The following is a 72,089-nucleotide window of genomic DNA, read 5'->3' as shown; positions in this document are numbered from 1 at the left end:
TACCGGTGTTCGAGGCCCACTAGCACAAGGAAATGATGAGATTGATCGTTTATTAATTGGAAGTCTGCTAGAAGCCTCAGAATTTCATTAAAAACATCATGTAAATAGCAAATGTTTAAAAAAGGACTTTTCTGTCACTTGGCAACAATTCAAGGAGATAGTGAGAAACTGTCCTACTTGTTCCTTTTATAACCAAACTCCACTGCCAGCCAGCTATAATCCTAAAGGCATTTGAAGGAAAGAGATTTGGCAGATGGATGTCTTTCACTTTACAGAATTTGGAAATTTGAAATATGTGCATGATACTATTGACACATTCTCAGGGTTCCAATTAGCTACTGCTCTCAACTCTGAAAAAGCTGATTCCATTACCACATACCTGCTAGAGTTGATGGCAGTTATGGGTATACCTGCACAAATAAAAACTGACAATGCTCCGGCATATGTCTCCACAAAAATGGAACAGTTTTTCAAATATTATAACATAAAGCATGTCATTGGTATACCACACAATCCTACAGGACAAGCAGTGGTTGAGAGATCTAACAGGGCACTTAAGGAGATGTGCCATAGACGCTGGTAAGTCAATACCTCCCAAACATAGTTTGCATAATGCTTTATTGACACTAATCTTTTTTAATGACAATGACAAAGGACAAACAGCTGCAGAAAGACACTGGAAAATGGAAAAAACTGCTAAACTGAATCAACCAATATACTTCAAAAATGTACTAACCTTGGTATGGAAGCCTGGACATATGTTAAGTTGGGGTAGGGGTTTTGCATTTGTTTCCACAGGAGAATAAAAACTTTGGATACCATCAAAGTTGGTCAAGATTCGAGTTGAAAAAGACAAACCTCTTGACAAGAACAACTGACATGTATTTACTGAGGTATGTCTCATAAACTAAATAGAAACCTCCCAAAGGAAAGGGAAGTGTTTTTGCTTCTATCTTCATAGCAAATATCATTTCCAGAAATCCAAGAACACTGTAGATGCTTAAGAAGAAAAGGTAGTTATAACCATCAAACAAAAGGAACGTGCCATACATCTTTACAACTGTTTCTGAAACAACTCTATTCTCTTTATTTCCTAGTCATTATTAAAGTAAATCAATGCTGGATTTAGAGTTGGATTTGGCTTTACTCCCCTAAAATCAAAGCAGGTTGTTTAACTACACCTTAGGGTTTCTGTAATTGATGTAATACAGATGAGAGAAAAATATGGGAACTGTCTTTGTCTTTCCTAGCTCTTTCCTTCAAGGTGTACAGCATCTCACAATCATTATTTTTCCATGATTGCCTTTTCCAACATACATACATACACAAGCAAATATTTCTCTACTAACACTTATGTTTGAGTCTCACACAGCCAATGAAGACCTGCCTGACAGCAATCCCTGGATGCTCCGGAAAAGAAATTGGGTCATACCTCCTTGACTGCACTGGATTCAACTTACTCCAATTCAACTGACACTCCGACCAGAGCTTCGAGTACTGACTTCAATCAAAATGAGGATTTCAACCTAGATCTTCAATCAAGCAAATCCCATCTAACATGGACTGGATATAATCCATTACAGACTTTCACTATATACTAACATTTTCTTTCCACAGGACCCCACAAGGCTACCATCATCCCATTTCATCAGGAAGCAACTTGGAGGATGCTAAATCCCTCATCCCCCATTATTGTCTTTTATGGTAGTGTAAGTCTCATTAAGAATAACTTTCCTATTGTTTAGCATTTCAATTAGAAGGAGGTGTTCAGTTTTGGAAACCTCTTTCAGATGTCTTTAGGGTTTAGCTGAAATAGACATAGTTAGGATGTGCAATAGCAAATTATTATATCTTCTTGTATTTCACCTTTATGATTGTTAATTTTGGATACTTTACACTGTTAAGTTTTAATCCTTTTTTATCATAAAAGGGGAATTGTAGGGAGACACCATAACCATGCCTCTTAGGGGCTGGCTACAGGTGTGCCTGACCATGCCTGTCAGGGCGTGGTCAAGGTGAGGTCAGGATGATGCAGGATAGGTTCTTAAGGGATGACAAAGCACATAGGAGTCCTATCTCTGGCCTCGGTGCTTTGCTGCCCTGGGCACACTCTTGCTTTGTTTGGCTATTGTTTATCTGAATAAACCATAGTCTTAGCCATACAGAGTACAGATCAGTTCTCATTATAGGGAAATATACATAAACACCTGAGTAGACAAAATTCACAGGAGAGATGCTCTACCACGGCCCTCAGCAGGACTTGACACTGAACACTGCTGATGTTGAACTTTTACCTGTGTAACTGTGAAATATATATTTCTGTGGGTTTTAGCTTCTGGAACAGTGTCTCTCAAGGTAGTCACTGCTGGCCTGAAACTCACTATGTAGATAAAATTGACAGAGAACAAAAATCCTCTCTCTCTGTCTCCCAAGGGTTAGAGTTAATGGCATAAAGCAATGGCCAATCTGTTTTCACTAAGACACAGAGTTAATGGTACTTGCTAAGGCCACATGATGCCACCAATATAACATGATATTGTGTTTTAAGCATAAGTAGGTATAGAGGATACCTTCCTTGCATCCCTCTGCTTCACGTAGGCACAGTACTGAGGGACCGCAGGTATGCCACCAGATTTCTTTATTTTAGACCTCATGATGGAGGAAAAAGGTTCCCTATACTATTGCAGAGAGGAACATACTCAGCTGTACTACTCAATGGCCATGAAGTAGATGTTTCATGAGATTGGTATACTGCAGTTGTGGGATATTTGTACACTGTGTGAAGATATATTGTTGTGATTTGTGTGATAAAAATCTAAATAGCCCATAGTTAGGCTTAGGCAGGATGTACAGGCAGTACATCTTGCCAGATAGAGAACTCTAGAAGAAGAAAGGCAGAGTTGCCAGTTAAATGCAGAAAAAGCAGAATGGATAGTATGAAGATGAGGTAACTAGCCTTGTGACAGAATGTAGATTAGTATGAACAGGTTAATTTATGTTATAAGAGCTAGTTGGCACAAATCAAAGCTAAAGTCTCTGTGTCATTACTTGTGAGCTGGTGTCCCACCCAAAAACTACAGTTAACTGTGGCTTATAAGCTGTTTGTTCTACACAATCTTGAAACATGTACTAGTCTTTTCCTGATTATGCATATTTGTCTTTTAACCTTAACTATGCAATCTAGAGACGAAGGGAATGATGAAACAACATTGAGATTAAGAAAAAGCATTTAAGCAGGTTGTCTTAAAGACAGATCGATGCAGTTAATAGGATGCAAGAAAGAAGGTCTGTTGGGTTTCTGTGAATTATCAGAAATGCTATCAAACAGTTTTAAGCTGAGTTCTAATCAAAGCTTGGTTTTCTTGCTCAATATTTGTGTATGTTTTCATCATAATTCTAATCCTTATTATAAATCTGAACCAATTTTAATTTACATGTTTAATATTTGCATATTTTTGCTTATCAACAAAGTAATTCATTGGCAAATATGCAAAACTCTTCCCCTGAGGAAATGAGAGTTAAGGTGAGTCTGAAAACACCCATGTACGGAAAATGAATGCTTTTCTACAAAGCTGAGGGAAATGCTGGGATCAAATAATTTTGCAGACAATAAAAAAGAAGTCTATAATGTAAGGCAAACATAAAAAACACCATTATGAGTGAAGCAGAGAGAGTTAGGAAGAGATGTGTTTGTGGAAAGGATCAGAAGGCACAGGAAACCAGGAATGAGGAAGACATCTAGATAAATGTTTCATCATCTGTTCTCATGTCAAACAAACTGATGTGCTTTCAAACTCAACCAGTGCCTCAGTTGGACTGAGAACTAATTAAACCAGAACATTTGCATATGCTCATAATTTTTAATATTAATTTTGCAGTGGGATTCTAGCATCAAGCAAATGGAGAGAATCAATGACCCAAAGAATGCACAGATATTAAAGAATATTTGTTTGCAGTAAATAATACTACCTTATGTCATTATCTATCTCAAAAGGCAGTAGTTATAAACCAAGACAAGAAGACCAGTTTTAACAGGTCTTTTCAAAGTGCTGACTTTAACTATAATGACACTTATTATTTGTTAATTTATTTATTTATATGGTTAGTCTCTGTATGTATGTCATGTGTGTTGGTAGATAAAGAGGTCAAAATAAGGTGTCAGATCCCCTGGAGCTGGAATTACAGGTGGCTGTAAGCCATCTGCCATTGGTGCCAAGATCAAACCCAGTGACCTGAAAAAGCAGCCATTCTAAAAGGAGTAAGATGCTATCTCAGACTTGTTTTGATTTGCATTTCCCTGATGGCTAAGAATGTTGAACACTTTCTTGTGTGTCTTTCAGCCATTTTAGATTCCTCTATTGAGAATTGTCTATTTAGAATTGTTCTGTACCCCACTTTTTAATTGGATTGTTTGGTGTTTTGGAGTCTAGCTTCTTGTGTTCTTTGTATATTTTGAAGGTCAGCCCTTTGTCAGATGTGGGGTTGGTTAATATCTATTCCCATTCTGTGGGCTGTTATTTTGTCTTGCTGACAGTGTCCTTTGCCTTACAGTAGCTTCTCAGTTTCAGGAGGTCCCATTTATCAATTGTTGATCTCAGTGTCTATGCTATTGGTTATATGTTCAGGAAGCTGTCTCCTGTACCAATTTGTTCAAGGGTACTTCCCACTTTCTCTTCTAATAGGTTCAGTGTGGCTGGATTTATGTTGAGGTATTTGATCCCTTTGGACTCAAGTTTTGTGCATGGTGGTAGACATGAATCTATCTGCAGTCTTCTACATGCCAGCATCCAGTTATGCCATAACCATTTCTTGAAGATGCTTTCTCTTTTCCATTGTATAACTTTAGCTTCTTTGTCAAAAAAACAGGTGTTTGTAGGTATGTGGGTTAATATCAGGGCCTTCAATTTGATTCCATTAGTTTACCTGTCTATTTTTGTGTCAATACCAAGCTGTTTTCAGGACTACAGCTTTATAATAGAGTTTGAAGTCAGGAACGGTGGGTGATCCCTCCAGAAGTTCCTTTATTGTACAGTGGTTCTTTGGCTATCCTGTGTTGTGATAAATCTTTCTGCCAAAAGTTGCCTGAGCCCCACTGCCACGTGTGAGCTTTACGCCAGCCGCCTGCCTGAGTTAGGGTCCAAATGAATATGCAGAAACTTGTATTAAGTTCAATGCTGCTTGGCCAATGACTAGGATTCTCATCTGGTAACTCAGTCTTAACTATCATAAATCTATATATGTTATAAGATTTATCTTATGGGATGCCTTATTGGTGTCCGTTGGTGGATCACATTGTGCCACTGGAGCAGGAGCAGAGGGGAAAAGAGGGCCCTTCTTGTTTCTCCTTCGCTTAAATATGAGTCTCCTTGCTATGTCACTTCCTGCCTGGATCAGTACTTCTCTACTACATTTCCCAGAATCCTCTTTAACTGCTAGTCCCGTCTACTTTCTGTCTCATTGGCCAAAGAGTATTTTATTTAACAATAAATAAGATAAACAATCACAGTACATTCCCCATCAATCCTGGTTCTTTTCTTTCATTCTATAAAGTTGAGAATTTTTCTTTCAATGTCTGTAAAAAAAACTGTACTGGGACTTTGATGGGGATTGCATTGAATTTGCTGATTTCTTTTGGCACGATTGCCATTTTTACTATGTTGATCCTACCTATCCCAGAGCATGAGAGATCTTTCCATTTTATGGTATCTACTTTAATTTCTTTCTTTAAGGACTAAAAGTTCTTGCTATGCAGGTCTTTCCCTTGTTTAGTTAGTGTTACCCCATGACATTATAAGTTGTTTGTAACTTTTGAAAGTGTTATGTTTCTCTGATTTCTTTCTCAGCTCATTTATCATCTGTATATAGTAGGGCTACTGATTTTTTTGAGTTAATCTTGTATCCTGTCACTTTGCTGAAGGTGTTATCAGCTGTAGGAGCTCCCTGGTAGAGTTTTTCAACAATTTATGTAAAGTATCATATCATCTGCAACCAGTGAAAGTTTGACTTCTTTCTAATTTGTATCTCCTTGATCTCCCTTTCTTGTCTTATTGCCCTAGCTAGAACTTGAAGTACAATATTGAAGAGACATGGAGAGAGTTGACAGCTTTGTTTTGTTCCTGATTTTAGAGGAATCCCATTGAGTTTCTCTCCATTTAATTTAATGTTGGCTATTTGTTTACTCTAGTTTGCTTTTATTTTGTTTAGGTATGTTCCTATAATACCTGATCTCCCCAGGACCTTTATCATGAAGGGGGTTGAATTTTTCAAGGCTTTTTCAGCATCTAGATCATTTGGCTTTTCTTTTGCAGTTTGTTTATGTGGTAGATTACATTGATAGATTTCCCTATGTTGAACCAGTTCTGCATCCCCGGGATAAAGCCTGCTCGATCATGGTGGATGATTTTTCTGATATATTCATGGATTCAGTTTGCCAGCATTTTATTGAGTTTTTTTTTGTTTGTTTGTTTTGTTTGTTTTTGTTTTTTTTTTTTTGCATCAATGTTCTGTAATTGGTCTGTAATTCTCTTTCTTAGTTGTGTCTTTGTGTGGCTTGGATACCAAGATCACTGTAGCCTTGTAAAAAGAGTTTGACAATGATCTTTCTGCTTCTATTGTGTGGAACAATTTAAGGAGTATTGAAATTAGCTCTTTGAATTTCTGGGAGAACTCTGCTTGGATGCCATCTAGCCCTGGTCTTTCATTGATTGGGAGACTTTTGATGACAGCTTCTATTTCATTAGGGGTTATAGGTCTGTTTACATTTTTTAGGTGGCTTTGATTCAATTTTGGTAACGTATCAGTCCAGAAATTTGTCCATTTCCTTTAAATTTTCAAACTTTCATGAGTACATGTTTTCAAAGTATGACCTAAAGATTCTATGGATTTCCTCAGTGTTAAATTGTTATGTCCCCATTTTCAATTCTGATTTTGTTAATTTACTTGTTCTTTCTCTGCCTTTTGGTTAGTTTGGATAAAAGTTTGTCTATCTTGTTGATTTTCTGGAAGAAACTATTCTTTGTTACATTGATTCTTTGAATTGTTTTCTTTGTTTCGACTTTATTGATTTTTTCCCTCAGTTTGGTTATTTCCTGGCTTTCTACTCCTCCAGGGTGAATTTTCTTCTATTTCTTCTAGATCATTCAGTAGTGCTGTCAATTCTCTGGTGTGACTAGTCTCTAGTTTCTTCATGTGAGGACATAGAGCTATGAACTTTCTTCTTAGTACTTCTTTCAAAGTGTCCCATAATTTGGTATGTTGTTTCTTCATTTTCATTTAAACCTAGGAAGACTTTAATTTCTTTCTTTATTTCATCATTGACCCAGGAATGGTACAATTGTCAATTTTTCATTTTCCATGAAAGGTTTTCTATAATTTATGTTGCTGTTGAATTCTAACTTTAAAGCATGATCTGATAAGACACAAGGGGTTATTCCAAATATTTTTGAAGGTGTTGAGGTTTGTTATATACCCAAATATGTGGTCAGTTTTAGAGAATGTTCCATGTGGTGCTGAAAAGAAAGTATATCCTTTTTTATGTTTATGGTATGTTTATGCTTATTTGTTTTTGATTGTTGTGGTGCTGGTATTGTGTGTGGCTATACCTTGCTTTTTTCTTTTGGCTTTTGGTGAAGTGGGATCATCTATTGCCTATGTTTCTGTGAGTGTAGTTAACTTCCTTAGGTTGGAGTTTTCCTTTCAGTACTTTCAGTAGGGCTGGATAAGTGGCTATAAATTGTTTTAATCTGGTTTTGTCATGGAATATCTTGATTTCTCCATCAATAGTGATTGAAAGCTTTGCTGGGTATAGTAGTCTGGGCTACCATCTATGGTTTTTTAGTGTTTGCACAATATATATCCAGGACCTTCTTTCTTTTAGAGTTTCCATGGAGAAGTCAGGTGTAATTCTGATAGGTTTGCCTTTATATGTTACTTGTCCTTTTTCCTTTGTTGCTCTTAATATTCTTTCTTTATTCTGTATGTTTGGAGTTTTAAGTATTATGTCACGAGGGGACTTATTTTGTGGTCCACTTTATTTGGTGTTCTGTAGGCTTCTTGTGTTTTCATTGGCATGTCTTTCTTTAGGTTGAGAAAGCTTTCTTCTATGTTTTTGTTTAATATGTTTTCTGCACATTTGAGTTGTGTTTCTTCACCTTCTTCTATACCTATTTTTCTTAGGTTTGGCCTTTTCACAGTGTCCCATATTTCCTGGATATTTTGTGTTAGGGATTTGTTTGACTAAGATTTTCTTCAATTGATGAATCTATTTCTCCTAGTATATCTTCAATGCCTGAGATTCTCTCTTCCATTTCTTTTATTCTGTTAGTTATGCTTGTGTCTGTAGTTTCTGGTTGTCATTTATCCATCATTTCTAACTCCAGCATTCCCTCAGACTGTGTTTTTATTTTTTTCATTGTCTCTATCTAGGCTTTCAAACCTTGCAGTGTCTGAATTGTTTCTTGCAACGTTTGATCTGTCTTTTCTTCCATTTCTTTGAAGGATTTTCTCATTTCCTCTCTTAGGGTCTCTATCATCTGAAGGAAGTTGTTTTTAAGGTCATTCTTTTCTGATTTATCTGTGTTGGGATGTTATGTTCTTGCTGGCAGTGAGTCCCTAGAATCTGGACATGCCATATTGATTTTTTCTGTTGTTGGATGTGTTCTTATGTTGTCTTCTTCCCATGTCTTCTTCTAGTGGGTGCAGGCGGTGTTGCTTCCTCTTCGTGTGTGTACAGCTCCAATATTCTCTTCCAGTGGTTGCAAGAGGGTTGGATACTCTGATATGTCTCATGGTGGGTGCAAGGGGGTCTGAGACACTCCCTCTCCAGGTGGGTGGGTGCTGGACTAGCACAGCAATGTCAGCAGACTTGTGGTTGCTTGGTCCTCAGGGGCCAAGTTGACCTGCCTGCAGACCCCAGGACAGGAGTTCCCAGAGTGGGAAGGCAGAAGTTGGACCCAAGGCAGGGCCAAGGCTCACCTCTACTCTGAGTGGGGGCAGGAATAGACCAACAATCTCAGTAGACTCAGGGTTTCTTGGTCCTCAGGGCCTGATTCGACCTGCCTGCAGAACCCCAGACAGAAGTTTACTGAAAAACTTCTTTAAAAAACATAATTTACCTTGCTTTTTGTATTAGCATCACATATCTTCTGTTGTAAATTCACTGTACAATTTAAAGTTTTAGTTTAAGAGTTATTTTGCTTTCAATTATATATGTGTATGTGAACATGTGAGGAGATTCCTATAGAGGTCAGAAGAGGGCCTCACATACATGTATCTGTAGCTGCAAGTGATTGTGAGCTGTGTGAGCACTGAGAGCCAAACTGAGAAATACATGTCATTAAATATAGCTCTGATGTATTTTAAGATATAATATATTAAAGTTTAAGTAAGTGGATAAGGAAAGGTAAAATAAGATCCTATTGCAGCTACAGATATTTTAATAATTAATGTTACTGGAATTGGTGAACTGTATTGTGAATTGCATTCCAATTTTATTCCTTAAAAAATTTTCTGAATGAATTAACATTCATCAATCTTACATACTTTCATTTTCAAATTCTACATAGTGTAAAATCCACTGCTTCTAACATATATATATATATATATATATAATTCATATTTAAATAATCCATTAAATAATTAGGTAATGATTTTGTTCATTTTCTTTATCAAGAGAATCAAGTTGTGCAAGAGGCTTATTTTTGGACCTCCACCCAGCTCCTAAATTATAACATGGAGACTAATTATTGATTATAAATGCTTGACCCTGTCTTATACTTGTGCTACAAGCTCTTATAACTTAACTTAATTCATTTCTCTTTACCTATGTTTTGCCTCAATGTTTTTTACCCTTTCTCTCACATTCTCTTCTCCTGCTCTTTTCTTCTGTCTTCATATTTATTCTCTCTCACCATGAGCCCAACCTATCCCTCTACTGCAAAGCTATTAGCCACTCATCTTTTTGTTAGAAAAATCAGGTGACTTAGGCAGGCAAGGTGAAACTGCAAAACATCTTTACATAGTTAGACGAATGCAACAAATGCAACAGATATTTATATATTTAAAATTTTATTCCACAGCATATACATAAAGACAAAATAATATTCCACAACATTTCCCACTTTTGCCTAATAGAAATGTTTTAACTTTAACATAGTAAGTATATATACAATAAGATCAATTATCAAGTAAGAATTATATTTACAATATTCAGTTCATTTTCACTTGGCAAATTTGAAGAAATTATTCTGCTATCTGTCCTATCTTGATGACTCCAAAGTTTATACCTTATTTACATTCTATCATAAATAAGGATAATTTTAACTATAACTATCTAAGCTTCAACTCCATCAAAGATCCCAGAACAATGTAATATTACCTGAGTAAATAGGAAATGCAGTGCAAGCCACTTCCCAAACTATAGGTAAGACAGAGACATCTGGCTGCCTGTACAATCACCCAAGGTACCTCTGCAATGTTGGGGTATCCATCTTTTGCCTCCAGGAAAAGATGATCTGAAATACTTTTCTATGAAGCAGGAATTTTGAAGAACTCTCCTGTCTACTTTTGACAAACTTTGACAGTCATTTCCATTTGGGCCCTATATGTCCGGTTGGGCCAGTGTACTGTCCAGTTCTTCGTGGTGTCCATGGCTTCTTCCCCCATTCTCAGGCCCCACATTGGGCACCATTTTGTCGTGACCAAGCATGTCTCAGCCTTAATCCATGAGGTTCGGCCTGAGTTGGGGTGCGGGGACATGGAAACTCCAAACAACCCTTTAGTGATAAAGACCAAACACAGGCATCTTGTGATCTTTAGAGAGCTTTCAGTTCCATGTTGTAGAACTAGATTCATTTCTTTATTAGCCATTTTTTCTGCTGTTTCTTAACCATCCTGCCAATACCACTAGGGAACCATTTCTCTCTTTGTTCTCCTCTCTCCTCTGGTCATTCGCCCTAACTCCTATCCTCCCTAGTCACTCACACACCTCTCTCCTCGGCCCAGGTGCAGGCCTATTCAGATGCTTAGGCCCAATAGAGATGCAAAACTAGGAGGCATATTACCCTGAGGTCATGGTAAACAATAGTAGCCTTACTGGCATTAAGAATACAATAGTGGGCCAGAGCTTTCCAGTGTTCCTGTTTAGTGAAACCCAAGGCTGGATCTCAAAATATTCCATAGCGGAATTATTTTGGTCCCCCACATTCTAGCATTTTCTGTTCATGTATGTCAAACCTAAAACAGTTAAGCTAACTTTGTGGATGTGCTGGCTCGCTCTGCTCCTTCCTCAGGTCTGTGAAAGCCAGCCTCAGTTGGGAGTGGCATTTAACTTAAGCCCATTTAGGCATTTAACTGTGATTTGCATTCAACTGCTCCAGGACTGAGATGTTGACACCTTCACTATGTCAGGATTTTGTCCTTAGCATGGTGTTTATATTTATTCTGTCTATTGCTCAAATGTTCCTTGTATGACAGAGTCTCTTAAAGGATCCATGCCCATTATTTTTGTTTGTACTCTTTTTTTTTAACTCTTTTTTTCAGACCTTGTGTGAAAAGTTTGGCTCTATGTTGTAGTGACAAATGTAACTGGCTTTCCTTGGGCCACCAACCAGCCCCCAAGACACTGTATGGTGGTTTATTATTAGTTACAAATGTTTGGGCTTATTTTATCCTTATCCAAGTAAGTCTTATAACTTAAATTACCCTGTTTCTCTCCATCTATGTTTTACTTTGGGGATTTTTACCTTTCTTTCATTCTGTATGTCTTACTCCATGTGTGGCTGGCTGATGGCTACCATAATTGCCCCAGGTATCTGCTTCTCTTTCTCATTCTCTTCTCCACCCCTTCTCTTCTCTCCTTCTATTCTCTCTGTCCACCAGTGAGTGCTGCCTATCACTCTATTGCCTAGCTATTGGCCATTTACCTTTTATTTATAGCAATCATTTGTCTTAGGCAGGCAACAAATCTTTACATACTTAAATGCAGCATAAAGAAATGAAACACATCTTAACGTAGCTAAAGTAATATGCTAGAATATAACCAAATGTATCACATCTTTACATTGTTAATATAATAATCCACAGCAAGGTTGTTCCTAGTTTTACTGGGAAACATTTTTACTGATATGTAATTTTCTTGTAAGATTTAATTTTGAAATATCCAAATCTTAATGGTTTTAGTTTATTTAGAAATATAAACTCACAATTGTGTATTTTAATATTATTTTCATTTTTCTTGTTTTGTTGTTTCATGTATCTTATGATATTTTTATAATTTTTTATTTAGAGACAATCATTTTTACATGTCAATACCCTGTTCCCTCTCCTTCCCATCCTCCCATGACTCCCACTGACCCTGACAACTCACTCCCAACCCACTTGCCAAGGATAGTGACACCTTCCATGGAGGAACATCAAAATCTGCCATATCATTTGTGGGAGGGCATAGGCCCTCCTCTGTGTATCTGGGCTGAAATAGCATCCCTCTAAAGGGATTGGGCTCTTGAAGTCCATTTGTGCACTAGGGATAAAGAATGGTTCCACTGTTAGAGGTCCCATAGATTGCCCAGGCCTCTTAACTGGCACCCACATTCATATGTATATCTTTTCCCAAATATTAAGTTTATATATCTGTCTATATATGAAAAGTTATATATTTGAGTAGAATTTTATCATTTTGCTATTCCAGACAACAAATGTTTATTACCAACTTATTATAGTTTTCTATTCATGATTACAATTAATTTTGACTATATCTCTCACTCTTGTGATTTATGAAAGAAATCCTTACTTTGTGCTCATGGAAGGCTCCTAGGCACATCTCATATAATGTCTCTGCTGGTGAAATATTTATTAACTGAAAAGAGTTCTAATGCAATCTGGGAATTAAATAATCAGAATTTCATAAAAAATTTCTTGAGTATATGAATCAAAAAGCCAAAATATCATCAGAGTTTGTAGGATAATTATTATGCTATATATAAAATTCTTAATTAGCATTTATGAGTACCAAAGTCAACATACTTAGGGTCTTTACTATCATAAAGCAAAAGCAATGTATTGCAGAAGTAGGTCTCTCACTCAATTTCTTATCATACACATAAGGAGCAATTTTAAAAGAAAGGAGAGTAGATTTAAGGTTATTAAGTTTGGGATAATTACAAGAGTGACATAGCCCAATGATCTTATCTTGCTCATCTTTGTTGTTCATGAATTGACTTTTAGTTAAACATGTTTTAATGTCTTAATGACACATTGTATAATAAGCCTGAAGGAAGCAACATTACCTAGAATGTGCAAACTTCACTGGAGCTTAAGGTTAACATCACTGCAAAAATCATCTTTTTCTACAGCAAATGTTCATGAATTCATTAGATGAATTGCTTATCACTGCACTTTGAGTTGTGTTTTGTTAAAGGAGCCATGTGTTGTGATTTCTGTAATGTATGTGAAGGTATCACATATTCCAGATCATGAGGCAATTATGAAATTCATTTAGGGCCTCTGAAAAGGGTAAACAACAATATATTCACAACAGTCCAGATGGTAAATTCCTATCCTTTTTATTTCATAATTTTATGCTAAAGTGTTCTGTGGAACATGTATTCTACTCACCAAGGTAGTTTTCAAATAAAATACTACATTTGTTAATGATGGTATTTCTATAATTTCTAGAAGAATATGTATTCAAACCACTGTAGAATCACAAACAAATACAGTAAACTAATTGCTTTATTTGGCTATATTATAGTCAATGGTCACCTTAGAAAAAGCTACAACCATATAAGCTATTTGTTTAATATCAAATCATGAGCCATATTTATATAATAATGGAGATGAAAGATAAATATACATGTTAGGTCATTCTGTGCTCATTAGTGAGCTTGGTTCTGAGTCCAGGACAAACATTACAGGATGTCTCAGAAGCAACTTCATTAGACTATGGAATCTACTATCAGGATGCCTATGAAAAAACAACGCCTTCGACAAGTGGTACCAAATCCACATGCAAACTAATAAAGTGCTTTTGTTCCTTAATTCATTCAATAAAAACAGAAGCTCCAAATTGATTACAGGGCTAAATCTAGGAGCTATAATGTTCAAATTCTATCAGTAAGTGAAAAGATACAGTAAAAAGAACAAGTTTAATATAAAATATATAAAAGGGGAAAATATGCACAGAACATATTTTAAAACTTACATTTTTACAATGTAATCACAATTGCATTAAATACTGATTTGAGTAGATATTTACCCAAAGATAAAAACAACACTCATAAAGATATTCAATATTAGCAGTCATCAGGTAAGTAAAAGTCAAAACCACGTAAAAGTTCATCAAGGTGACATAATGAATGTTAGTGACTATATGATACTATAGAAAGGACACACATAGAGACATGTGAACACATGCACACATGTACAAAAATGTGCAATTGCTCTCTCATGCATGAAGACAAACATGCACATACATACAATGTAGCCATTTTGAAACAAAAAATGTTTTCATCTTCAGAAGCTGTGAATCATATGTTCAGGACCGATGTCTTCAGGACTGTGAACAGAGCCAGCCATACAGTCCTGGTCTGATTCTGAGTGGAGGTATGTGGACTAGGGAAGTTTAATTACCCAAAGATGCTAATGATGAGACTGGAAATACCATATCATCTCAGGAGGGCTCCTAGCTGATGCCAGAATCCTGGGATTATTGAGAAGTCCATTTAAATAGTCCTCCAAGAGCAAGGACAGCATCAGGAAGCATCTATTATAATGTATATAGCTAACATCAAGTGATTCTATTGATTCAAACATTACCTAAACAACTCTTGGTCACATAGGCAGAGTCCTCAGCCCAGGCATGGGCCTACTCAAAGCTTAAGCCACAGAGATGCAAATTAAGAGGCATGTTACTCTGAGGCCATGGTAAACAATAGTAGCCCTACTGGCAATTAACAATAGAATGTTGAGCTTTCTGGTGTTCCATGTTTACAGGAGTTGGAGGCTGGGCCCCAAAATATTCCATAACAGAATTATTTGGTTCCCCACAATCATGGAACTTCTCTTCTGCCATCCAAAAATTGGCTGTCCAGGTATAAATGAGCAGTTGAATAGACTTGTCTCTTTAGATATTAACACATGTAAATTCACAGTGGCAATATGTCCAGAATACCTAAAATAATAATACAACTGTCCTTTAAGCAAATGTGAAAGAAAACCAATGCCTAGTATATCCATTCAATGAAATAGAAAATACAAGAGTGTTAGTTATTGACTGCTATGCAATGGATGAAGTTAAGTAAGGGTTAAGTAATCAGCCAGGAATAACACTTCATTCAAAATATGTTAAATGCTCAAACTAGTCAAGTTTATAGATAAAAATAGATTAATGTTTGTCAGTTACTAGGCACTGAAGTAATAGGGAGTGCTAATGATGGGTATGGAATGTCTTTATTGGTTATGAATATATGAGGAAATCACATCATTTGGTAGTACATAATATCCACTATAGGATAAATTTTAAGGAGTTGGTTTATCATGAGGTGAATTATATATTAACACATATATATGTTAACATATATATATGGCTCAGTGATAGAGTTCACCTAGTTTATAGGAGCTTTGTACATAATTTAGAACTCCAAGTATAATGAAGTAAAAAGCAGCAATAAAAGCCTGCAGAGAGAATTCAGCTATTAAGAGGACTTAGTGATCTTGAAAAAGATCCATGTTAACATTCTGTGCTGGTTACTTTTGTCAACTTGTTACAGTACTAGACATATTAGAGAATAGGAAATCTTAACCAAGAAAGCAGAGAGTGAGGCTGGCCTGTAGAGAAGTCTACAGGACATTTTCCTGATTAGTGATTGATGTGGGTACTGTTGTTGTGAAGGGACCAGCTTCCCTTTTGGCAGCCATAATGGCTGAACACATGCTTCTATGACCTTGTCCTAGACACTAGAAAGTCAGATGCCTGCCTCGTGACAAGGAACCAATCAGAAGTTAGCTGGTGGCGCTATGCTTTATGACCCTGGGTGTGCTTTACGGACAAGTGCACAGCAATGACGCACAAAGTATAGCAACCACCCTGGGAGGGCCTATGGTCCATAACAACCAGTTGACCAATCAACACAGGGCAAGCCCTCCAAGCCTAGAGGCACACCAATCGTGAGCCTGTGTGTACCCCTAGACACTCCCCTTACGCTGTCCTATAAGATCTCTTGGGAGGCCCTAGGAGCCGTCTTTTCTAGCCATCCGCCATGGTGGGTGGGTGAAAGACCCGAGCTAACATGGGGTTAGCTCGTTAAATTACAATAAAGCCTTGTGCAGTTTGCAGCAAGCTCTCAAATCTGCCTGGTGATTGGAGTGACCACAGTTGTGGCCTGGGACCCCGGATACCTGAGTTTTCCCGGGGGGGTGGGGTAGGGGGGGGTGTCTAACAGTTGGGCTTAGGCAGTAGCCAGCTCTCCTCTCTGGCCTCTGAATCAACCTCTGCAAAAAGGTTCATCTGCTATTTGAGCTCCTGCCTAGGATTCCCTCAGTGATGTAGTGTTGAAAGACTTAAAAATTAGCAAAGAACTGTAGCCCATATAAGGAAACTCTCCAAATGGAATGTAGGGCAGCCTAACCCAGAAACTGACTAAGGCCACTACTGTGACTTAGTGCCTAGAATTTACCAGCTGCAAGCAATTACTCCCTTACAAGGCCATAAGATAACTAGGTACCAAGAATTCCCAGATGGCCACTCTCCCCTAGGGGCTCATGAAGGTGAAAGACCCCCGAAGAGGCACTTTCGTAGAGGGAGACCCACACACCCAGGAATCAGCGAGGCCACGAACTGGATGCAAAAAAAACAAGAGGCTTTATTGGAGACGCGGGTACCCGGGGCGACTTAGCCTTTGTGTGGCTAAGCGCGCCGAGCCAAGGGAAAGGGGTCCTTATATAGGGAAAAAGGCGCAAGCTAGGAGCAGGGATTCTATTGGATAATTCTAATGAGGCATTGTACAGAGCTATTCCCATTGGTCAATGTATATGAGGCGCTATACAGGGTTATTCAAATGAGGCAAAGTACAGAGTTATTCAAATGAGGTGAAACACAGAGTCTTTCAAATGAGGCGAAATACAGAATTATTTCTATTGGATGGTTCAAATGAGACACAGAGCCATTCCAGATCAGCATATTCTCAAGGTCTGGTGTCTGGTACAGCAGACTCAATTCCCCCCCCTTTCCTGATGGCTGACCTTGGGGGCGGAGACCTTGGGACGGAGTGTTTCTCTTCGGGCGGGGCGGGGGCTCAGGGGCAGAGCTCCAGGCCGGCTCACTCGGTGTTTGTTCTCGTGCTGACCCACCTGGTGCTCGCCCTCGTGCCGGCCCACCCGGTGCTCGTTCTCGGGCTGGCCCACCTGGTGCTCATTCTCGGGCCGGCCCCACCCGGTGCTTGTTCTCGGGCCGGGCGGGGAAAGGCCACCGGGGGTGGGGATCGGGGAAGCCGCCGACAGGAGGAAGAGGAGACAAACTTGAGAAAGAAAGGGCTAAGGGACAGGGGTCTTTCATTCCCCCATTTCTCTTGTAACTGAATGGAATCTTTCATTCAGAGGTCTCTGGATACTCTGGATCTATTTGCTTTAGCTGATGATATTGTTGAGTTAAGACTAAGGCCTGTACAACAGATAGTCGTTCTCTGATGAATTGAGTCAGTTTGTTCAGAATGCAGGGACCAAATATGAGGATCAAAAATAGAATAACCAGAGGTCCCATGAGCGTGGATATAAGGGTAGTCAACCAGGGGGACTTAGCAAACCATCCTTCGAACCATCCTTGTTGAGACTCAAATAGCTGTTGCCTCTGTTTTAGCCTTTCCCTAAGTTTGGCCATGCTGTCCCTAACTATTCCTGTATGATCTGCATAAAAGCAGCATTCTTCCTTGAGGGCAGCACATAGCCCCCCTTCCTGTAAAAATAATAAATCTAATCCTCGTCTGTTCTGCAGGACCACCTCAGAGAGTGATGTTAAGGATTTCTCGAGTGCACTGACTGACTCTTCTAGGACCTGGATATCCGTGTGCATGGCTTGTTGTAGAAGCTTAAAATGATTAATTCCCTGTAGGGCAACGGTTCCGGTCCCTATGCCGGCTGCTATGCCCCCCACTGTTATTCCTCCTAATAATAGGGCCACGGTAAAGGATATTGGCTCCCTCTTATATCGGGTTGATTTCTCTAGTACGCTGTAAACATATTCAGGTTGGTGGTATGTGACTTTGGGCCAAAGTTCTATCAATATACAAAAGTCAATGGTGGTGTTGAGAACAGTGGTAGAGACACAGGGAGTCAACCCAGTACTGCAAGCCCAATAAGTTCCATAAGGGGCAACAAGGTATCGGCTGTCCTGAGATAATGGCTCTACTTGGTTACATAATTCTTGATGTGAGGAAGGAATCCTGCCTATGCATAGCCCCTTTCCTGAGACCTCAGATATTGTGAGCTTGTGCTGCATAGCAGCTCCGCAACTGGTAGGTGCTGAGGTCTGGTTGGAGTAGTTGCCCAGTATTGCCACGCCTTCATAATATGGGGGCCGGGAAACTAGGCATAACCAGCATTCCTGAGTCTTGTTGGGGTCTGAAAAATTTAAGGCTTGGTAAACTCCTTGGATTAATTGTAATAATCTATCTCTGGTACCTGGAGGGTCTCTGGTTATCTCGATGTTTAGGGCATCTGGGGTGGGGGAGAAGGTGACAGCACCTGGTGTAGGAGTGATAGCTTTAGGAACGGTAGGGGGTTTAGGGACTTGAAAATGGGTTGGGGATCTCTGGTCCGCTATTACTATGTTTGGCCCGACTGATTGTTGGCTTAGGGGAGTAATTTGTCTGTACAGGGAGAATAAAGTCACCGGATCTTTCCCTGCTCGGTGCAGCCTGAGTCCCCAGACTTTAGGACTATCCCAAGTAGTTCTTTTTCCAGCATCTGTGAACCTTAGGATGAGAGGGTTGCATTTTCCTCCGGGGGTGGCGCCTTGAAAACCTCCCCCTCCGGCACTATCATAACAAGGTCCGCAGGCTCTTTGCCCACATCTCCATGGTCCTTTCCCTGCGTACCCTGGGATCTCCCTCCGTTTGAGAGTGATGAAATCCCAAGAGGAAGAGGGTTTCCAGTAAGCCTCCCCTGTGGTTTCACATCCCCATCTTGCACAGTACCCTTCCTGCGGCCCCCCGCAGCCATGAGTTGGTTTATGGCCGGGGCAAACATAAAAATCCTTGCTTCTTGTTCCTATCCTTCCCCCAGGGTGGTGGCATCCGTACCCTGGGAATGGTTCCTGGTCAGAGGGATCCCAATCAGACCCTACTAAGTCACATAGGTCGACATAGAGAGGAGGGAACCCATCATGTAGAGTCCCTATATAAGTGCTGAGGTTGGCTATTTCCCCGGTCCCTAGATTGGCTATTTTCCAGGTGATATTATAAACCCTGTGGGGGTTAGTTGCTACATGGGGGGTAAACAGACAACCAATCAACAGGAGGGTGTACGAGAGAGTCTTATCTTTAAAGGATTTTGAGTGCGGTGTGCGGTCCATTCTGATGCAGTGGCTGAATCGGTGGGTCGGGCTGGCTTTACATGTGAAGCATGTATCCAAGCTGCAATGCCGTCTACCTTGAGTGCGGTGGGAGTGGTAAGCAAAACGATGTAGGGTCCCTTCCAGCGGGGTTCAAGGTTCTTGGCCTGGTGACGCCGGACCCAAACAGTGTCCCCGATCTGGTAGGAATGGGGGATGGTGGGATGGTCCCTCTGGTCTTTATAAGCTTGAGCAAGGGGTTTCCAGACCTCCCGTTGTACTAGTTGGAGGGCCTGTAAATGAGCTTGGAGAGAAGGGGAGTTAGCAAAATCTGAGACATCTTGATCAAGAAAGTTAATGATAGGAGTAGGTACTCCATACAGGATCTCAAAGGGTGTGAGCCCATGTGGTCCAGGGGTATTACGAGCGCGGTAGAGTGCTAGGGGGAGTAGGAGGACCCAGTCTCTAGTGCCAGTTGCAAGCGACAATTTTGTTAAAGTCTCCTTGATTGTTCTATTCATCCTTTCTACCTGTCCTGAACTTTGGGGTCTATAAGCACAATGTAATTTCCAATCAATCCCCAACAAGGTGGCCACTGACTGACTTACCTGGGAGACGAAGGCGGGCCCATTGTCTGTTCCCAGTACCTGAGGCATCCCATAACGGGGAAAGATTTCTTCAAGCAATTTCTTAGTAACGATCTTGGCTGTTTCATGTTTAGTAGGGAAGGCTTCAACCCATCCTGAAAAGGTGTCTACAAAAATTAATAGATACTTGTATCCATATTTTCCTGGTTTAATCTCAGTGAAATCTATCTCCCAATGTGTTCCGGGCCGGTAGCCTCTGACCCGGTTCCCGGGAGGAAGCTTCAGTCTGGATGCGTTGACTCGGGCGCACGCATCACATTGCTCAGTTACCTGTTTTAGAATATCGTTCTTCCCCAAAAGGAAATTGAATTCCTCTTCTCGTTCGAGGAGCTCCCGCATCTTCTTGGAGCTCAGATGTGTCATCTTATGTAAAAATGTCACTAGGTACTTGGTTACCCGGTAGGGGATGACAGTCTTTCCTTCATAAGTCCAATCCCCGTTTGGTTCCTTTGCGGCTCCCAATTTCTCTAGGGTTTGGATGTCTCTTTGTTCATAGTCCCATGAGGGGAAGGGATGGTCGTTGGTGGGCTCTAGAGCCAGGAGGTTAGTGGTGTCTGTGGTCAGGGCCGCCTCTCGGGCAGCCAAGTCTGCCCTTCGATTGCCCCTTGCTTCGAAAGAATCCCCTTTTTGGTGTCCAGGGCAATGTATGATACTTAAGGCAGCGGGCAGATGAAGAGCCCTTAAGAGAGCGAGGATTTCCTCCTTATTTTTAATGTCTTTCCCTTCGGAGGTAAGCAGCCCCCTCCGTCTGTAAATTTCTCCATGTATATGGGCAGTGGCGAAGGCATAACGACTGTCTGTATACACGGTGAGCCTCTTACCTTCTGCCAATTTTAGAGCCTGCGTGAGTGCTATGAGTTCTGCCCTCTGTGCGGAAGTTCCAGGGGGGAGTGCCTGGGCCCAGACGACCTGATTCTCTGTGGTTACTGCCGCGCCCGCCCTTCGTTCTCCTTGATGCAAAAAGCTGCTTCCATCCGTGAACCAGATGTGGTCCGGGCTAGGTAGAGGCTGGTCAGTCAGGTCGGATCTCGCTCCATGGGCCTCGGCCAATACCAATAAGCAATCATGAGCCTCGGGCTCCCCAGGGAGGGGGAGCAGGGTGGCTGGGTTCAGAGTCACCAAAGGCCCGAAGTGGACCCGGTCTTTGTCTAACAGCATAGTCTGGTAATGAGTCATTCGGGCATTAGTAAGCCATCTGTCTGGAGGCTGTCTGATGACTGCCTCTACTGCATGAGGGGCATGTATGGTCAAAGGCTGCCCCAAGGTTAGCTTGTGAGAATCTTTTACCAGCAGGGCTATAGCGGCAATCATTCGAAGGCAGGGTGGCCATCCCGATGCCACAGGATCCAATTTCTTGGAGAGGTATGCAGTGGGCCTTCTCCAAGGCCCCAGTTTTTGGGTGAGGACTCCCTTAGCATAGCCCTCTTTCTCATCTATAAAAAGTTCAAATGGCTTAGCTAAGTCCGGTAGACCCAGGGCTGGTGATTCAAGGAGAGCCTTTTTGATGTCGGTGAAGGCTTTCTTTTGGGGCTCTTCCCATTTAAAAGCAACCCCTGGCCGAGTGAGGGGGTAGAGGGGAGCCGCCATTTCGGCAAACCCAGGGATCCATAGGCGGCAGAAGCCTGCCGTTCCCAAGAATTCTCTCAGTTGGCGGGGATTTTGTGGGGTGGGAATGTCTAAGATGGCTCGCATACGGGCTTCCGTTAGCCATCGACGTCCATCCTTTATCTTGTATCCTAAATAGGTCACCTGTTTCTGACATATCTGGGCCTTCTTGGCGGATGCCCGGTACCCTAGGCTCCCAAGAGTCTGGAGGAGGGCTTGAGTGCCTTCCTTGCATTCCCCTTTGGTTTTGGCTGCCAGGAGAATGTCATCTACATATTGTAAGAGGATTAGAGCGGGGTACCTAACCCGGAATTCTGCCAGGTCCTGATGTAAAGCTTCATCAAAAAGGGTAGGGCTGTTCTTAAACCCTTGAGGTAGCCTAGTCCAAGTCAGCTGCCCAGAGATTCCAAGGGCCGCATCCTGCCATTCAAAGGCAAATATAGGCTGGCTGGTGGGATGCAGGCGGAGGCAGAAGAAAGCGTCTTTAAGATCTAAGACTGTGTACCAGGTATAGTTAGGTGGCAATCCACTCAGCAAATTGTAAGGGTTGGGGACAGTAGGGTGTATGTCCTCTATCCTTTTATTGACTTCTCTCAGGTCCTGCACTGGCCGGTAGTCATTAGTTCCCGGCTTCCTAACGGGTAGCAAGGGTGTATTCCAAGGAGATTTACAGGGCACCAGAATCCCTTGTTCAAGTAACCTTTTAATATGTGGCCGAATTCCTTCGCGGGCTTCTTTAGGCATTGGATACTGTCTGACGGATGCAGGAAGGATGGCAGCTTTTAAGGTTACTATAATTGGGGCCTGGTTAATGGCAAGGCCCATTCCTCCTGTTTCAGCCCAGGCTTGGGGAAATTCCGCAAGCCAGTGATCAAGGGTTTCCTGATTGTTCGAATTAGTCCTCTTTTCATGGAGTCTATATTCATCTTCTATGGACATTGTCAAGATGGTAAGGGGAATTCCCTCTGGCCCTGTGACTTTGACTTCTGACCTCTCAAAGTGTATTTGAGCTTTTAATTTGGTCAATAGGTCCCGTCCTAGTAAGGGGTAGGGGCAATCTGGCACATGGAGGAAAGAATGCATAACCTTACCGGTCGCGAGCTGGAGCTGCCGATTTGTAGTCCAATGGTACTGCTTTCCGCCTGTAGCTCCCTGTACCCATGCAGTCCGGTGACTCAGGGGTCCGGGTGACCGATTCAGAACGGAATGTTGTGCCCCTGTATCGACTAGGAAGGTGACCGGATGCCCCCCGACTTGCAGTGTTATCCTGGGCTCAGGGGGGGGCTCCTGGCCCCGACTCCTCTAATCTTCTAGGTTCAGGAGGTCAGAAACCCTTGGCGGTGGAAGCTTGGCCCGGGGGTTCTTAGGGCATTCTCTTGCCCAATGTCCTTTTTCTTTACAGTAAGCACATTGATCCCTGTCCAGGTGGGGCCCCCTTCTGTCATCCCTCTGTCTATTCTGTCTCTGGCCTGTCACTACTGTGGCCAATAACCTGCTCATTTCTTTATTCTGCTTACGGTCTCTCGCAACCTCTTTTTCCTCAGCTTCCTGTCTTAGTCTTTCCTCTCTCTCCTGGGTTTCCTTTCTCCAACGTTCTTCTCTTTCTGTCTGTGTTTCCCTCTTATTAAAAATACGTTCTGCTTCCTTCAACAAATCTTGGAGTGTATATCCCTGTAGATTTTCTAGCCTTTGAAGCTTGTTTCTTATGTCCGGGGCTGATTGCCAAATAAAGGACATAGAAACGTTGGTGGCCTGACCTGGATCTTCCGGATTATAGGGAGTATACATCCTGTACGCTTCTTTCAATCTCTCTAGAAAAGCGGCAGGTGATTCCTCCGCACCCTGTATTATCTGCTTCACCTGGGCCAAATTAGTGGGTCTGCGTCCTGCCCCCCGGAGACCCGCTACCAGCAACTGGCGATAGAGACGCAGGTGGGTCCTACCTGCTTCGGTGGTAAAATCCCATTCAGGTCTTTCAAGAGGGCAAGCCGCATCAATTTCATTGGGTAGCTGGGTGGGCTGCCCGTTTGCTCCTGGGACATTTTTTCGTGCTTCTAGTAGCACGCGCTGTTTCTCCTCCGAGGTTAAGAGGACCTGCAAAAGCTGCTGACAATCATCCCAGGTGGGTTGGTGAGTCGTGAGTACCGACTCTATGAGAGATGTCAGCCTCACGGGGTCTGCAGAAAAAGAAGGATTATTATTTTTCCAGTTATAGAGGTCCGATGCTGAGAACGGCCAGTACTGAGGTTGGCCGTTCAGTCCAGTTCGGAGGGGCAAAGTGGTTGAATCTGGAACGGGCTGCTCCCTGCGACCTCTTAGTCGATAAGCCATTGGGGAAGGGTCAGGGGCCGCTTCCGCCAAGGCGGCGGCGGAGTCCGCTTCTGCCTCTGGTGGGGGCGGCAGTGGCGGATATGGCGGGGGCTCCTCCGTTAATAGATCAACCAACTGGTCTTCTCCCGGGGGGAGTACCTTAGGTGTCTTCTTTTCTTTAGCCTTAGTGTCTTTCACCACGGTAGGGTAAAGGTTGGAATGGGAAGGGGGGTTGGGAGGAATCAAAGGAGTGGGTGGTGTAGGGGCCAAAGGAATGGGTCGGTTGGAGCGGTTAGAGGGGGGAAGGAGAGAGGGGCCCTTGGGATGTAAGAAAGGACGTACCCAGGGAGGGGGGTCCTGAACCAAAGCCTCCCAAGTGACGATATAAGCCACTTGATCGGGATGCCCGTGTGGTCCAGGATCCATAATCTTCTCTTTTACCTGGAATATAGTCTGGGGGTTAAAGGTACCATCTCGCGGCCAGCCTACGTCAAAGGTCGGCCATTCTGAAGAACAAAGAGTAATCCATTTGCGTTTACGCACATTAACAGATTGGTTATGAGCATATTCCTGTACATCTCTCCAGTGCGAGAGTGTTAGGGACAAAGGAGTGGTGACAGTTTGCCCCATAGTTTCTAGGCTTAGGAGGACACAAATGACAGCTACAAGACAAAGACCGAATAACACAGAACAGACTTTCGCAGCGCGGTTTCGACAGAGAGTCGACAGAAGGAATTGAGAGGGGGTCGAGGAAGGGGGCCCTCCTTCCTCGTCCCCAGTAAAGATTGCAAATCCCTCAAGCCGAGGGCCTTCTCCAAAGAGACTGGGAAAATGTCCAGTCATAGATCTAAGTTCAAAGTACAAATCCCTCACCCCGAGGGCTTCCCAAGTTCAAAATACAAATCCCTCACCCTGAGGGCTTCCCAAGTTCAAAGTACAAATCCCTCACCCTGAGGGCTTCCCAAGTTCAAAATACAAATCCCTCACCCTGAGGGCTTCAAACGCTACCAGGACGTCTCCTGGAGCCGCGGTCGGGAGTCCGAGCTCGTCAGCTCCTCTCGGATCCGCCAAATACAAATGTACACAGCTGTATACTACAAACGCAAGCGCAGTTCACAAGACGGACTCAGACCAGACAAGACAAAACAGCGGATCCGCACAACACTTACCTCCCAAGACGTGGGTCGGTGGTCCCTGAGTGGGGGGTCTCTAATCCCGGACGAGCCCCCAAATGAAAGACCCCCGAAGAGGCACTTTCGTAGAGGGAGACCCACACACCCAGGAATCAGCGAGGCCATGAACTGGATGCAAAAAAAAACAAGAGGCTTTATTGGAGACGCGGGTACCCGGGGCGACTTAGCCTTTGTGTGGCTAAGCGCGCCGGGCCAAGGGAAAGGGGTCCTTATATAGGGAAAAAGGCGCAAGCTAGGAGCAGGGATTCGATTGGATAATTCTAATGAGGCATTGTACAGAGCTATTCCCATTGGTCAATGTATATGAGGCGCTATACAGGGTTATTCAAATGAGGCAAAGTACAGAGTTATTCAAATGAGGTGAAACACAGAGTCTTTCAAATGAGGCGAAATACAGAATTATTTCTATTGGATGGTTCAAATGAGACACAGAGCCATTCCAGATCAGCATATTCTCAAGGTCTGGTGTCTGGTACAGCAGACTCAATTCCCCCCCCCTTTCCTGATGGCTGACCTTGGGGGCGGAGACCTTGGGACGGAGTGTTTCTCTTCGGGCGGGGCGGGGGCTCAGGGGCAGAGCTCCAGGCCGGCTCACTCGGTGTTTGTTCTCGTGCTGACCCACCTGGTGCTCGCCCTCGTGCCGGCCCACCCGGTGCTCGTTCTCGGGCTGGCCCACCTGGTGCTCATTCTCGGGCCGGCCCCACCCGGTGCTTGTCCTCGGGCTGGGCGGGGAAAGGCCACCGGGGGTGGGGATCGGGGAAGCCGCCGACAGGAGGAAGAGGAGACAAACTTGAGAAAGAAAGGGCTAAGGGAGAGGGGTCTTTCAAAGGAAACAGATTGCCTCACTTACCAATGTGTCAATAATTAACAATTAAGGGTCCAATTAAAACAAAGAAATAGCTTCCATTTACTCAGGCAAGATGAGCATATCCTGAGGTCTGCAGGTTTTACAACTGGTGGGTCAGGAGGCCATCTAATTCCCAGCCCTCTCCTCAAGACAAAGGGCCTCCTAGGAACCCATGACTCAGGTCACATACTCAATGAACACAGTTGAGGCCCTTCCCTAAGCTTGTGGTTCTTGCCTTTAAAAACACCTGTGTCTGGGGGACGGGGCTGCTCTCTAGCCTGCATGCTGACAAAGCCAGTTTGTACAAATGTCCACCTTTCATTAAAGCCTCTTGCTATTTGCATCAAATTTCTGCCTCCACATGGTGATTGGGGTGGCCACGGTCCTGGGAAAAGATCCTGGAGGCCTGTGCTTCCGGGGGTCTTACAGTGTGATGTAGAACTATAAGCTGAAATAAACACTTTACTCACTAAATTGCTTTTGTTTATTGTGTTTTATCACAGCAGTAGAAACCATAACTAAAACACATCCTGACACTCATGAAGAAAGACACATAACCTCCTGTAACACTAACTCCAGGGAATCCAATATTCTTTTCTGGTCTCTGTAGACGATATATATATAATATATATATATAATATATATATATATATATATATTATATATATATGTAAAACACACACACAGGCACATGCACATAAAATAATGTGTGTGTGTGTGTGTGTGTGTGTGTGTGGTGTGTGTGTGTGTGTGTGTGTGTGTGTTATGCCTTATGCTAGTGATCAGAAACAATCTCTGGGCTAGTTTTTTTTTTTTTTTTTACCCTCATGAAATTCTTTTTAAATTTTTTTTCCATTTATTTTATATACCAACCACAGCATCCCCTTCCTCCTTTCCTCATGTTCCCTTTCCCCAACTTCTTTCTCCCCCAGCACCATGCCTGGCTACCTGTTCACCTACTGCCCACCATGATGGTCCTGGACTTACTGTCCTCTGGAATTGTGATTCTCAAACAAAATGCTTTCTTTTAGTAGTTGCATTGGCCAAAGATATTTTGTCATGGTAATAGAAAAGTAACAAAGACACTAATTTATTTTGTCATATAAATGAATTATAACGTCATTCAAAATACATTTCCTAAATATTGCAAATAACATTAAACAAATGGATTTCTGTAATCAATTGTAATAATCACAATAAATGACTTCAAATTAGTTTTCAAGTACTCTATATTTTTATTTCATCAAAGTTCTCCTGCTAAGATAAAAATAACTGATGGAAGGATCTTGGATTCTTCTCAGTCATCATTTTGCTGGCTGATAGTGTTTTTCCACATTATGCATGTGTTGAGGAATAAAGCAAATAATTTATTATATAGCTGTCACTTAAAACTGAAACTTGGGTATCAGAAATACAAATACATACAATTAGGTCAAATGAAATCCGTACAGCCCTGAGTAGAAATATTAATATAAATAACCATCCCATATTCATTTGAAAGTCATACTTCTCCAACAACTGAGAACTCTCGAGAATGTTTTTCATCTGATATGTGATGGTGAAACTCTGTCAGTGGGAAAAAGGCCCAAAAAGTAAACTGTCTGGCTCTGAGGGGTGGTCTTTGTGTGAACCATAAAAGCCTAACAAAAACACCTGACTTCACACAGATGTGATTTCCTTCTTGATGAGTCAGACTCCAAAAACTGCCTCTTGAACTTTTGCTAGAGAAACTGCTCCTGTAATGCAAAGGGCTTAATCTAAGGGAGAATATAGTTTGGGGATATGAATAATTATAAACAATATGTAAGTAGTCAAGCAATCTTTATAGTAACATAATATTTTACATTTCTTAATTATTAATGAAATTTGTTACTTGACAATTTCATGCATGTTTATAATGCATTCTGATCTCTCTCTTCTAAGCATTCCTGTCTCCATTCTACCCTTGACAACTCTCTTCTTTCTTGTAAAAAATGATTTTTATAATTTAAAAAACAGATAATTTAGAACCAGAAATTAGCCAGATCCTCTTGGCCCTAAGCTTTTAGAAGGAGTGCATGGGTAGTTTCTGGATAACTGTGGGTGTAGATGTCAGAGAGATACATTCCAAGGAGAGGATAGTTGTAAAAATTATGTCAAATACATCCGTGATAACCTTTGGAGTTAGAAATGTCATCTGACACTAAAGAAACAGTTGAGCATTGATGATAAAGAATTAACACATGAACAAACACATACATACACAGTACACACAAATATACACACATATACAAATACACTACCCAAACTACACATATACACCCAACAGGCATTATGCACACTTACAAATACACTGCCCACAGACATACTATACAAAAAACACATGTACACCCACACACATCGCACAATTAACATATGCTGTCCTCCATACACATACACTAACATACATACATGCGTACACACACACACACACACACACACACACACTCATGCTTACACACCAGTCTCTTATTCTTGAAATGCCCAACATCAATGGCCACACAAATAGCCACAACCACTTGAATGTTTATTATGATGCATAGATAATACTCTGTCCGTAGAGTATTTTGACAAAAGCAGTGTATCTTGATGTTATTAAATCTGAGTTAAGTTTGAAGCCATAAAGATATAAAAAGTACCTGAAATATTGCACCAGAAAGTATCAAAACCATCAAAGCATTGTAGTATCATATAAAAGATAGTATTAAGATATTCTCATCATTCTAGGTTTGGTGGTGCACACCTTTAATCTCAGCACTTGGGAGGCAGAGACAGGCAGATTTTGAGATTGAGGACAGCATTTTCTACACAGCATGTTGCTGGGCAGTAAGGGCTACAAAAAGAAGCCCTGGACTGAAGAAATGGGAAAAAGAAGATAGAGGAAATTAAAAAATAAGTACCATCAGATCAAGCTATTATGACTTTGTCTCATAATATATACTTGTACAATGATCTGCCTGAATTAACATTTTCTGGCAACACCTTAGAATTGACAGAACAAGGAATTCCTAGTGCCACCTATGCCCATCTCTGCATGTGCTTTCATTTCGCAGAATCTTGAAGAAGGTTATACAAAGGTATAAGAGTATTGATACTTGTTCACACAGATAGATGTATAGACTTCTGCAGACACATATGACTGTACATTGTCAGTATGAAAAAATAATATAGATTTAACACAGAAGCAAGTCCAGGTATTAGCCAAAATTAGAGCTGTTTAGGATGAGTCATTTTCTAGACCCTTTACTCTGCAGGTCTATTACTTATGTGTAGAAAAGTCATATTTAAATTAACAGTACTCAATATATCATTTACTTCAAATGTAGTAGTTTATGTGATTATTCTGATTATAGTAAGACAGTCAATACTGCTGACCAGGAAAGTGTGCTTAGCAAACTTTAAACAGTGTCAAGTACATCAGAAAGATATAATGATTCAATCATGGTGGAAGACACATTGACACAAATGCATGAGTGGTATTAAGATGGTGGTGAAAATTATCTTTCACAACAAACCACTCTTTACACTTATAAATAAAGCAGCTTTTTACATGAGAGAATTATAGACCTTTCTCTTTTCTCTTTGAGAATGCACACATTTAACAAGGCATTGGATAAATGCAAAGTCCTGTTCATAGGAGAAGATAATAAAACTTACTCAAATTTATTAGTCTACTATGGCTATGGCTTTCAATATTTATCAGTAGAAAATACTCCAAAACCTATATTGTGCTTTATGATTATTTTAATAGTTAATGATATATATATCATTATATATACATATATATATATATATCTCATAAATTCAAAATCATTTAACAATGAACCCGTACTTCCTACTGTTTCAACCTCATAAGCAAAACGATTGATTTTAAGGAGGCAGGCATTATTATTTAAAATATTGATTTTATTTTTCATTAAGTGTGTGTGTGTGTGTGTGTGTGTGTGTGTGTGTTTGTGTGTGTGTGTGTGTAGGTATGTGCACAGGTGGTGAGGAGTCCAAGGTATCAGGTCCCCCTGAAGCAGGACTTACAGGCAGATGTGCATGACATGCATTCTGGGGATCAAATTTACATTCTTTGCAAAAGCATATGTGCTATTGCCAGCAGAACCATCTCTCCATCCCCAGTGAAGACGCTCTTAAAGCTGGCAAGTATTCAGAGGGGAGACCTCAAGAATTCCAAAGGATTTAACCTCATTGTTATTTTAAAATTGGTATAAAATGAGTTTATTTGATTTGAGTTTGGAAATAACTTACTCTTGGCAGTTGAAGAACATAAGGAATTGAACATTTTCTTCACCATGTTTCTAACAAAAATAACACTTGCCAAATTATATATATATAATTCTTTTTCTATACAGGAAACCAAGCATTCTAAAGTTTAACAAATATGCAGTTAATTAGTGGCTTTATAACCATCTCTCAATGCTAAAACTTTCTACCTCTACCTAATTTCTAGAACACAGTCCTTAGCTCGTTCACACTGAACTAATTTTACTGATGAAATCTGATGGAAAGCAGACTTAACAAATAGTAAGCCCTTTAAGAAGCAAATAATGGCTGGGCATTGTTGGCCCATGCCTTTAATCCCAGCACTAGGGAGGAAGAGGCAGGGGGATCTCTGTGAGTTTGAGGCCAGCCTGGTCAACTGCACAAGTTCCAGGACAACCTTCAAAGAAATACAGAGAAACTGTGTCTCAGAAAAAAAAAAGCCAAATAATGTGAAATAGTAGAGAATTCAAACTTTCATTAAGAAAATTTCATTGAATACTAGTTTTATTGTACTGGCGGTCTACTTGCATGTAAATCATGAAAGACTAGTTTGGAAAACTGATTAGTTTAGAAGGAATGCTTAAGGAAATTAAATTTGTATGGCCCAGTCTCTAACATGAAAATATCTCTGCATTACTAAAAATCTGGCTCAGCTTGTTGTATCCTAAAACAATAGGTTTATGCCAGTAATCATTGAAGAAAAGCCTGGTGTTCTATGACACTTGTATGCTGGGAAGCATGGGCTGCTTCAGGATATCATGTCACTTCTCTGTAAAGGAAATCCTTTTTTTTTTTTTTTAACATGATCATCTCTCTTTACATACAAATCATTTGTGAACTAAAGTGTTTATTATTTTTCTGTGAATTAAAGGACACATTCAGCTTTTATAAACACTTCAAGAGTTATTTTCTCTGTCTCAAATATAAACTGCTTATAACACTACTGAAGCAAGGATTTAAATGTACTACTGGACCCAGGAAGAATGATAAATGGGTATTTATCAGGGGACAATTACACAGAAAAACACAAAAAACTGCTAAAGCACTTCCCTTCTCTTCCTACTGGATCCACTGACCCACCAGAAAAATTGTGCAAAGAAAAGCCAAGCCTCAAACTCTTCTCTTTCTACTTCCATCTGCCTGAAGCCACACCCAAAGGGGTGTGGCTGCCATTTCAGGTCTACAGACCAGATGCCTACACAGTTTTGTGGGATTATTTTAGGTTAGTAGATGTCCTGAGGTGTGGGTGAGAATTCTAGATTGAAAAGGAAAGGGGAGTGAAAAATATTGTATGAAACTCTCAAAGAATTAAGGAAAGTATTTTTTAAAACTTAAAAAACAGTCAATAGGCATGCACATGTGCTAGGGAAATAACTGCCAGTAAAGTGCTTGCTGTACAAACATTAGCATCCCAGTTTGGAGTTCTGGCATTCAAATAAAATCTGAGCACAACTGCACATTTGTTCCTCCCAGTACTGGAGAAGGGGAGATTGGAGGGTCCTAGAGCACCTTTCAGCCATGCTGAGGCCAGGAGCTCTGCATTCACTGACAGTGTGTGTCTCAGAAAAGTAAGATGGGAGGGTATAAAGGACACCTGAGACTGCCTTCTAGCCTCCTTCAAAGGACACATACCATACACATGTGCACTCTCACAGATGTGTGCACACACATCAAAATAAAAATATAGCATATACACATAGAAAAATTAATGCATATAATTTACATGCATAATAGGATCTGAAATGACTTCATTACTTAAAACTCTACACTTGAAACCAGATAATTTGACAGAAATCCTTTTTTCAACCAAATCACCAGCACCAAACTATAAATAATTTTTCAGCATCCTCTGATCCTTCTTTTACACACACTAGTAAAAATGAACAAGCTTGCCAACTTGCTATAAAAACAAAGTGATTTAACAAATACTTAAAATTCAAAATAGAGAATTAAAATATAGATTTTGTACTTAAAATTTTGAGTAGATACATATTTGGTCAACAGTTAATGTGGTATATGTTATGTCTCTATGAGCTTATTTCAGTGTTTCATTTGATAAAAGGTGTGTGATAATTATATCTCTTACAAATGGAGCTAACCAACTTATATACAAGTGCTTTGAATAACAAATTTATCAATGAACTCATGTGGGAAGTCTTTGAACTTCCCCTTTCTGTGTCTACTAACACATACCTTAGATTTTCCCCTACAGTACTGACTGCTAAGCTATTTTACATATCAGTTCTCCTCAAACACAATTCCTTGTAAAGTTTTAACCAAGAGACCTGTGGATAATTTTCCAGAAAAAGCATAAATCATCCCTAATGCAGCAACTAAAATTTCAAAGCTCCCTCTGAGAATTGATGCTTTTCAATGAGACCTTCCCTTCTTGAAAGAGCATCCCCCCACACACATCTAAAAAGTGTGAGAGTGACATTTGTAGCCAATTAATCACAGGTGGCTATTTGCAGGAGTTTCCCCACAAGATGTAATCCAGACTCTGTTGACTTATAAAAAGTTTTATTTGAAATCCATATAAGCAACTGCAGGAAGACCAGTAATCGGTCAGTAATCTCCAGAGGTATTTTTCACTAAAATTTAAATGTCTCAGCATTCAACTCACAATAATGTTATAGACAGCTCACATTTCATTAAAAATATATACCCCATGATTAAAGATTTAATTTGTTTGTATGCATATGTGTTTGTGTGTGTCTATGTGGCTGCTTATCTGCATGTGTATCACTACTTGTATGCAGGTGGCCAGAAGAAGGCATCAGAATCTCTGGTACATAGGTGATTGTCATCTGCTGATTGTGGGGTGCTGAGAACACTACTCATTTACTATGCAACATCAGTAAGTGCTTTGAATCTCTGAGCCATCTGCCCAAAGAAAGTATATATTCCTTGACACTCATAGTTCACAATACATCGTTTCTTTCCCTAGGCACCGTGATAGGGTAAAGAAGAAGCGTTCGAGCTAGTGGGATGTCTCAGGGGGTAAACATGTCTACCATCAAAAATGGCAGTGAGAGTTTGGTCCCTAAAACTCACAATGAAAAAACAGAACAAAGCCCCACAAAATTGTTCTCTAAATTCCATGTGTTCACTATGGTACAGGCACATATGCACATATTCAAAATAAATAAATTCAAGTAAAATTAAAATTAGGTTACAAGGCAGCAGCTTTTCCTAGTAATTTTCAAAGAAATTCATTAATTTTAGTGAAGACAATTTTGGTACTCCTAGCAGGTCCCACAATTCATAGGCCATAAGGTGTTTGTAACTACAACTTTCTATCTTAGTATCTTCTCTTACTCATAGCCATGCACCCTGCATGAATGTTATTGAATATTTGCACTGTGGTCTGTTTTATACACATTTCTCATAAATGCTGCTGTTTACATGATTTACATAGGATTTTGTATTTGTTTTCATATAATCTTCTAAGTTAAGTTTAGAGAAATAATTTACAGCTTAAAAGACACATATATTTTCGGACAAAAAAAGACAGAAAAGAAAAAAACATATAATATCCCCAAGACTCTTAAGCCACCTAAGTAAAAGACTATTTCTATTCATGCCTGAATACTTCTCTTGCATGGTTTATGACATTCTAGGTATTTTCTCCCTTATCTTTAAAATATTCAGAATATTCCTATAGATTTTGTTCGTCTTATGATCAAATATATCTAGGTGTAGTCATGTGTGCCTTTCTTTAATCATGTTCTTGAAAGGCAGAAATGGATCTCTGTGAATTCAAGGCCAGTCTGGTCTAAATACAGGTTTCAGGCCAGCCAAGGCTATGTAATCAGACCCAATTACAAAACAAAACAAAACAAAACAAAACAAAATGCGTTAAAATACATTTTAAAGGCAAACAATTAGTTGATATGTGAAAAATCAGTTCTCTGTATTTTTTAAAGATTTATTTATTTATTTATTTATTTATTTAATTTATTATGTGTACAGCATTCTGCCTGCATATGTCCCTGCAGGCCAGAAGAGAGTACCAGGTCTCCTTAAAAATGGTTGTGAGGCACCATATGTTGCTGGTAATTGAACTCAGGACTTCTAGAAGAGCAGCCAGTGCTCTTAACGGCTAAGCCATCTCTCCAGCCCAATCAATGGTGTTTCTGACCTCAGGAATTTCACAGTAATTATTTGATCTCATCAAACTGTAGTAGCCAGTATGTGCTAATCATCTATTCTATAAATGAAGCCATGTTAAATCTTTAGCCAAGGCCAGGAGATCCTTTGTGGCTTTATGTAAATCCTTCCCTGAAATTCCAGGGATTTAGTCAAACATTTCCGTGACCCTAACCCAGAATAAAAGGGGAAGAAGCAGGTACTGGACATTGCTGTATGTTTCATAGAACTCCAGAACCTACTTTATAAAGAGTCTGGGTTTTATTGAAAGAAACACATGAATGTGTATAAGACATTTTAGTTTTACCAACTGTCAAGCAAAATTCATAGCAGGAACAAATTCTTATCATTGTATTTTGGTAACTTATTCTCTAAACTAAGTTAAAATAAATAGCAAAGCTTTGGATAAAGATGTATGCTAACATTCTTCACAAGAATTACAATAGTTTGTAAAAAGCAAAATAAGTGTCATATTTCTACTAAAGCATGGGCTCCTTCATAATATTACCATATATATATATATTCATTTTTTTGTATTTATCCCCTTCCTTTCACCTCTCTTCTTATTGGTCACTTTCTTTCCATAAATACTGTCTCTTCTATTTTCATTTCTCATGTAGCACACACACACACACACACACACACACACACACACACACACACACACACCTTAAACCTAGACTATACTGTAACTTAAAACAAAGCATATTATAAGAATTCTTTTGAGCCATTAAATGCTTTGAACCTTAAGATCACACAGTAATTATACAGCCATCATTTCTTGAGACAACCCAGCAGAGCCAGGGACTTTGCATAAAGAATTTAAACCAAATCAAAGGTTGTATTTGGCATTATAGTCTCACAAATAAAAGTGGCTGTTTCTTGCTGTAAATCCTTCTAGTAGCTTTATTCCTTTCGTTGCAAACTTGGGATTTACTCCCCAAAGATTGGCACTACCTGATCATTTACTGGGCATAATTTCTCCCATGCATCTGGAGTTTAGTGATTATATTCCCTAGCTTTGTGTGAAATCTGTTCTCCATTACTAGGTCTTAGTTTATGGATTATATCCATTAGCTATGTGTGAGACCTGTTTCCCACTATCAGGCACTTGTTCCCCTCTCCAATGTAATTACAGAGATCTGCTTTCCTACAATTATCCTTTTTCACAGTCATTTGGTCAGTGTTTAGTGCCCAGGCAAAATGATTTCTTCTAAGACATTCCCAGATATCCAAGTATATTGAATTACTACATGCCCAAAGCTGTTGATTTATAGCTGCCCTGATAGACAGATAAAATAAGCATGCCCTAGCCTTACTTCACAGGCAGATAGAGAAGAATAACTATACTACACTACCCCCACTAGAATAGTATAGTATAACTATACCATAGTTATAACTATAGTATAGTTATAACTATACTAACCCCACACCAAAAGATTCTCAAGCTTCTTGCATTTACCTTCATTCCAGTTTATTAACCCAATAGCTTATCTCTGAGATTTACTGCTCCCACCTGTTTCCCCTGAGAAGATAATGACAAAGGCAATCAGTCCATTTGCTCATCCTCAGGCAAAAGCAAATTTTCCTGTAGGCCTGTGCCACCACTGAGGTTAGAGCACTGGAAAGAGCCAGGTTCTGTTTCTTGTGTGAATTAAACTTAGACCTCCCACCCCTGTTTTACTTACATTACTAAGCAATTGGTGCTAAAAGCTTCTCCAAGTAGTTTTAGTTTATTGCTCCGTGTGTAAATCGTATCTGCCTTGCTGACCCGGGGAAATGCAAGCCTCACATTGTATTACAAAAAGAATTACTGTCCTTTTCCTTTCCGACTTTCGGCTCGGAGGAGGCTATGGTGCAACTCTCTTCAGTCGTCCCGGATCCGGGTTCATCCGCCACCAGCCGCCTCCACCATGCCGCCCAAGTTCGACCCCAACGAGATCAAAGTCGTGTACCTGAGGTGCACCGGAGGTGAGGTCGGCGCCACGTCCACCTTGGGCCCCAAGATCGGTCCCCTGGGTCTGTCTCCAAAGAAAGTTGGTGATGACATTGCCAAGGCAACCGGTGAATGGAAAGGTCTGAGTATTACAGTGAAACTAACCATCCAGAACAGGCAGGCCCAGATTGAGGTGGTGGCCTCTGCCTCCGCCGTGATCATTAAAGCCCTCAAGGAGCCACCAAGAGACAGGAAGAAGCAGAAAAACATTAAGCACAGTGGAAATATCACTTTCGATGAGATTGTCGGCATTGCCCGTCAGATGAGGCACTGGTCTTTAACCAGAGAACTTTCTGGAACTATTAAAGAGATCCTGGGTACTGCAGTCTGTGGGCTGTAATGTGGATGGCCGCCACCCTCATGAAATCATTGATGACATCAACAGTGGTGTAGTGGAATGCCCAGCTAGTTAAGAAGCAACAGGAGAAAATATTTCAATAAAAAACATGTGACAACCAGAAAAAAAAAGAATTACTGTTGCATATATATATATATATATATATATATATATGTATATGGGAAGAAGAAGACAATGAATAAAGAGACATGGATATAAAGATCATGTTGTAAGCAGATCAGATTTTAGCTCATTCACTTACTTGTCTATCCCTATTTTTTGAATCCTGAGAGAAGACTTTAGAAACTGGCCTTCTAAAGTTAAAATTATAAATATACATAAAATTTATTAGAAAAAGAAAGAGCTTTTGGCTGAGAAGTGGCTCAGCAGTTAAGAGTACTTGTTGCTCTTGTAGAGGACTCAGATTTAGTTCCCAGTAACAATGGGGGCGGGGGGATGTGCTCACAACTCCAGAGCTCATAAATCTAATTCCAGAGCATCAAATTCCCTTTTCTGTAACTCTGCAGATTCCATGTATGTACAGAATGAACATATGTACATACAAGTAAACCCACATACACATAAAATAAGCATGAATGAAGAAACTCTGTTAACAAATTAAATTTAGTACAAGTTATTTTATCCAATAGTGGTCCTAGTATTGGACATTATTAGGTAAGGTATAGCTGTTGCACAGAGCCCTTCTATTGATGGACAGAAAATTAAATTACTACATAACAGCACTATTCATCACAGCTTTTCACTAACCCTACATAGATGTGTCCTAACCATGTGATGTGCTGTGTATTGTTGTATCTGAACTGCAGTGATTGTCTTTCTCTCTTGCTTCCACTTAAATGAGGCTGAAGAGTCAATGCATCTTATGCTCCAGTACATTCTTCTGTGTAAGATTTAAAATGATCCAGGTGGTGAAGGCACGTGCTTTTAGTCCCAGCACTCGGGAGGTAGAGGCAGGTGGATCTCTGTGAGTTCGAGACGGGCCTGGTCTTCAAGAGCTAGTTCCAGAACAGCCTCCAAAGCCACAGAGAATTCCTGTCTTGAAAAAAACCAAAAAAAAAAAAAGTTTTTAAAATGAAGAGATAGATTTTGGTCAAATAAATGTTAACAGTATCAATATTTATCGTAATTTTCATCAAGCAGCTCACTTCAATACTTAGCATAATTTTCATCAAGCAGATCACCAATTTATTTAGAATCACAAAATAGAATGTGATAGCATAAAATTCTTCAAAAAAAGATTAGTACAATAAAATTTTTCAGAACTTAAATATTTATATTTCAGACACTTAAGAATTGTGTAAATCAATTCAGAAAGAAAGGATGAAGTTAAAAATAATACGAGCAGCCAGACTTCATGGCACAAACCTTTAATCCCAGCTCTCAGAAGGCAGAAGCAGAGGCAGGCTTATTTCTGTGAGTTCGAAACCTGCCAGGACAGGCTCCAAAGCTACACAGAGAAACCCTGTCTCAAAACCCCTTCCCTCAAAAAAGTTGAAATTAATTCTAATAAAACTATTTATTGCTCTCCACAATATTCGGAACAATAATTGTCTACTTCTGCATTGTCAGCTAGTTAAATCCATCTTAAAATTCCCATGTCTTGACATAATTTCCTGTTAAAGGTGATTGATCAACACAGAAACTGCACATCACAGACAACCCAGGCCACAACTTCTTGAGTTACAAAGTTTTTCTATCCTCTGTTTTGCAGTAAAATACACTTGTTCCTTTTTTAAACAAATTATTTCCTAGTTGGCAGAAAATGAATAGATCAATGAATCCAAGCTAATGTGATAATGGGGACAGCAGGGAAGCCTTTATTATACCAAGACATGGAAAATAAGGACCATTTATTTATTTATTGTAGATTGCATCTCATATTGGACATGTGATAAGGCTTCCCATGGAATTGCATGAATGATTTCTAATAAAGGGACATTAGTCTGAAAAAATATCATTTGGACAGGGTTCTTTTCAATGTCTGTTTATTCACAGCTGCTATTATCCCTATTAATTTTCCCCATTCTTACTTGTAGAACTATTAAACACACACACACACACACACACACACACACACACACACACACCTTAATATAGTCTCTTTCTGTGTACTGTTTCCACCAACTTTTTCAGCCCCCATGCACCATCCACATAGAAAGCCATAGGATTCGGCAAGTCTGTGTCATCAGCACAGAAAACTTGCAAATCACTTTACCACTCAAAGACTCTATTTCTTCTAATTGCACTTGGGATAAAATCCAATAGATGTAAATGTCATCTCTTTCAAGGCTTAGCTGAATTAGACTCCACCTTCCCTTTGACTTCTGATTTTGAAGTTGCTTTGTATTCATTTCTCCATTCCCCTTGCTTTTTTTCTCACTGTATATCCATTGGAATATTCTCTGCTGATATATCTTTTAATAGATTTATTTTGGTTTCTCTAATGTCTGATATTTTATGTGAAGCCTATTTCATTCATAAGGCTATATGTAATTTAATAAATTAATCCAGTGAAATTTTCCATGGACTCATCTGTTTTGCTATCAGTTTTCTCTATTGGTTATAACACTTTTAAGTTATTGTCTGATACTTTCAAAGTTCAGATTTATAACAGGCTTGTCTCTGCTGCCTTCTTTTTCTCTTGTTTGCTAATATTATTTCTTCCATAAAGGTATGCTTAGAAATCATGTCATTCCATGGACAAGTTATTTAATGTGTTTAAGGTTCCATGTTAAAATTTTTCTTGAAATGAGTTATTGCTGTGATTTACTGCTCAAAAACAATTGCTTGAAATCTATGAGGTCTGACCTGACTCCATGCATCTCTCTCTCTCTCTCTTTTGTACCTTGTAGACCAAGATGGTCTACAAGAGCTAGTTCCAGGACAGCCTCCAAATCCATGAAGAAACCCTGTCTTGGAAAAAAAATACAAAATTCTTGATGTGTATGGGGTTCTGCAAATGTTTGACATGTTTGCTCTTATCCTGTGAGTTCTGTTAGGTCTGTTGAAATTTCTGTCCTGTAACAATGAACTCTGCTGAGAAAGTGCTGAAATTCTCAGGCATTGCCTTTTCAATGAAGCTTCAGCTATGGGGATGGACAGAAAGGTCCATAGTTAAGAACATTCACTGCTTTTACATAGGACATATGGACCCAAATGGTTGCTAACAGCCTCGTGTAACTATGTTTCAAAGGAAGCCAAATGCCCTTTTCTGTTATCTATGGTCACTGAATGACCAAAATACATATACCTGCATGCAGGCAAAACACACACACACACACACACACACACACACACACACACAGTGAGAGAGAGAGGAAGTACCATGAGAGAGAGAGAGAGAGAGAGAGAGAGAGAGAGAGAGAGAGAGAGAGGGAGAGAGGGAGAGAGAGGCACACAAATAAATAAATAGGAAGACATATAAATAGTAAAATAAATAAATTAAATTTTAAAGTCATTATTTGCTTTTTTTGTTGTTGTTGTTTTGTTTTGTTTTGTTTTTTGAGACAGGATTTCTCTGTGTAGCTTTGGAGCCTACCCTAGCACTCTCTCTGGAGACCAGGCTGGCTTCGAACTCAAAAGATCCGCCTGCCTCTGCCTCCTGAGTGTTGGGATTAAAGGCATGAGCCACCAACGCCAGCTAAAGTCATTATTAAAAAGATAATATTCAGTTAAATCAAAACTGCATTCTGTTCTATCTAAAGTAGATCTCAAGTAACTCTGGTACAAAGGGGGTCAAATGTCCTTTAAAATACAAATTTCAGAGCAACACAAAATGTCTTTGATAGACATGTAGTATACCATAATTATAGCCAATATTAAAATAATTCAAGTATTGTGATTAATTCATTTCTTAAAAACATACCCACTTCCAGAATAAATGAAAGACAATTCTATATTTTTTTACATAACTTACTTTTCATATCCAATATATTACTCTAAACAAATAGGTACCTAAACAATTGAAGGTTCACTTTTACTCAACTGACCTTTAGGTCATAGGGTCATTTTACAGTAGCTGTGTCTATAATGTGTTAGATTTTAAAATGCAACAAATAATATCATGCTCTTTTTTTTGTTTTTAATGTCATAAAATTCTGTCTACTTCTATCTGCTTATACAAAAGAACATAATGACCTACACTTTAAGAACTTTTTCAGCCTTCACTGATACAATTCAGCAATTTTCATGTGACACTTTGCAAGATATGTCACAGTCAATCTATCACAGCACAGATTTTCATGGTTATTATTAAATTCCCTAAAACCATTGACTCATGCTGTCCTTGACATAATAAATTTCTTGTTCCTTAAAAAGTTGCTACAGATGTGCAGTAAAGCAAAATTATGCTCACAACTTACTTTTCAATCTTTGACATAAAAACGCAATTTTCACCTAAGTTTGGTGTATGTGTATATTATGCACAGTTCCATCTTCCAGAGTTCAAACACAGTAGCCCAGAGAAATACATTTCTTCTTCTCCTGGTGTAAGCCTATTTAAACTTTAAGTCGTAATATAAAAGGCATATAGTTTCACTAGGAAGTGAATTAAAATGAAATAAACCTTAGTATATCTGAACTGACCATGGGGTATCTGAGCCCCTAAACAAAATTAGAATCATCACCAGTTTTAAAGATTAATTCCTCTCCACAGAAACTTCCACCAAGTAAACAACAAATGGATATGACATGAGACCTGATATTTGTCTGGCTAGTGGCATCAAGGAATTATTTTACATATGCCAAAAATCAGGACTGATTTCACATTCACCTTACTAAACAGATGCCTTAGTCAAAGAAAAATCTGTTGTTAGTCTATCTAAAAGTATTGCTTGGTCCTTAGTTGCTCACTGTTGAGCGCAGGGTTTCAGTAGCTTCTACCAACTATCTTGATCAAAAGAAATGAAAAAATTGTAATCCAGAACCAAAATTGGTCTCTAAATATTTACATGATGTTAATTATATGAATCAGGCTAACTTAAACACTGCCTATGATCACCAATACTTGTGCTGAAGGTCTTGGTGACAGGGAATGGACAGTTTGAGACATTAACATTCATGCTGACTATGTGGACATAATATTCACAATCAAACCTTAGCTCTTCTTTCATTTAATATCTAAGGCATGGCATTATATTCTACTATTTATCAACTTTCAAGTCTCAGTGAACATACTCAATGACTTTTAAGGTTATTTAAGATGTGTATCATAAAAGGTAGATTCAATAGTAGAAGTTTATTTTATTTACTTAATTATAGATTATTTTCAACCAGTATGAATAATGAACAGTTAAAGGGAAATAAACCATTGTTAAAATTGTAATATACTTCTTATTTGCAGTTCTGTGAATGCAACTTGCCACACATTTGACATCACGTGCATACATTATATGCCCATGCAAGTACTACATTTATAAGCAAACTGATGCAAATATTTTATAATATTGTTGAAAATAACAGCATACATACCTGTATAATACAAAAGACAGTGAAAAATAAACATTGCTTAGTTTTAGTAATCCTAATCTTTAAAATTATAAACTGCGTTGATCTTACTTTTCCCAGATAATATTGAAAAGTCACATATTTCTTGATAAGATTAAATTAACCAATGATTATACAAATTCTTCGTAGAGTGGCTAGCTAAAATGGGCTAGCCACTTCAGTGGCTAGAATAGAAACTTCAGTTTCTATTTTTGTCCTGACCAAAAAAAAAAAAAAAAACAGTTATTTTACAAATAAGGTAAGTTGAGTCTCATTCATTCTAATATTTTGCTTAGGAATAATTTTTGAGTTCACAGGTATATCAGTCCTGGTGTGTCTAAAAGTCACAACACTGAAAAGGGGAAGTAAACAAAGTTCCACTGCTAAACAAGAAGATATAAACAATTGATTCCTACTGCGAAAGAGGAAATCAACTTTTTCCATACTCACATACAGTCCAAATGCCCAGGAGTAGGACAGCACAAAATGGACAATATGAGTTTTGTAAACTTTTTGTTTTGTTTTGATATCTTTTTTGTAGTTATGTTCCTTTTCTTTTAGTTTGTTTTGATTTTCATTTTTGTTTTGGTTTTTGTTTGAGAGATAGATAAATGATAGTTAGATAGATATAGATAGATAGATAGATAGATAGATAGATAGATAGATAGATAGATGATAGAAAGTTGATTGGATAGGGACATGCAAATAATATGGGAGGATTTGGTAGAATATGTTTAAAATTTATTGTATAAAAGTTAAATGGAAAAATAACCAAAAATGAGAAAAGATTGTTTTAACATTTAAAAAATATATAAAAACACACAAAAAAGAAAAATAACAAAAATAAACTTAATAACAAAGAATACATTTGAACTACAGAGTAGAAAAGAAAGTGGAGGAGAAGTAAAGCACCATGGAGGTACTGAGCTGAAATGGGTATGGACAGGGCAGTAGCAACAGCTACTACCCTTCCATTTTGCAGAAAAGAGCAGCCCCACAAGGGATATCAACTGAAGAAAACATAACAAGATGCAGTAAGACTAGGCACAATCCCTCATATCAATACTAGACAAGGCAACGGAATAGCAACCTTCTTGTGTACATACTCTGTGTTTTTAAGAAACCTAAGGAAGTAGTCTTTCTAAGAAGTTCAGGCAGCATCGCCTTATTATTTCCTTCCTAAGAAAAACAGTTAATTTCCAGATACTTAATGGAACACACTGTGACAGTTTAACCTCCAGGATTGAAGTAACTTAAAAGCTTTATTTTGCCAAGTAAAGCAAGAATGATCTTTTTGTTAGGCCTTAATCAAATAGTAACCTACTGAGCCTGAAGCTGTGACTGTTCACACTTCACCAGTACCTAGAACTGTGTCTTTGATTCTCATCATGACTAGAATTTGAAGAAACAATACTAAATAAGATTAGTTGCTGAAAAATATCCATTATGATAACATTAATATAAAATGTATTGTCTTTTTATTAAACAAAATAGGTAAAATATAGAAACACCAATGAATTTTATTTAAAATATATTTATTAGAGTTGTTCTTTATTTCAGAGTATGGGAAGTATGTTTTATTTTATAATTTTTGTATTTTATTATTACAAACAAATAGTTAAATTTAAATATATTAGGATGTTACTCTTCTGTTACACTCAAATACCTCTTGACCCCTTCTTTCTCCATACCTACAAAACTCTAAAAAATGCAAATAAAATCCCAACAATACAAAACTTCCCCAAAAGAACAAATATGTATCTTCAAATAAATCCTTCCAAGCTATAACCAAATAAAAGTACACACACACACACACACAGAGAGAGAGAGAGAGAGAGAGAGAGAGAGAGAGAGAAAGACAGAGAGAGAGAGAGAGAGAGAGAGAGTTCCTTCATACATTGGTAAACTACTGGTGTACATGACGCCTGTCCTGGATTGGTTGATATACACCATATCACTCTATTGGAAAAAAGTGATTTCCCATTCCCTGCAGATCTAGTGGTTAGGGTTTCATCCATCCATCTATCCATTCATTCATTCATTCAGTCAGTCAGTCATGTTTTCAAATGAATAGTAAGATAAAAAGAATTAATAAGATAGAACAAAAACCATCACAGCAAAGTTGGACAAAGCAAACTAACAAAAGGAAAAGAGTCAACACAAAAACCAGAGACCCACTAATTAGTCCACTCAGGAATCCCTTAAAGAAAGAAAACTAAATTAGAAACCATAATATATATGGCTGTTCCAGACTGGCAGGTCCTGTGCATGCTGCTTCAGTCTCTGTGAATACATATGAGTTTTGCTCATGTTGATTTAGAGGTCCTTGTTTCCTTGGTTGGTGTTTGCCATCACTTCTTGCTCCTACACTCCTTCTCCCTTTTTTTGTGGGGCTCCATGATCTATGAGTGGAGGGATTTGTTAGAGATATTCCCATTAGGGCTGAGTGTTTCAAGGTTGTTCATTCCTATTTAATATCTGGTTGTGGGTTTCTATATGTGTTCCTTACTGATCCAGTAGAAAGCTTCTCTGATAGCTGAACAAGACACTAATCTATGTATATCACAGTTATTTTCTCACTACTTTTCTCTGTGTCTTGTCTGTCTTACTCTCTGTCTCTATCTGTCTCTCCCTCCCCTCCCACCCTTCCTCTCTCCCTCCCTCCCTCCCCCTTTCTCTCTTTCTCTCTAAGTGTTACTGAGTTTACCTTAGGTCCCTGGCATTTCTACTATCAGGTTTCCCAAGCAGTATCAAGAAGGGTTCCCAAGTGCCTCACAGTCTTATCTGTAAACAGCATGCTGTTAAGGGGGCATTTTCTCAATCAAGGTTTCACCTCCCTCAGGTGACTCTAGCTTGTATAATGTTGACATAATAACCAGCCAGTACAGGGATCTAGTTTCATCCTTCTATCTTTAGCTACTGAGTTTTACCAGATCCATTGTTGAAGATGCTGTCTTTATACAAATTCGAACCTTTAACCTCTGTCAAAATCCATACTGCTGTAAGAGTGTAGGCCTACATGTGGGTCCTCATTTCTATTCCGATGGTCAATGTACCTCTTTTTATGCAACTACAGTACTTTGTTTTTTGCTATATTTCTGTAGCATAACTTGATAACTTTAGAAATTTGTTGCTATCCAAGATTATTTTGACTATCCTGAGGGATTTTCTGCTTCTATAAGAAATTTGAAGTTATCATTTTCATATCTATGAAGAATTGCACTAGAATTATAGAGGGAATCACATATAATCTATAGATTGCTTTTGGTAGGAAGGCTATTTTACTGAAAATTTGAGGAGTATTGGTATTCCTTCTTTTTTTATCATCTGATATAAGTATGTTGCAATTTCATCTGGACATGGGTGTTTCTTAGTTGGGAGATTTTAATTTGCTGCTTATTAATTGCTTATTAATATGCTTATTAATTGGCCATATGCATATATAAATTTCAGAATATACAAAGAACTAAAAATACTAAATAACAAGAACACAAAGTGGTTTTTGCTCTTAAGAAGAGTTAGTAAAAGGCAAAGAAGTAATTAAAATGTATTAAATGTTATTTTTCTGATAGAAAATCCATAGGAAAATGGTAGATGACAGATGTGCTCAAAACAACAGACTGTACTTTAATATTAAGTTATCTGAAAGAGAGAGGCAGATAGAATACAAAATACAAAAGCCATAGGACAGAAAATAAAACAAAGACTTAATAACACAATTAACACTGGATATATCGCTCAATAGATTTGCAGTTCAACCAGAATGGTATATGAGGTGGAGGCTATTCAAGGGAAATAATATATTCATAATATTTCCCTGTAGCAGTAGCAAGCAAACATTACAAAAGACAATATAGAAAATAAATCATACAAGCAAGAAACAACAAGCACAAAAACATTTAGCCACAATGTAAAGTTCTCTCCCTCAACGGCTCATTCTGGGAATCCAGTAGTGGTGTCAGAAAGCTCTAATGAAAGCTGCCCTGAAGAATCCTCGACAAAGTGAAAAAATTCAGAGTTAGAACTATGGAATATTCCATGTGGCAGAACTCTGGTATGAGCAATAGGCTGGGGTGTGACCAGCTACCTCTCCAGAAGCAATTACATTTAGTCTACAGAGTCTAGACATTATACTAAAAAACACATCAACAGCTGTATCCCATCCCTGGAGACAAAATGAACACATTGAGTAATAATAACCAATGGGAGTTATAGTTTCAAATGTTTGTCTTGACAAATAATTTACTAAAATCTCCAAAGAATTAAATAAGAGTAAAATGGAGATGGCTTGTTTGCCTTGGAGCCATATCAGAATGTTAAGGAAGACTAATGTAATGAAAATACCTGGGCTGGTTACTTGGCTCAGTATTATTCTACTCTTACAGAGGGTCTGAGTTAGGTTCTCAATACCCACCTCCAGTGACTCACAATGCCTGCAACTCTAGATTCAGGGCATCAAATGCCCTCTTCTGACCTTTGTCGGGTACCTGTGCTAATGTAAGTATATGACACACACACACACACACACACACACACACACACACACACACACACACACACACAGAGAGAGAGAGAGAGAGAGAGAGAGAGAGAGAGAGAGAGAGAGAGAAAGAGAAAGAGAGGAATTTAAAATTTGAAACTAAAATGAAAATGTAAGTGTTATAAAAGGTGAAAACTGGGGTAGGAACGGTGAAAAAGTAAAAGTAAGTAAAGATGCAATACTCTAAATGCTCCCAGGAATCAAGCATTACATGAACATATAAGCAGTGATTAAACAAATGAAATTTGAAACCTCAAAAATAAAAACTGAATTTAGTAGTATTACACAAATCGTAGGATAGCCAAAATGGTTTTAAAAAGATAAACCAGTAGAATTTATTTCAATATAATTAGAAGTCTCTGTGTGTGCAAAAATGAAGAAAGCACTCTACCATCAAACTGTATCCACCCCAAAGAATTATTTTTCCATTGAATTTAACCAAAAGGCAGAATGCTAGACAACAATTAAGTGATATAATTAAACAGTTTGAATAAAATACAGTCATGTGTCTAGATAAATTAGGTAACAGACTACAGGGAGAAAAATAATTACCTTATATTCCAAAGTCAAAATTATCATTTCTGTAATAATTTCTTAAATTCTCAATAAATAAGAAATCATTTAGGAAGTTTTATGACTAAAAGGTGAACTGAACATGAACTAAGATATAAAGGGAAACCTAATTAGTATTTATTAAAAGTGTAAAATCATTGTATTATTGAAAATTTATGGACTATTATAAGCTGATCATGTAAAAATGTGAATTAAATACTTACAATAACTATAGCCCTGACATAGGATAATCAACATAAACAGATGAGTTTCAAAAGAAATATAAAAATATACAGAATTTGAAGCATGAAGAGCACTCAAAATAAAGAATCAACACATAAGTCTTTAAAAACAGATAAAATTGGAATGACTACTGTTTGAATACCCTGTTATGTTAAAAATAACTTTTTAAAATAGGAAAAATGTTTACAATGCAGCAATTAAATAAACAGTCGAACTAGCAAATTATTAGTAAAAATGAACTATAACACAAACAATGAACCAAAAGCTATCCTACAAAGAGCATTGACTACAATGGGATATAGGCAGAGGAGAATGAGCAAATCAAGGACCAGTATTTACAAGGATGAATTTGTAAATATGAACTAATGTACAGTTGAAATTTTTGGGAAATAAAACTTAGTTATATTAATATGCATAATGAGCAATGTTGTTCAGAATGGATTTTCTTTAAAATAATAAAATGTATTGTGTTTGATGAGACTATTTCTAGTCAGTTTCTAAATCAGTTATTAAGGTATTAGATCTGTGGTCATCTGACCTCCTCTGTTACTTATTTTCACTACTAAATTATTCAACATCAATTCTGTTAGAACAATTAATTATATATTGAATGACACAATCTCCAAATGGTTGTTTCTCCTGGGAGGACTTTTGCTGCTAATATGGGAAGAATATAAATATAAAAAAATGGTATATATTGATTTAATCATACTACTTAAAATCACCATGATATAATCTAAGTGCATTGTATTAGAAAATGCATTAAAATATTAAATATAAAGAGAGATAGTTGTGTTTGACATTTCCAAATTTATTGATTGAAAATGTGAAGAACCAACAGTAAGTTTATATTCATAACAATAAATATGCTTTATCACTCCAAAAGAGATTCTACATAATAATTGTGGAATGTTTGTATTATATATTCCAGAAAGACTAAATGAATTAAATGGCTTACTTCAAATAGAAGAATGATGTGTGGTGAATTACTGCACTTTAAATAAAGACAAAAGTAGCACTACCAGCCGGGCATTGGTGGCTCATGTCTTTAATCCCAGAACTTAGGAGGCAGAGGCAGGTAGATCTCTGTGAGTTCAAGACCAGCCTGGTCTACAAGAGCTAGTTCTAGGACAGCCTCCAAAGCCACAGAGAAACCCTGTCTCAAAAAAGAAAAAAAAATTAGCACTACCCATACCACAGATGGAATTGATTTTAATTGTATACTTAGTGTATAATTTTTCCATCTAAAGATTACTCCAATTCTTATTGGAAATGAAAATGTGTGAGGGAAGGGGGAACTTTACACAGAACAGAAATTGCAGCATATGTTAAACTGTATAGAGCTACATAAATTGTCATTCCATTGTTATAAATACTATGGAAGTAAAATTTAAATTAAAGGCAATGACAGTCTGCTATCCTGCGGAGTCGTACTAATTTTCATTCATACTGGATAACATCTGAAACAGAATTTTGAGGCTGCATCATTAACTGTGTACACCTACATTCCTAAATTACTGGAGTGCTAATTCTGGAGGCAATTTGACTGCAACAGCAGGTAGCTTATTTTTAATTGCATTTAGTTTTTCAAATGCTCTTAGTGACACAGAACTGGTATGTGAATCATTTCATGCAGAAAAGATGCAGTGTAAGTATTTTAAATTGTTAAATAATTTTAGTAGTCACTGGGTCATACACATGAAATCATTACTCTACTAAAATAATAGCAGATGTTTGTAAAGTCATACTCTTAATGATTTTCTTTCCAAATTTGCAGTTAAAAATATTACTGAGAACAGTTTGAATCAAGGAAATTCAGTAAATTGGAAAAATGTTGTCATGGAAAATTTTCTAGAACCATAATCCAATAAATAAAGTCATTACATATTTTAACAATAAAAATTATCAAAAATACTCAAAATAACAATGAGAATTTTTCTCAAGGGAAACAGAGGATCCATGGATCTGGTCCAGGGGGAATGTAGAATTTGAGTACCAAAACAAGTGCAGAAAAGGGAGGTTGTAATCAGGATTTATTTTATGAGAGTAGAGTAAATTTTAAAAATAAATAAATTAATATATTACAAAAAAAGAAACTCCTACTTGGAAAAAATATACTAAAATATACAAAATGGTTTTGTGGTTTCTTTAGGCACAAAATGAAAAAACTGTAGATAGTGAAAATATGGATGGAATGTTTGTTTTGGTGCTATTACAACATGATTCCTCATTGTTGGGGCAGCAAACATTTTGATGAAGCTAATTATTCAATAGCCTCTGGATACAAAAATAGTATATAATAAAATGGCAATTTATGAATAAAATTTTCCTCTGAAACTGTACTAAGTAAAAGTATACATACAACATATTTAACAAGAAGATGATTTTACAAGTAATGTCCTTTTATGGATAGTTCCATGTCTAAGTCCCTTCTCCTATTACTCCTTTAACCACTAACATTTACCAACTTCTCTTGTAACTGGAAATTTTCATAGTGTTTTGTTCCTGTTTTATATTATGTCATCTAAATTACTAAAGTAGAATTGACTTTAAGAATCACGAATTAATTTTCCATACAATTCTCCTTGCCCTAGAATCTTGCATATATGTAATTTCATGATTATTTGAAGTCTTTGTTCCATAATTTCTAGATTTTAGATATTTCAAACTGCTAAATTCACAGGTGTGTTACAGCCTTGAAAAAGTATTAACTTTGATGTATTTTGCTTGATCTAAATAAATTTGAAAGAATATCATGTCAGTCTATTTGTCCTAGAGAATTTTAGAAGTTTATCTTTGCAAATAAAACACTTACTTATTTTATATAACATGTAATCACAAGTAAAGATATTAAGAGCTCAAGAAAACTGAATGGAACATTGCCTAACTACCTAGTACTATTCTTTGTATACTTTGGTATATATGATTCTTTCCTTGCATTTATTTGTTCTTCAGTATTTTAAATATCTTGTAGATATTATTGAATAATTTCAATATTGATTCTAATATAGAAACATTTATAATAGATAACAAGTATTCTTTACAGTAAATGTAGACTATATAGGTATATATTATTAGTAATCGCCTACTCAAAGGAAAGATAATATTGAACTTAATATTTTCACATATTTATGGATGTGTATAATAGTGATCTTAATTTAATTACTGCATAGTGTGAATATAAATTATATGTGTATGTATAGAAATGAACTTGTGTAACCATATATGTGAGCATAATGTATATAATGAATATTGTTATATTAAGTAACTTCACTCAAACTTTGGTTTTATTTTTTGATTCTTTAATTACTACACATGTTTACATATCCATCCCCCTCATTCCCTTGCCCTCCCATCCTTCCATGTTCCCCACACCACCCTCACCCCATCCCCCAGCTCCTCCCCAGGGATAGTGAGGCCCTCCACCAGGGACCTTCAAAGTCGTCATATCGTTTGGGGGAGGGCATAGGCCCTCCTTGCTGTATCTGGGCTACAATAGCATCTCTCCATAGGGAATGGGTTCCCAAAGTCCATCTGTGCTCTAGGGTTAAAGACTGGCTCCACTGTTAGAGGTCCCATATACTATCTTGGCCTCCTAGCTGGCACCCACATTCAGAGAGCTTGGTCAGGTCCAATGCTGTTTCCCCAGCTTTACGACTAGGGTCTCCATGCTCTCACTAGGTGAGGTCAACTGTTTCTGCAGCACTGTCTTGGCTCCTTTGCTCATCCCTCCTCCTTCTCCACAATTGGATTCTAGAAATATGGTTCAGTGCTTAGTTGTGGGTGCCTGCTTCTGCTTCAAACAGCTACTGGATGAAGGCTCTAGGAATGGTAACCCATGTAGACAACTATCTCATTATAGGGAAAGGGCATCAATGGCATTTTCTCTACCACTGCTTGGATTCTTAGTTGGGGTCATCCCTGTGGATCCCCTGTGCCAGACCTCTCTCCCTACCTGTACTGTATCCCTCTATCAAGGCATCACCTTTCTTGCCCTCTTCTATTCCTCCTTCCTCTCCACCCCTGCCGCATGCTCCCACTTTGTTCAGGGGTTCTTGTCCCCCTTCTCATGTTCAAGGGACTATAAAATCTTCTCTTGGGGTCCTCCTTGTTCCTTACCTACTCTTGCAGTGCTGATTGTGGGCTGGTAATGCTTTGCTCTATGTCTAAAATCAGATATGAGTGAGTACATACCATATTTATCTTTTTGTGACTGGGTTACTTCACTGAGGATGGTTTCTTCCAGTTCCACCCTGCAAGTTTCAATATTCCATTGTTTTTTTTCTGCTGAGTAGTACTCCATTGTGTAAATGTACCACATTTTCTCTATCCATTCTTCAGTTGAGGGGCATCTAGGTTGCTTCCAGGGTCTGGCTATTACAAATAATGCTGCTTTGAGCATAATTGAACATATATCCTTATTGTATGAATGTGTATTCTTTGGGTATATGCCCAAGAGAGGAATTGCTGGATCTTGATTTAGGCTGATTCCCATTTTCCAGAGAAACTGCCATACTGATTTCCAAAGTGGTTGTACAAATTTGCACTCCCACCATCAATGGAGGAATGCTCCTCTTTCAGCACATCCTTTCCAGCATAGACTGTCATTGGTGTTATTGATTTTAGCCATTCTGACAGGAGTAAGATGGTATCTCAGAGTGGTTTTGAGCTGCATTTCCCTGATGGCTAAGGATGTTGGGCACTTTCTCAAGTGTCTTTCAGCTATTTTAGATTCCTCTGTTGAGAATTCTCTATTTAGTTCTGCTCTCCACTTTTTAGTTGCAATATTTTGTGTTTTGGTGGCTAGCTTCTTGAGTTCATTTTACATTTTGGTTATCAGCCCTCTGTCAGATGTGGGGTTGGTGAAAATCTTTTCCCAGTTTGTGGGGTTCTGTTTTGTATTGCTGACTGTGTCCATTGCCTTACAGAAGCTTCTCAGTTTCAGGATGTCCGATTTATTAATTGTCTATCTCGATGTTTGTGCATACTCTTATTATGTTCAGAAATCAGTCTCCTGTACTATTTTTCCAGGGTACCACCTTCCTTCTCTTCTAGGAGGTTCAGTGTGTCTGAATTTATGTGGAGATCTTTGGTACATTTGGACTTAAGTTTTTTGCATGGCGATATATATGGATCTATCTGTTATCTTCTACATGTCCTAATCCAGTTATGCCAACACCATTTGTTGAAGATGCTTTTTTCCCATTGTATAACTTTAGCTTCCTAGAGGTGTGTGTTAATATCAGGGTTTTCAATTTAATTCCACTGGTCAACCAGTCTATTTTTGTGCCAATACCAAGCTATTTTCAGGACTAGGGCTCTATAATGGAGCTTATAGTCAGGGATGGTGGTTTTATTTTACTTTGTTTCTTTTCTCCATTGTGGATCACTGAAAGTATGTCTTTGCCCTTGCTAGACAATCATCTACCACTAAACTGCACACCAATTTCTGTTTATCAAATTAATTTAAAATATGGATGATTAGTTATTTAACTAACAGTAATGCATATTTGTTACCAAATCTACCTTCATGTGGTCTACAATCTGTTTTTATTGAGTTAATTTTCAAAATGTATTTAATATTCACTATTCAGAGCACAACTTCAAATAGCAATCACAAAAATAAAAGTATATAGGAACTTTAAGATAAATTATATAATCATTTTTTTCTGTTCCCTTTCACTTTTCTCTCAAATATCCTCACTTTGCAAAAACAAGTAAGACTTCAAGCTGTGCTCTTATTTGTGAGGGTAAGTATCATTTTGGTGGCCATGTGGCTACACAGCATGAGGCAGCTATGATGAACCATGATGAAAAATGACAGGTGCAAAATGTAAAGTTTGCACACAACAACCTTGTCTTATGAAAGCTTCAGGTTTGCCCACCATCAGAGTACCTTGATCTGCTGTGGTTTAAAACAAGGAAGGGAATTCACCTGTTTTGCCGTAAGCAATAATTAAGATCAAACAAAATATGCTTTGCAACAGTAAAACATGACAAGTGAGAGAGAAAAGGGCTTTTTCAGCAATGGCAATAGAAGTTACTTTCTCCACAGCCTGAGTTATTATGAAGTGAAGCACAGTGGTAATAACCCAGAGGCAAATAGATTAAAGGAAAGCAGAACTAAGCAGGTGGTAGAAAATATTTGCACTTCCACAGAATAAATAATTTTAAACATTCAAGCAAAATTAAGGACAAAAATCTCAAGAGACTAATAAAATATATTCTCAATGACCATTACACATCCTCAGTCATATAGGACATTCTGATTTTAGAAGAATACTAGATAGGAAAATATTTGTAAGAAAATTAACTACTAATTTTTGAAAAGTTAACTTGGATGTATACATAAAACTGATAAAGTTCTTAGTAGACATTTAAGTCTCACCACAAAGTTGGTATGTGTACTTGTACAATGGGTGATCTCAGTGTGTCTTTTTCATAGCAAAACCTAGTAATTGGAATTAAGATTTGAAAGACCTTCTCAGGACTATTAAAAAGTGAAAATATTTTAAAATTGCTAAACACAATACCTACATAACTATCTGAACATGGTAAAGTCAAGCTAACACCTACCTCGACTTTTCACCAATACTGCCCAGTGTTCATGGCCCTGGAAGTTACCATGCATGCTACCAGAAGAGAACAATAAACACTAACCCAACTATGAACCCTTTGCACTGCAATGGTGACCTTCCTGCAAGATATGCTGGTGTAATATTGACATAAAGTTGTGGGAATAATCAACAACTATGGGATTTAAGGATCACCTTATAAAATGGATCCCATGCCCATTACTTCTATGATAGACAGGAACTTGAGACTAGATTGGTTGTGAACAAAGTACTACTATTCTTCTAAAGGAACACAGCAATAAAATGAGTCCTAATGACATATTTTATACTCATGTATCAGTGTCTTTGTCACCTATCATCATAGAAGGCATACTGCAGTAGATGGGAACAAATACAGAGAGCCAAGACTGGATAATGAACATAGGAAGAGAGACCTTGGAAAACTCAGTCTTAAATGGAACATTCCATCAAAGATCTAGCCTCAGGGATCAGGGAAGACCATGGAATAGTAGGTGAAAAGATTGTAAAAAACAAACAAAGGCCTTATAGACACAGCAGGAGTGAAGCACACATGAAGTCACAGAGTCTGTGGCAGGATGTACAAGGCAGTAACAGGTCTAAGCTTGATGTGGTCCCACCACTGAGAGGAGTGGACACATGCTCCATCCCTAACCCAGAACTTACCTCCAATGGATCCCTGTTCTCAAAGGAAAAATTAGCTTTTTTTTTTTTTTTTCAATACTCACTGCTGTACAAATGACTCTTAAGTCTAGTGTCCAGGTTCAGAAGTAGATGGCCAACACAAAACAAACTCAATGGTACTTTGGAGTTGTTGTTGGGTTTTTTTCTTTTGTTTTGTTTTTGCCTTGTAATACTTTGTGGGTTTTGCTTGTTTTTGTTTGTTTGTTTTTGTTTTTTGTTTGTTTGTTTTTCCCTTACAGGTCTAAGTGCATCTGAAATGTCTATTGTGGTTTCCACATTTTGCCTAAGTATTTCAAAATTATTCATATGGTTTCTAATTTTGTGGGTTGTTTGCATGTGTGACTGTGTGTGTCTCTACATCTGTATGCTTTCTGTGCTTTGTCCTTGTTGTTTGTTTTGTCCTAACGTGGTTTATTTTTTATTTTGTATGCCTGTTTATTTCCTAATGAGAAAGAGAAAAGCAGAGTATGGACTCGTGTATGTAAGTGAGTGGAGAGGATCTGGGAGGACCTGGGCAAAGGGGAACTATAATCATAAGATACTGTGTGAAAAAAAATCTATTTTCAATTTTTTAACAGGTCTTGCCTCAAGTTTATTTGTAAAAACAGCACAGGGAATGGACACCCGCAGATAGTGTGTAGGTGTGTCACACCAGTCCATCTGTCTTCACAGTGGAAGAAACCTTTACTTTGGGGCCTTCACAGGGGCCTGGGCACCTTTGGGAGCCTTAGCTGGAGCCGAGGCCTCTGCCTTGGTTTGAACCTTGGGCTTTGGTTGGTAGAGCCTGTGACCCTTGGCCATGTAGTTTCTAATCTGCTTACCATGCTTGGGTTGAGCGATGAAAGCAAGGCGGCTGAGTTTGCGGCTGGGGCCCTTTGGCATCTTGGTCTTCACCACCTTGGTCTTCACAAGGTCCTTGATGGCCTCTGTGTGTGCGATCATGGCCTTTGTATTGTTTGCCTGCATCTTCTTCAGGCCTTTCTTGTTGTGTTTCTTGGCAAAGCGCATGTTCCTCAGGAACGTGGGGTTGACCCCCTTAAGAGATTCGTATCTTTGTGATCAGAGTTTTTTGATGCCATTTCTGTGCCATTTCCTGGACTGGTTGTGTGTGGTGTGGTTCTTGGACTTGGCCATGTCTAAACGGTATCCTGCAGTTCCCAAAGCACCTCGGATGGGAAGAGAAACTCTATTTTCAATTTTTAAAAAAGTGAATATGTTCTACGTTAATTAAATAACACTTTTTTATTTAAATTAGAAACATGATTGTTTTACATATCAATCCCAGTTCCCCCTCCCTCCCCTCCTCCCCTGCCCCCCCCACTAACCCACTAACCCTCTACCTATCCCATACCATTTCTCCTCCCAAGGGAGAGTGAGGTATTCCATGAGGGGTCTTCAGAGTCTGTCATGTCCTTTGGGATAGGGCCTAGACCCTCCCCTGTGTGTCTAGCCTAAGGGAGTATCCCTCTATGTGGAACGGGCTCCCAAATTCCATTCCTATGTTAGGGATAAGTACTAATCTACTACACGAGGCCCCATAGATTTCCAAGGCGTCCTCACTGATACCCACATTTATGGGGTCTGGATCAGTTTCATGATGGTTTCCCAGTGATCAGTCTAGGGGCCAATGGCTCCCACTTGATCAGGTCAGCTGTTTCTGTGGGTTTCACCAGCCTGGTCTTGACCCCTTTTTTCATCACTCCTCCTTCTCCATAACTGGATTCAAGTTCAATTCAGTGTTTAGCTGTGGGTATCTGCTTCTACTTCTATCAGCTGCTGGATGAAGGCACTAGGATGGCATATAAGTCAGTCATCAATCTCATTATCAGGGGCTGGCATTTAAGGTAGTTTCTCCCCTGTTGCTTAGTTAGTTATTTGGTGTCATCTTTGTAGATCTCTGGACATTTCCCTAGTGCCAGATTTCTCTTTAAACCTATACTGGCTCCCTCACTGATGGTATCTCTTATTTTGTTCTCTTCTATTCAGAAAAGACACATCTATGGTTAGGGAGGTATTTGCTTCATAGAATGCTTTATAAATTTTTTCAATTTGTTCTTATGCTTAGAAATACTTTTGAAGACTGACTACTATATCATATATCTATCAACATGATATTTGTGCTAACCTATATCTGTGTTCTTGGCCTACAGCTATTCACATTTTTTGTATAATAAATATTTCTTTTTTTCCTTTAATGTAAGGTCTATGTTTCTAATTTTGAAACAATCATATCTAAAAGAAATAGATTAATAACAAATTATTGTTAACCATTACCTTTCTCCATTATTTTACAAAATGAAATAATTTGCATAATTACTACAGAGTGAGAGAATAAAATATAATATATCTCAATTCAAAATTAAACAAATTATTATGTGGAAATAAATAAATAAATAACACTAGAAAGTCTGAGAACCACTGCAGCATCCAGACTTGCCAGGTATCTCCCAAAGTACAATACTGACACTTATGTTTTAAGGATAACTACCAACTGTCTATTTGAACTGATAGCCTACTCCATTAGAAGGAATTCAGGTCTGATAATATTGAAGTCAGCAGTTGCTGGCAGAAGTCCTAGATACTAGAGAAGTACATAAACTGGTCACATCTCTTGACTATCACAATTTCCAATGTTTTATAAATATTTATCCCTCAACTAATTGATAAGTGTGTAGTTCTTGACATTAATCAAAAGACACAGCAGATAAAGACCTTTATATAGCAGACAGAGACCACTATTACCGAGGGTCAAAGAGCAGAGCATCAAGAACTTTGAAGTGTTCAATGCTACTTAACTCAACCCATATACCTTAGATTCACGAACACTGGAGACAACAGATGGAAAGATACAAAAAGACTAAGGCATGAGGTGATTGATGAAAGATAGTGTCTTTTACAGGACAGGGATCCTTGCACACATGTGTACTCTCAACAGTATGGTTTTTGTACTAGAACTGCAAAGACCACACAAGGTGACATACAGAAATGATGGAGAAAAATTTACTAGATTCCACCATTGAGTGAAAAACTACATGAATTCAATGAATTCTTATAAAAGAAAAAATATTTTTCAGAGATATGACCCAATCCTAAGTGATAAGCTCTCAATACAAGCAAATAAGGGAACCCTAATTGAGATCAGCAGTACAAGTGAGGACAACACTAATTGAATTCAGTAGTATATATGAATTTGAGAGGGGAAGATATGAGAGTAGTTGGAGAAGGGAGAAGTGTTTGTGGAAATAGCATAGATACAGTATAGTTAGTTATGAAATTCTCAAATTGAAAATAAACCAATAGTTAAAAACCCCACAACAACAAAAGAAGTATTATTGATCTATGAGCCAAACAATGATGTTTTGTAATTATGAGATGTAGCTAAATATATCATAAAAGAGTCATATTACTACCTTGTACCTTGATAAATGACAGAAACAATTTTAGACAAGTAAGATTTATTATGTCTAATTGTGTCAGAGAGTTTGGTTCATTATGGAGGGTAAGGCATAGTGGAGTGTCTCATATCGTGTCAATGGGTCTGTGGAAGATATTGTTCATGTCACAGTAGACTAGGAAGTAGAGAGATATTACTCTACTAATAACTATACTTTGCTCATGGATTCCCATTTCCTACTTTAATCCCATGTAGAACTCCAGCCCATTATATAACACTACCTATATTCCTGGTTTGTGATCCTCGCTTGGTAAATCTCTAGAAACACTGTCATAAATATATCCAGAGATGATCCTAAATCTCTGAGATGATTCTAAATCTAGTCATGTTAACCATGAAGATGAAGCCTCACAAGACTCTCTCTCTTGTCAAGCTGACAAGTAAATTTGTAGCTTTAAATAATTATTTTCTACTTATCACCTTTCAAATCCTCATATTCAACTCTTAGCACAAAATACTCAGCACATATCCAGGACTCTCCAAAGCTTAACAGTCTGCCTACTACTTGAAAGTATGAGGTTCTAAGCCTCTTAGGAGATGTAAAAGGGAAGGCTTAATTGAAAGCCCTTTAAAATAAAAAATGAAGTCATATGATTCTGTTATATAAATACCACAAACTAAACTTTACTACACTAAAGCGGATGAATGAGAGAATAGAAAGGAAGGATGGGACCAAGTAATAAAAAAATACCATTAATTATTATAGTAACTTCTTTAGAATCAATGCCATCATCATATACAGGCATCAGCTGAGTTCCTTCAGGATTGGGCAGCCACAACTTTATGACCTTTCAGTTTGTGGTTAATATTCCTACCAATTGAGCTATGTACACTGTATCTTTTCTCAGTAAATACCTCAAGTCCATAATCCTGGTATATACACTGCATTTGAGATGTTATCACAAATTCAGAACCCTTCTCAAGAGTTTCATGAAAGCACTGACATAGCAATACACTAAATCAATTTAGAGATTTCTCATTGAAATTTTGGTGAAGCCTCTCCTATGCTATAGCTCTGATATTCAGCAGTTCTGTGAAAATAATTCACATGATCAAGGTTTGATGTTAGCTGTAGTAGTAGAAGTTGGGACCACCTAATTTTTACCCTTCTCAGTTTGGGTCATGTTTTTGTTCCATTTTTCTATTCCTTGGACCAGAGTTTAAGGAGCTAAACATTAGAAAACACTTTCCTAGGTAGGTGTTCCCATCAGGATACCATATAATCACTCTTTTATCAAGGTAAACTATGTTATATCAGCAAAAGAAATCAGATATTGGAGACTGGACAGAGTAGATTCTTCATAATTCCTGAAATATCTTCAGGGCATCTCAGTGTGAAGTGACTTCTTCTTAACCCACAAAGCTCTTTAACAAGTATATCTCCCCCTTTTTACACTTTGACATGAAATCATGATTCTTTTTTGGATACACTGAATTCTTTTTTTCACATTTTTATTTTTCAGTTCTTTTCACTATATACCTGGATAATGCAGCCAGTAATGACAATGCTTCCTTCAGCTTAAATCTTATGATAACTTGACATTTCTTTCATCAAATTAACTTGTTACCTACCATCAAGTTAAATACCAATATCAGTGTGATTGGTTAGGATATTTATTGAAGGAAAAAAGGCCTTACTTACTGTACACCTGGCCAACCTTCAGGAAAGCAGAGCAAGCCAAATTGTCAGGGAAAAGACAGGCTTTTCCATGTGTGTCCAAGACTCTTAAACTACCCTCACTTCACTGTCTCCATGCCCTAGGGGGGCATAGTCAGGAATACCTGTAGCCAGCCCCAGGAGGCGTGGTCAGAGAGACCCCTACAACTTACATGGGAAATCAGCTTCCTATATAGAATACAAATAAAACATGGACATTTTCTTTGTGATTATGCAAATCATAACTTCCATTTTGATTTTCAAAGACCCCAAATTCATTTGTGAAAACTCATAAGCTTGACTTTTACTGCCTGAAGTAATACCTGTGTTCTGAAAATCCTAATGCTTTGTCAGGGATTTTTTATGTTAGTTCAGTTTTTTGTTTGTTTTTGTTACTAGATTAATGATTTTATATGGTTCCTCTGCATGTGTCTCTGAATCTATGTGTGTTTCTTATATCTTTTTATTGGCTCCTTTACTTTTGCTTGTTTTGTCCTATTTTGTTTTTTGTTATTTTTTCTCTAGTTTATTTTTCTGTTTTTTTTTAGATGCCTGTTTACATTCTAATGAGAAAGAGAAAGGCTATGGATTTGGGTGAGTTGGGATCACAGAAAGATATGGGAAAAGTTGGAGATGAGAAACTATAGTTAGAATATATTGCATAAAAATTTTATCAAAATATTTGCTTAATACCAAGATACTCTGTCCCACTAGAGAAACACATATTATTAAATTTTCATGAATTATTCCATCAAGTATTTCCTCTATAAAGTATATATTTATTAGTATGTACATATTTGTCTGTATGAATATATTTCAAGTTAAAATAATACTTCATAGAAAAATATAAATTTTTAATCTGGATTAGTGTTTCTGTGATGAAACATCATGACCAAAAGCAACTTAGTAATGAAAAGATTTATTTGTCTTATGCTTCCACATCACTGTCCATTGTCAATGGAAATTCCAACAGGAATTCAAACAGGGCAGGAACCTGGACTCAGGAGCTGATGCAGAGGCCATGGAGGAGTGATACTTAATGGCTTGCTCCTCATGTGTTACTCAGTCTACTCTCTTTTAGAACCAATGACCACAAAAACAGTGATGATGAAAGAAATGGGGTCTCCTCCATCAATTACTAATTAGGATAATGCCTTACAGGCTTTCTTGCCTACAGTGCTACCTTATAGATGCATTTCCCCAGTTGAGGATACCTCTTCTCAGGTGACCATAATTTATAACAAGTTGACGTAAAATTAGCCAGCACATATAGACATCGAACTCTGACAAATCAATGGATACTTAGGATACAAACTCTTTACTTATATTTGAAGTTCAAAGTTCACAATCATGGTGAAGGAGAAAACCAATCTCTAGCTGTCCTCTACCTCCACATGAGTGTTATGGCATGTATCAGGCCACATATATATATATATATATACCAATAAAATGTAGAATCGAATACAATTTTAAGAAAGAAATATTATTACTGAAAAAGCATGCATCTTACTTGGTAGTTATGGGTCAAATATTGAATTGTCTCTCAATAAAGGAATAACACAAATATCCCCTAAACCTGCTTCTTCTGTTGGAAGAACCCGTGGGACAGAAAAAAAGTGTGCCAATTAAATGCACCCCCTAAATGAAGTTGTCGTTTTTTCTGCATGACAATGTATTCATTGGAAATGGAAAATAATACAAAAGAACACATGAATATTAGTGAATTTATCAAGATTCTTGAATATCAGGCCAATGGTTAAAATATTCCATCTCCACGTGAGTGTGCTTCGCAAGTTTTTCTATAAATGAAAATGCATTTGTCCCTTTGTGGAGAGCAGAACTGCTCAGTTGTGCATTTGTTGTACTGCCTGGGTTTATGATCTATATAGTGCTCCTTATCATCATCTAGACACAAGCCTCTGAGGTTCTAAATCGTCACAGTTGGTATTGTGTGAAATTCATCTGCCTGTAACAATGTTTCTAATTTTTATCCAAAAGGTTTTGTTTGCCTCACCCCACAATTTGATCTCCAAAGGTTTTGGGATGTCCCTAATCCTTCCCAATGGTTACGAAATCAAGTCACACAAAGCTAGTTCTTTTAATGTTTGTGTTTATTCTGTGCCATTTTATTTGGAAAGAAACCATCAACAGAAACTGTGTAACTCTCTTGACAAAATAAATGTGCCATTCAATTAAGAAAATGTCATTTAAGCTAATAGAATCCATTCTCTTACTAGAGAAACTAGACAATTTTAGAGACAAGTAGAAGCATTGGCCACAATATTATCACAATAAGGCAGTGACAGCTAAATGTAATATTTTGGATGAAAAGAATGTTTTCCAACACAAAATATATAAAACCAGTGATTGCCAATTCAATGGCCAGGCAGGCAGTTGCATTTGCCTGGATCTCCAATCCCTGAATCATGCTTTTTCATACAGAAGATAAACTTGATCTCAACTGTAAATTCTGTATTTCTAAATTTCCAACAAATGTCTTCACTGGAGATAGAATGCATTTAAGGAGTTGTGACCTATTGCTTTTGCTAAATTTTTTGGTATTACTTTCTGTGTTTTGCACCCTTTCAGAAAATAGTTCTTAAGACTCTGTGTCTTATAGAACACTCAACTTAATTACTATGATCCATAGCCTAGGAATTTTCATGGCCATCAGTAAGCATATAGAGATGTGTGATTATTCATGAAAACTGAAAACCTGAAGCTCACTGCACAACTTTTAATCAGCTTGACTGATTGGAGAGTGCCTTTTCCAGGCAACCCAGAATGTCTTATCCCCTTCTAGCAGATCAGCTGGTCTTAGCATCTTCTGAGTAGTTGCTCTGCTTTGAGCCTTTTCTAGCCAACTCAGCTTATCTGTAAGTACTTTTCAGAGTTCCATCCTTCATTGTTTTTCTCTTAAATTTTAAATTTTATTTTATGTGTGTGGGTGATTTGTTTGAATTTATGTCAGTGTACCATGTGTGTGCAATGGCCCTAGATGACCCAAGAGGTTAGTGGATTCCCAGAAACTGGGGCTACACGTGGTTCTGAGCTACCATGTTGGTGCTTGGAATTGAACCTGGGCACCATGGAATTACAGACAGTTTTCGTAATGGCTGAGCCATCCCTCCAGCTCCCATGGTCTTCCTTATTATATAAGCAATGTAAAGATGGGAACTACTATGTCTGAATATTTTCAGGGGGTTTCTGAAGCTTTTGCATCACTGGCTTTCTGAGTTTTATTGGACTTCTCCTTACCATGGAGAATATTACTAAACAATTTAACTCTCAAAAAATTTTAAACACAAGAAAACAGAAGCATATAAAGGTAAAAATGAAATCTGTCCATCAATCTACATACTAACTGCCATTCATCATTATAGTTATTTCTTTATGTACAAAGAATGACAAAAGGTACTAGAATATGAAAACAGGGATGAGAATATTAAAAATTGTATTGTTAATATTTTAAATAAGTTGATGCCTTCTCTAAGTATGAGAATATATTTGAAAATAAAGAAGGACAAGTAATCAATGCAATAAATCTACCAAGAAAATAATGTTTAATAAGTTATATGCTGGAATTTTTATTTGTCTGATTACAAATTGTGTGTTTCTGAGTTTGGTTGTTTCTGGCGAGTGTGTCATTTACTGTAAGTGATAATTTAAAGTAAAAGTGATCATTTTAGATACAAATTAAAAAAAAGCAGTTGCTTTACATTTTGGGACAGAATGGTCAGTGATGATAACTGATAATTTTCTGTTTCAGGATATTTTTCAGATGAACTACCCTTTAATATTTCTAGCCATATGTGTGAATGTTTCCTTTCCCCATTTACTGACATGTTCCTTTTTAAATGTTGAAATCTCACAAATAGAGCAACATGCATAATTGCACAACATTTATACAACATTATTAATATTGAGCAGTGTTCAATGTGTTTAACAAACATTCATGTATAGTTTTTGGAAGAGCTTCTGTGTAAGTCATTGCCCACTTATAAGAAAGACTGTATTTCACTTTGTTGTTGAACTGTTAGAGTTAATTAAATACCTAGATACAAAATGCTAATTAGATATTTAAGCCACTCAACTGAAGAGTAGATAAAGAGAATGTGGTACATTTACACAATGGAGTACTACTCAGCAATAAGACATCCTAAAATTTGCAGGCAAATGGAAAGAACTAGAAAAAATAAATATATTGAGTGAGATAACCCAGAGCTAGAAAGACAAATATAGTATTACACAATCGTAAGTGGATACCAGACATCAAACAAAAGATACCCAGCCTACAATCCGCAACCCCTGAGAAGCTAGAACTCTCTTCCAGAAACAAATGGAAGCAGATGCAGAAATGCACAACTAACTATTGGATCAAGCTCCTGGAGTATAATTAAAGTGAGGGAGGAGTGATAATATGTACAAAGGAGTCAAGACCATGATGGGAAACCCACAGAATCAGTTGACCCAAGGTAGTGAGTAATCACTGATTCTGGGTTGACAAATGGGAAACCTGCATAAGACTGATCTAGACTCCCTTAATATAAGTGACCCTGGTATGACTGGGGCAATACATGAGGCCACAGGAAATGGGTCCAAGAGCTAAAAATAATGCACAAAGTGACTTAGTAGAACCCATTCTATATGGAGAGATACCTTGCTCAGCCTAGGCAGAGGGGTAACATGGGAGGAGAGGTTCCTTGATCCTGCCTCAACAAGATGATGGGATATGCTTAGTAGACTTCCTAGGGCAGGCCTTACCTTGTCCAACAAGCAGATGGAAGGTGTGTGGGGGGGAGGAAATGTGGAATCAGGAGGAGAGGAGGGAGGGGGAACTGGGATTAGAATGGAAAAAGTTAATAAAATAGCAAAAAATTGCAATTCTTAACCAATTCTGTACAGCACCTTTCCAACATTTTTAGGTGTTACTTGATACATCTAAAGATTCTTTTCTAGATCAGTCTTATGCAGCCAAAAACCAATTGATTCTCCCTTTTGATGTTTTCACCCAGGTAATGCATGTGATGTTTAATCTTTAATATCAACTTGGTAGAAATTAGAATCACCATGAAAATAAACTTCTTGGAGGCTCCATCAAGGAATTTTTAGCTTAGGTTGATTCATTGTGAGTATAGATGGAAGCACAAAATTGAGGTAGTGATCTGAGCATCAGCATTCATCACTCTTGACTCCTCACTCCAGTTGGGATGTGATCAACTCCTTCATATTTTGCTGGCTTGCATCATGGTGTACTGAGTCCTGAAACAGTGAGATAAAATAAACTTCCCTTCCTAAAGTTATCTCTGTCAGATAGTAAGATATCTAACATAAACAATAATTTAGCCTAACAATGGGTTTTGATTTTGTCTACTTCTACATACATGTGTCTGTACAATCATCAAGAAGCTGAGAAAATATCAATCTCAAGATTCAGCAATACTGTTTATGGTGGTTTGAATAGGATTGTCCCCCATAGGCTCATATGTTTCAAGATTTAGTCACGAGGGAGTGGCACTATTATGAGGTGTGGACTTGTTGGGGTATGTGTGGTCATATTGGAAGTGTGTCACTGGAGGTGGGCCTTGAGGCATCAAATGCTCAAGCCAGGCCCAGTATCTTTTTTCTTTCTTTTGCATCTGAATGAAAAATTTTTCGTTCCTTCTCCAGTACCATGCCTGCCTGCATGTTCCATTGTTCCTGCCTCAACATAATGCACTAAACTTCTAAAACTGTAATGATTTCTTTTTAGAATTTATGAGTATCTCTTCACAGCAAGAGAACACTTACTAAAGCAAAAGCTGATAACAGGAATTGACGTATTGATGTGATATTACTGACCATGCTGCTTGCGTGCAAAATATTGACTTTGCGACCACTTTGGACTAGAAAAGCAGTTGAATTTTTCAAATGAGGCTGAAAAGGCCATCATATTAGGAGCATAGAATACAGTGATGCTGAAAGCAATGTAGATTATGAGGGCCTGACTCAGGAGATTTCAGAGGAGGAGAATATTCTAAGTAGTATAGAGACTGTTCTTCTGATATTTTGGTGAATACTGTAGCTGCTTTCTACCTTTGTACAAAAATCTGCCTCAAGATAAATTGAAGAGTTTTGGATTAAAGGTGTTGGCAGAAGAGATTTCAGTACAGCCTGGTATTGGCTGTAGTTTTATAATGAAAAAGAGCAAATTGAGAAAGGAAAAAAATATGTTATACACAATACACAATTTGAGAGCAAAAAAAAAAAAAAAAGGATCATACTTAATGGAGCTAAGGCTAGTTAGTGCTCTAGGAGATAAATACTAAAGAAAAGTCTGATGCTAAATGTAATAAATGGAGTTGTCACTTCAGTGCAAGATCCCACCCAGCTAAGCTATTAACTTGTGAAAAGGAATATTAAAGAAAACTTTAACCCATTGAGAACAGAAAGCTGATGATAATGTATTTCAACTAGAGGAAGGAGTTTCAGCTTCAGCAAGAAGCAGAACTTGGCAGCTTTGGGGATGTGGTTTTGGCTGTAGAGTCACTTGGATTTTTGGACAAATCTTGCTGGCAATGCACAGGTTGACCATAAATTTATGAGGTACTGCCACTGGTTTTAAGTTCCCAGTCCTCATGCTTGCATGTACAGTTTAGGAAATATAAACTTCTTTGGATATTCTTTAGCATGACCTGGTAAAAATTAATTTAAAGTTAAATATAGTATTTCCTATACCAGCTACCACCACATCACAAGAAATAACAAATTCAATGAACAAAATGCAGTATTTTTTGTTATCATTGTTGTTGTTCTATTATTTGCTTGTTTGTTTGTTGGTTGGTTTGTTTGATTGAGACAGAGTCTCCCTATGCAGACCAGGTTAGTTTTGAATTCATGATATTCAAGCCTCAACCTCCTCAGGTTTGATTTACATTTGTGAAACACCACGGAAATCTAATTATTTTTTTAAACACAACCAGATATTTAAAAAACAATACAAAATAATCTGTAATTTTGCGTGAATTATCTCCCATGTATATGGATATATGCAGTGTGAAATTATATCTTTTTGCTTCTTAAAGTTTTAGATTATTTGTGTCTCTTATTTATCAATGTTCATGGATTCTGTAGCAGCATATTATTTTGGTCATGCTTAAGACCTCTAGTAATTTCCCAATGGAGTTACTGTTTTTTATCTTTCAACAACTCTGTCTTTTCTATTTTTCTTGATATTTTCATCAGAACAGGACAGTCTGGTGATAGTGCCATAATATGCAATCCTGCATTCTATATGCTGTGTTATTTACCACAGATGCCTGATTATGGCTAAGGATTCTAATCTCTTTTCATTACCTGGAGATAATTCTTCCACTAATGTTTTCATGTTGGTATTTATTTTAAAATTTTTGTATGGAATCATGATTAACATATTTCTAATGTTGATAGTTTCTGACAGTAACTGCAATTACCTAAAATAACTATATCTTAAAAGGAAACTGATTACATTTAAGTAATAGCTAAACTTAGTTGTTATGGTCTATATGACTTAATGGCAAGAAGCTTTACATAGTATCACATATTATTGTCTATATCACATATTTACTGGTTATTATAGTTTAGAACACATCTGACAAAATATTTGTGAGAACAATTTAGCAGAAAACATAATTTAATTTTCCCAATTCCAAGGAGCTATAGCTATATTTTCTTGGCCACTTGGTTGGAAGAATACATTGGCTGCAGCCATAATAGTTAAGGTGACTATTCAATCCATAGTGGCACACAAACTAAGTTTAACACCCAGGCAAATACATGCCTAGAACAGTCTACTTTTTCTAACATGGACTCACATTCTACAACTCTGCCACACCTTAATAGTATATTAAAGTATCAACCCTATAAATTGGTTAATCTATCAATTAAATAAAATAAAATGTCAATTAGACAGAATGTCATTTCATAACAAATGCCCTCATATATACTCACATATTTGCTTACCTATTTTCTGGGCATTACCAAGTTCATCAAATTGACAAGAAATATTAATTTCCTCATATACAAAAGTATATTCCTGTTTTGTAGTTTCCCCTGTTTGAGATAGTATATGGAATTATAGACAAGTAGTGTGTGTGGCAGTAACAATTGGTAGAACACTTCAAACTAACTTTCTGTTTCTATCTTTAATTGCTGAAGCCTCAGATCTAAGGTACACAGCCTCTGTGCAGCTCAGTTTCTGGGCCACAGAAAGGGAAGGACAACTGCTAATTCAACTCCACAAGGATTCATGAAATGCTTGGTAAACTAAAATGATAATTAGAACGGTGATAAAATTGTGTTTCTAGGAGAAATGCTAAAAGCCTGTACTTTTAGGATTTTGTTTGAAAGGTTACTCAGATATAATTCTCATATTATAATTACCATTAGCAGAGTGTTTTCAAAGGAAAATTGCTGTAATTAATAGTCATTTCCATATTATTGATTAAGGCCAAAATAATTGTCATTAAGAGTTTAATCAGACAAAGATAAAAACCTCCTTGGAGGTAAATGCCTCCTTAATCAATTGGTGGGTTTAATATTAAATCATAGTATAACCAAGTGATTATACAACAAAAGTAATAAAAGCATTAATGATGATTAAAGAACAAATGGGTGAAATTCACAAAATGTCATATTATCAGAACAACCTGAATGGTTTCATGAATTTGACTGTCTCCTGTTTCAACCTGTGATACCTAGAACGTAGCAACTGATGTAGGCTTTTGGCATCTCAAGTTAAATATCATAACTTTTTTTAAAAATTCATAGGAGAGAAATACAATAATATTCATGTTTCTTAATTAACACGTGAGATAAAAAGTCAAGCATGAAGATTAGATTTGGAAGCTTCCAGGATAAAATACAAAAGCTTTGAGATAACTTGACTGTTTTTATTAGGAAGGCTGTCTTGAGTACAGTTGCTTCACTATATTTGGCATACAGAAGTTAGCTGATATTTGTACAGTAATTCACTCATTTTGAAAACATATATCCTATCCTAGCTTTCTTCTGAATTTTTTTGGTAGAGAATATTTTTACAGCTGGTTGAGACTGACATATTTGGTCAATGTGGTGGTTTAAGGGTGAACGTAAGGTGTCATAAAAATAACTGTGACATGGCTGAATTTTTGTATTAAATTAAAACTTAAGGATATACCATATTTCTTAGAAAGATACACAGTGCCTAGAATGTTAGAAAAATATCTACAGCTATAATGCAATCAAGGTGATAATTAAAGAAACAGTTTTGTATGAAAACATTAGTGATAATACATTGAATGATCACTCATTAGATTCTGAATAGCTCAGTTTTCACCAAATGATCACTGGCAATCTTAAAATTAAAAGCAAGCAAGCAAACAAAAAACCCAAACAGCAACAACAAAAAGAAAACCAACAACAACAAAAAAGCAGGACAGTTTATTTTTCAGTAAACAGGCTTTTAAGGTAAAAATAAAGTGTCCTATGTAAATATTTTGTCCCTAAGAAGGTCATGGTCAACTCACAAAGACAGAAATATTTTTCCAAGAAAACTGTTATAATTGATTTGAAAACCTTAGCCTTTATACCAAAGAAATGATGGTCCCTCTTCAGTCTATCAAGATTTTTCTTGTAGATTTATGTGAATATTTGATTGTTTTCCACATAGACAAGCTCCAAAAATTTCACTAAGCTCTTGTGACTTTAAGAAAAATGAATGTTTGAAGGACCTGGTCTTGTGGAAGCACAACCACAGGGTTTCCTTGATATTCACTCAATAATGGTAAATTACCTTGATCAGAAATTTACTAAAGTTTGTAAACTCAAAGAAAATAATAACAATAACAATCATGCTGCTGCTGCTGCTGATAATGATGCTAATGAAGGTGATGACTAAAAGAAAAGCCAGTATCCCAGGCCCAAGAACAAACAATACACCTCTTTTAGATTAGGGCTTTGGGATCTGGTGTATGCTCTTAAAAACTTTTCATTTCTAGATTTCTTATCTGTGGAAAGTTACTGAAAATAATAGTGTCTTATTCACAGCTTTGATATGAGGAGCTAATGTCAGATTTTATATTTAAAGCATACTGAAAGTGTCTGTAACACAGTAAATAGGAGTTATTATTATGGCTATAATCATTGTAATTATCATTTTAAGAGAGATATGTTTTTGCTTTTCTTTCAAAGAACAGTAAAAGATAATCACAGTTGTAAATCAAATATTATACTAAACTCCTCATTATGGCAGTTGCATGAGCACATTAATTATCAACAAAAGATTTCAAATCAATACACTGAGAACATTCTTATTTATTAGATAATCATTATACCAAACTGAAAGTGCTTATCTGAAGTTTCCCTAGATGTTGTTGTTCAATGAGATGCCTGTTGTGAATTAAATAATGAAGCATGTTCGGTATCCTGAATAGATTATCCACTGTTGATGCATGGTTATTAAATCAGAAAGAAAAAATCTTCTAAAAATTGCACTTGTATTTTTAAATCTCCTAACTAACATCAAGGAGCTGTAAGATTAAAAATGTTGAAAATTATGAATATAACAACAGATCATAAGCTATTTTTCATGAATTATAGCAAGCAGGTAATGAGAGAAGTACAAAATTTAATATCAAAGATAACTAGGCATACTGTGCAATATAAGAAAGAACAATATAAAAGGTATTTTTTAATTATAATGTATCTAGGAAATATTTAAATGTGATTCCTGAGAGTCAAATTATAAATAAATCAACCTATACTCAAAGCCAATCTACTGTATTATAAGCTCATGGATTGGCCTTCATTCACAGGTTATTTGTAACTCTCATGAAGAAAATTACACTTGGTTCAATTATCTGGTTTTCAAGTTAATTATTGAAGGAATACCCACATTTTAAGTCATCATTATACACAATGTTAAAAATCATTTCAAGTTTCTAAATAACAGATTGAGGGGAAAATCAACAAAATTAGTTTCACAACTCAAAATATGAAGGTTTAGATTAGAAAAGGCAAACGGCAACAACTTGGAAGGGACAGGGGCACAAACCAGCTACTGCTATGATATGAATCTAATTTACGTAAAATGACAAATGAATATTGCAAATCAGAGTAATGCTAGGAAATTCTCAACACAATATCAGAGGAATTTCATCTCAAATATTTAAACCTGGAAAGTTATACTTAAAGACTGCATTACCCAAGAATGAGAGGCTCTGTCAAGGATGGTTTATTATCTTAAAATTTGAAACATTTAAAGATAGAAATACCTTAACTTAGCTGGGCACATGCCTTTAATCCCAGCACTCAGGAGGCAGAGGCAGGCAGATATCTGTGAGTTCAAGGCCAGTCTGGTCTCCAGAGCAAATGCCAGGATAGGCTCCAAAGCTATACAGAGAAACCTTGTCTCGACAAACCAAAAGAAAGAAAGAAAGAAAGAAAGAAAGAAAGAAAGAAAGAGAGGAAGGAAGGAAGGTAGAAATACCTTATCTTAATAAGAAGTAAGATACTTACAACCTAAGTAATAATTATCAAAATACCTGGCAGACAAATATGTTATGATATAATTACTCATATTAATTCTCCATTCCCCTATAACTTTACTGTATATCCATATTGTTGGTTTGACACATAGTAAGAAGAATGAAAGGCCCCTCTTCAGACTCTGTCTACTACTTGTCCTGTTTTCATCAATATAAGGTTTTAAGGATGAACTAAGGGAAGACTTGCATTATATTAATAAAGTTGTATGAGTTTTTCCTTGAGATTCTTATATGCTTATGAAAAAATACAATTCTAAAATGTCTGTGCTTAATACCCTACCTCAGAATAATGATACACTTGCAATTTACTTAGCCAATGCCTGCTTTGGTTCTTAAAGTGGTTCTTCTCAAGAAACTACTCTATTGTGCATTACCCATCAAATCTTCCACATCTAAAGTATAAG

The 72,089-nt window shown here is 37.7% G+C and overlaps 2 protein-coding genes and 1 pseudogene across 2 annotated transcripts; 1 reads left to right on the top strand and 2 right to left on the bottom strand.

The window, feature by feature from the left end:
- Positions 1 to 17,566: 17,566 nt before the first annotated feature.
- Positions 17,567 to 20,181, bottom strand: LOC113834402 (MLV-related proviral Env polyprotein-like). Its single transcript, XM_027403384.2, has one exon. It carries the CDS (start codon positions 19,559 to 19,561, stop codon positions 17,582 to 17,584), a length of 1,980 nt encoding a protein of 659 aa, XP_027259185.1. The 5' UTR covers positions 19,562 to 20,181; the 3' UTR covers positions 17,567 to 17,581.
- Positions 20,182 to 36,413: 16,232 nt separating this feature from the next.
- On the top strand, positions 36,414 to 37,010 carry LOC113834440 (60S ribosomal protein L12-like). Its single transcript, XM_035438980.1, has one exon. The coding sequence runs from the start codon at positions 36,495 to 36,497 to the stop codon at positions 36,915 to 36,917; it is 423 nt and encodes a 140-aa protein (XP_035294871.1). The 5' UTR covers positions 36,414 to 36,494; the 3' UTR covers positions 36,918 to 37,010.
- An 18,705-nt stretch (positions 37,011 to 55,715) lies between these two features.
- Positions 55,716 to 56,165, bottom strand: LOC100768944 (annotated as a pseudogene).
- Between the last annotated feature and the right edge of the window lie 15,924 nt (positions 56,166 to 72,089).

This window comes from Cricetulus griseus, chromosome 2 (genome assembly GCF_003668045.3).
Source record: "Cricetulus griseus strain 17A/GY chromosome 2, alternate assembly CriGri-PICRH-1.0, whole genome shotgun sequence".
Classification (NCBI taxonomy): domain Eukaryota; kingdom Metazoa; phylum Chordata; class Mammalia; order Rodentia; family Cricetidae; genus Cricetulus; species Cricetulus griseus.
Note: the sequence above shows the minus strand (reverse complement) of the source record. Positions and strands in the feature narration are given on the sequence as shown.

Excerpts from the sequence above, each read along its gene's own strand:
- LOC113834440 (XM_035438980.1), top strand. The coding sequence starts at position 36,495 with ATGCCGCCCAAGTTCGACCCCAACGAGATCAAAGTCGTGTACCTGAGG.
- LOC113834402 (XM_027403384.2), bottom strand. The coding sequence starts at position 19,561 with ATGGACCGCACACCGCACTCAAAATCCTTTAAAGATAAGACTCTCTCG.